The sequence below is a fragment of the Trichosurus vulpecula genome, chromosome X (assembly GCF_011100635.1).
Source record: "Trichosurus vulpecula isolate mTriVul1 chromosome X, mTriVul1.pri, whole genome shotgun sequence".
NCBI classification, from domain to species: Eukaryota; Metazoa; Chordata; class Mammalia; order Diprotodontia; family Phalangeridae; genus Trichosurus; species Trichosurus vulpecula.
The window spans coordinates 6,080,171-6,152,259 of NC_050582.1; the positions used below are offsets into that span (position 1 = coordinate 6,080,171).

At 43.2% G+C, this 72,089-nt stretch overlaps 2 protein-coding genes across 2 annotated transcripts; one reads left to right on the forward strand and one right to left on the reverse strand.

Annotated features, from left to right (window-relative positions):
- The first annotated feature begins 18,098 nt into the window (after positions 1–18,098).
- SLC6A14 (solute carrier family 6 member 14) lies at positions 18,099–44,825 on the forward strand. The gene is made up of 14 exons (XM_036740219.1): positions 18,099–18,146; positions 19,189–19,354; positions 23,608–23,739; positions 25,377–25,538; positions 26,422–26,560; positions 28,687–28,819; positions 30,983–31,123; positions 33,392–33,620; positions 37,308–37,433; positions 39,189–39,307; positions 40,038–40,137; positions 40,421–40,530; positions 43,532–43,699; positions 44,600–44,825. Exons 1-14 carry the CDS (start codon positions 18,099–18,101, stop codon positions 44,744–44,746), a joined length of 1,920 nt encoding a protein of 639 aa, XP_036596114.1. The 3' UTR covers positions 44,747–44,825.
- Positions 44,826–49,413: 4,588 nt separating this feature from the next.
- On the reverse strand, positions 49,414–51,370 carry CT83 (cancer/testis antigen 83). Its single transcript, XM_036740023.1, has 2 exons — positions 51,278–51,370; positions 49,414–49,686 (listed from the first exon to the last, which is right to left on the reverse strand). Exons 1-2 carry the CDS (start codon positions 51,368–51,370, stop codon positions 49,414–49,416), a joined length of 366 nt encoding a protein of 121 aa, XP_036595918.1.
- Positions 51,371–72,089: the final 20,719 nt, after the last annotated feature.

Sequence of the window (72,089 nt, forward strand, 5' to 3'; positions counted from 1 at the left end):
TCACTGAGGGCTGGGTGATCAGTAGTGAATGAGGAGGGAGTTCCCATAGTAATGAAATCCCAGGCCCTGGACAGTGTGGGGAATTCCCTGTTATCTCAATTCCTGCTATGAGTCATGAATACTTTACCAGCTACATTTCAGAGATATTCATGGGCTATCACAACAAGAGAGAAGCTTAGACACCTTTTCAACCATCTCATTTTCCAACTGGGGAAACTGAGGCTCAGGGTGGGCAAGAGACTTGTCCAAAGTCTGTCCTGAAGCTGGTTTACTAAATGTTTAATATTGCTCAGTAGAATCTGTCCCTTCTGCCTGAAATGCATTCCCTTTTTACCTCTGGATCTTAGAATTCTTAATTTTCTTCAAAACTCAGCTTGTGTCACCTTCTACATGAAGCCTTCCCTAACTCTACCCCAGATATTCATGCCAATGCCTCCAAAATTACCTGGCATGTTATAGATACAGGGGATCAAACTGATCTGTGTACATACTGTCTCTTCTGCTAAAACAGAAGCTCTTGATATATGGAAGAGGTATGATTTCGTTAACATGGGAGATCTGTGGTATGGGAAACCCTTTCCACCAAGAACACATTACAACCCAACCATGACTTAGTAGCTAAATCTCAGGGAGTTGCCTAAGCTTCGGAGAGGTTCCGTGTTTGTCTCATGGTCACAGAGCTGACAAAGATAGTGCTCAAGCCGAGGTCTTCCTCACCCAAGCCCATCTTCCATCTCCTATGCCACACTGACCCTCTTAATAATTAGAACTATAACTCGACTCCTCTCTTCCTGAGGTCCAATCGGCTCAGAACCTCTAGAGAAATACTCTATCGCCTTGACCTCACAGACTTGAAATTACTCCCAAAAACAGGATGTCACCAGCCAAGTGTCAGTATGTTTAAATAATTAAGAATGCATCACATCCCAAATGCTCTCTGCTAATTTCATGTCACCACCCAGACTGAAAGTGTGACTCACTCATTTCATAACTGGCAAGTATCAGATCTGATCCAATTACTCATCTCCAGGCCTGGTCTCCACCATAGTTCGAGCCTTGCCTGGCAAGTTACAAAGTCTCACTAATACAGTATTTGCAAAGAGCAATAATAAGGCATCTCTTTGGTAATGAGAGGGCTCAGCTTGGGGGTTTGGGTGTAGTTTTTGCCCACTTCCTCCTGTGGTGTTTGAAGGAAATGCTGTTTATTCTTTGCCTTAAAGGGAGGTATTTACACATAGGCAAGCTGTTCCATGGAAGGCCCAGAAAGCTGCCCTGGGTTTTAGCCCTCCTTCTTTTTGAAAAGTTCAATAGTGTCCTTTGTCTTTTTCATCCCAGTCATCTCTGGATGTATCTCTGACCCTCTGGAGGGTAGGACAGCACCTCCTATAAATGTTTGCTGACTGACTGTCATTTGATTGACACAAGGAAACAGTTAAGAAGAACCAACAGACACAACAAGTCAAGACGATGGTGTATGTAACACTCCATGGCCCTAGATTCCCACCTCTCCACAGAGAAGAGAGTTAGTCATTCAATTTATCATCTGTCCTGTGTAACCAAGAGTGATCACTGCCTTTCCGTATGAGGGGGAGAGGGGGAGTGGGTGGTGGCTTGGATCTCATCATCAGTGGTCTCTTCCAGCTCCAAACTTCTGAGCCTGTGAGTCTCAAACTTGGTTTCGTCATGGAACAATGCTGCTATCTCATTATGCTCAGTCATTCTCCAGTCAAAGGTCATCCACTTGGGGCCTAATGGTTGGGGGGGTTACCACTCAAAAAGTGCCAACCCTTACTCTAGCTCTGGCACATTTCATAATTAGAACACAGACTCGGTTTGGGTTGTTCTTGCTCTGTGCTCTGCAATTCTAGCAACTATCACATCCTAGACCTAGAGCATATCTTAGCTTCCTTTTTGTCTTCTGGAATTTCAGGGTTTGGGTCTGATTTGGCTTTTTAATGGTCTCAGCTCACATGGCCCTTTGGCCAGCCATTAATCTGCAGCTAGACCTCTAATATGGTGTAGAGAAGGTGGCATAGTAGAGGGGAGGGAGTGCTAGCCTTGGAGTCACGTAAACTCTCACTTACCCACTGAGCACTTAACTTTCTGTTTTCCCATATGCCTAATTGGGCTAATCACATTGGTACCATCTCCGTCCAAGGCAGTCATGAAGATGGGCTGAGATGATGGCTGTGGATGTGTCCTGGAACTGAAAGTGCACAGTATTTCGGGGGCAGCTGCTGTCTGGGACCTTCTTATGTTGGGACCAAAGAGGGTCAGCAAGAGGGGGAGGGCAGGAACGTGTCAGTCAGTCCGGAATGCCTTCTTACCGTCAGCACATTGTTAGTTGTTAGTTGGCTAACAACGACACAAGCAGAGGAAAGCACAGGGCTGCTCAGCCAGTGACATTGATGGGCCTCATAACAATTTCTGGGCTTGACATGAAGCTAAGAAGACCTGAGTTCCAATCCAGCCTCATACACTTACTAGCTGGGCGACTGTAGTCAAATCATTTCACCTGTCTACGTCCATTTCCTCATCTGTCAAATGCAGATCATAATAGCACCTATTCCAATCCCACCCCCCATCATTGTGGTGAGGCTCAAATGAGATATCTATAAAGTACTTTGCAAACGTTAAAAGGCCATCCAAATGCTTCTTATCATCATTATTATCAATCCCAAATTCCCCTGCAAGAATCCCTGGACATCAGTGAGGCCTAACTTTGAGTTGCACCAGTTCTCAAGGTCTAACAGATTAATTCTGGCTACTAATAACAGCAACTGAGATTTCTTTAGCATTTTAAGGTTCCCAAGCACTTTGTACATATTCTATCTCCTGTGAGTTCCATAACCGTGTGAGGCCAGTATCTGACATATGAGTAAGCTGAGGCTTACACAGGTGCAGGGACTTGCTGAGCATCAGAAATGGGATCTGAGCCTTCCTGAGCTCAAGGCCAGCCTTCTTCACTCTAGATCACCAGACCTCTCAGGGTTGGCAAGAGAAGAAAGGCTTCCAGAGCTCCCACACTGCCTCCTGAGCAGCTCCAGGCTGAAGACTCAAGGCCCATTAACAGCTAGCTTGGCCTGAGCTCAACACTTGGCATGATGGTTCTGCCTCCAAGGGCTCTCAATGGACTTCTTGCTCTATGGATCTTGATCTTAAGAGATTCTGGGGCACATGGAGTTCATACCCACGTTGTTCTTAGAGGGTTATTTAGTGAGGTCAGAAGAGGAACAGAGTGTTTTGGGACCTCTTTGTCATTGAAGCTTTGAGAACTGTCACGTATCTCAGGGGGGGCTTCCATCAAACAAGGATCTACATGGTTGGGGCTAGAGCTGAGAAATGGGAGAAAGGGAGCACTGGAAACCTTACAACTGTACCCTTAAAATTCTATTGACAGCACGTCCACCTGGGCTCCCAACAGATTTGTCTTTCCTGCTTGGGGGTGAGGGAGGGCAGCTCTCCTTGTTTGGATTCCAGGGTGTGTGTGTGTGTGTGCGGGGGTGGTGGTGGTGATAATTTGAAATATTTTGATTTTCATCTGTTCTGTGAACCAGTCCATATTACTAAAAGGGAGAGGCCAGGTCAGTTAGCCCAGGACCTCCCAACTGGAGTGCCTCTCACTCAACTGTGAATGAAACAAGCAGCTGAAAGACGATTTCACTGAAGGAACCAGCTCAGAGGCCAACAGGCCCCACAGGAGCAGCTGAATGGTATTTTCCAGGATCTGCCCAGGTCACCTCTCTCTGCCTCCTCCACCTCATCCCTCACACCTCTCTGGGCTGCAGCTGCCTCCTCTGTAAAATGAAGCAGCTGGACTGGAGTGTCTTTAGGGTCCTTTCCAGCTCCAAATGTATGTTCCTCTAGTCAGTTTTATTTCTACTGACCCAGCCAGCATTGGAACATAAGCCAAGCCTTCACCACCCTTTAGCTGAAATACTGCAATGGCCTCAGTCTCCCTGCCTCTCCAATCCATCCTTCGGATTGGTCAAAGGGACACTTCCAAACCCCAAGTTCCCTGATCACATGTCCTTGTTCAGGAATCACGGCCTTTCTGTGGCCTCTGGGATAAAAACCAAATGCTTTAGCGCGAAGTTAAGGCCATCTACAATCTGGCTCCTACCTACCTTCAGTCGGACTTCACGTTGATCACTTGAGGCAACCTGAGGGTCTAGACTCAGAATCAGAAAGACGGGCCCCAAATCTTGTCACAAACGTTGACTCAATGTGTGACCCTGGGCAAGTCACTTAACCTCACTTCAAGAAAAGTGAAGTCAAGAGGCACTTATTGGGTGCTTACTATGTGCCAGGCTGGGGCTACAAATGCAAGCCAGTCCCGGCCCTCCAAGAGTTTACACTCTACTGAGTGAGCTGCGGGAGGAGAGGTCCGCCCGCAGCCTGGACAGGAAGGAAGCCATATTTAGCCTACGCAACTTCCTTCAAAGGGAGGGTCTAGGAGGAGCCAACCAATCAGGAGAGGCCTCTGGGGCGGGTACTTCCACTGCCAGAGGCCCAGGTAAGTAGTGAGTGCACCTGAAAAAAAGTTCTTATGGTGTGGTGCAAGAGGCTGCAGGCGGCTGGCCCACAGAGCAACAACGGTCAGTTAGCCTCAGTGATCTCCAGTGTAAAAGGAGGAGAGTCCAGCCCCTCCTTCCCCAGCTTGGGGTGAGACTCCAATGAAATAAAGTCTGAAAGGCCTTTGTAGACCAGCAAAGTGCATCCAAACACGAGGCCACACCTGCCATCCTCCGCCTCGAGCACCCTGGCTGCCATTCTGGGTGCCACTCCGCCTCTGTTTCCCTGCATCCTTTCCCTCCAGGAAGCATTCCCTCATGCCCCCGGTGCCACCAGCGGGTGCCTCCTGTTGCCCCGTAGTGGTGTGTGAGGTAAGGCCCTCCCTGGAGTGTGGACAGAAGCTGCTTTAGGCCAGTGTCCCCAGAGCCCATCCCAGCACCTGGCACATAATCTGACAGAAATCGATAAACAGATTTGAAAATATATTTTATTTGTTTCATCAAATAGTTCCCAATTCCATTTCTAAACATTTTACATTCATATTAAAAAAATTTGAGTTTCAAATTCTCTCCTTCTTGCTGGCCCCTTCCCCACCCCGTGAGAAGGCAAGCAATGTATGAACTATACATGTGAAGTCATGCCATACACTATTTCCATATTAGCCATATTACAAAAGAAAATGTACACACACACGAAAAATAAAGAAAGTAATAAAAGCATGCTCCAGTCTCTACTCTGACTCCATCAGCTCTCCATAGAATTTTCATCATGGGTCCTTCAGAACTGTCTTGGACAGCTTTACAATGTTGTTCCAATGTACTCTGTGTACAGTGTTCTGGTTCTGCTCATTTCACTTTGCATAAGTTCAAAAAAGTCTTCCCAGGTTTTTCTGAAACCACGCCCCTTGTCATTTCTTATAACACAATGGTATGCCATCACAATCATTACTGTCATTGTGCAGTCATTTTTGCATCATGTCCAACTCTTGGTGACCCCCTTTGGGTGGAGTGGCTCACCATTTCTTTCTCCACTTCATTTTACAGATGAGAAACTGAGGCAAACAGGGTGAAGTGACTTGCCCTAGGTCACACAGCTAGGAAGTGTCTGAGGCCTGATTTGAACTCAGGAAGGTGAGTCTTCCTGACTCCAGGCCCAGTACTCTATCCACTGCACCACCCAGCTGCCCCTACAATCTCTACTCCATATATAAAGTCACAGTCTTTTATAGCGGACTTCACCATGTCCTATTGTGCCAACTCTCTGACATCAGTAGGTACATTTCAGGCAGATTTCCAACTGTGTACAGTAATAGAGAGGCAGGTGTTGTGGAGTAGAGAGCATGCCTGCCTTGGAGTCCAGAGTTCTGGGTTCAAATTATGACTCTTCTACTTACTTGCCATGTGACCACAAGCAAATAATTTAACCTCTCTGAGCCTCACCTGTGAAACTGGGATGATCATAACAATGGTAAAGAATGTATTGATTTGTGTTGCTTAGGTTAATTTATTTGTTTAGACCTTCTGTTCCATTGGAGGGCAGTCATCAGGAAGTAATAGCTATATATACACACATACATACACATATACATACATATACATATATATATATATATAAACAGCATTGATTAAATTTAAAAAGTAATCATTGGACTAAAGAGATATGCCTGGATGTAGGCAGGGAATTTCTTTTCCTGTTAGACTGAGCTCCGCCTTGTTATTGAAGGACTTCCTGAGGCCTCTCTACCTCAGATATTTGTGTGGCCCTCTTAGATATTTGTCCGCAAGACTTACAGATGAGGAGGCAAGGATAAGCATTCATGCCCAGTCTTGTGAAATAAGTTATCACCCAGCTATTGATAGAGGAACAGATAACCAACATGTCCATGTCGGAGCCACTTGAGCTAGGCCAGGCATCCTACCTTTCAAAGGCTGCCAGGATCCCATTTATCTTCTCCTGGTGGGCTGGCTTATTAAGTGTTGTGTTTATATTTGAAAACTGCACCCTGCCCACCCCACCCCCATCCATTAGGCATTCTTCTTAGCAAAGTGGAAGGCAGTATGGGGCAGGAGAAAGAACATTCAATTTGAAGAGAGAACAAGGTTTTAAGGACGGCTTATGCCACTGACTAGCAGTATGTCCCTGGGGAAGTCACTTTACTCCTCTGGCCCTCAGAGTTGGGAAAGGATTGTACAGGTCATCTCTGAGATTCCTTTCATCTCCAAATTTAGGATCCTGTGAGCACAGAGTGGTTTCCAGGGGTACAATTATGGTCAAATGCAGTTCTATGACCCTCCCAATCTGTCAGTTAACAAACAATGGACCAAGTAAAACAAGAGCTTCTCAGTATTTCACATTTGTCTGCTCATCCCAGGATTACTTTAGAAGGGCCTGGCATATCTGAACAAAATTGGTCATATTTAGGAAAGTTACCAAGATATTGTTGTTTCTGGAAAAGATACTGGAGCTTGCCATTTCCTTCTCCAGTGTGTCCCCATTTTACAGATAAGGGACTGAGGCAAATAGGAGTTAAGTGACTTCCCCAGGGTCACACACCTACTAAGTGTCTGAGGTGACATTTGAACTCAGATTTTTCTGACTCTAAGCCTGGTGCTCTATCCACTGCACCACTTAACTGCCCCATCAAGGTTTTATCTATCTATCCATCCTCTCTCTCTCTCTCTCTCTCTCTTTCTCTCTCTCTCTCTCTCTCCACATATATATATATATATTCAGTTCAAGTTATGATTCAGTCTGTCTTCTCAAAAGACAAAATGGCAGCTGATAAACATTTTTGAATGAGCATATCTTGTCATTTTTTTCACAAATCATTTAGCATTTATTTTATTTTCAAAATAAATTGCATTAAAATCTTTTGTTTTTATATTGCCTAAATTTGTCCCTTAATTCTCTTAATTCCCTCCCAGCTGTCTAGAAAGTCCTGCCTTATGGCAAAAATTTTTTTAAGAAAAAGAGGAAGAGAAACCAATTAGCAAAATCGATCGATATATCGACAAAGTCACAGTCTGGGCAGTATTCCACCTGTGCAGAAGCCCCTCCCCCACCTCAGCATCTTCTGAGGAGTGGGGAGAGATGGCCTCCCATATCTTTTTGAGGGTGCCAACCTTGTTCATTGTCACTTCACAACCTTTCCTTTTCTTTCTTTGATTTCCATCGTCCTGGTTATTGGGCATATGCTTTTCCTGGCTCGGCTCCCTTCATTCTGATTGTTTCTTACAGTTTGGTCAGTAGTACTTCACGATAGGAGAGAACCCCAATTGATTTAGCTATTCCTCAGTTGCTCAGTAGCTCTTGGATTTCCCATTCTTTGCTGTCACAAAAAGTAAGCTAACAATTCTTTTTTTTTTGGAGGGGGGAAGGCAGGGCAATTGGGGTTAAGTGACTTGCCCAAGGTCACACAGCTAGTATGCATGTCAAGTGTCTGAGGCTGGATTTGAACTCAGGTCCTCCTGACTCCAGGGCCGGCGCTATACTCACTGTGCCACCTAGCTGCCCCTTAACTCTTCTTTTCCATAGGCATTTATTAAATGCCTTCTCTGTCCAAGGCCTATGCTTGGCCTAGAGATACAAGGTTGGGGGAGTGGGTGTGCCCGCCACCTGGGAAATGGAATTCCACTGCTCCCCTGGCCCTGAAGCACAGGCACTTGCTGGTGTTTATTGTTGTTCTTCAGTCATTTCACTGTAAACTCAAGCTCACCGTAAGCTATTGCCTGATGCTCCTCTGCCCCTGGCTTCTGGACAGTACAGAAGAGGCCTTTAAAAGGAAAGGTTTTTTGTTGTTTAGTCATATCTGACTGTTTGTGACCCCACGTGGGGTTTTCTTGGCAAAGATACTGGAGTGGTTTGGCCATTTCCTTCTCCATCTCATTTTACAGATGCCCAGGGTCACACAGCTAGGAAGTATTTGAGGACAAATTTGAACTCAGGTGTTCCTGACTCCAGGACTGGCACTCTATCCACTGTCTACTCTCTCTTAACTGTCTACAAAGCCATTGGCTTAGGTGAATGTCCTTGTTAAAAAGTGGTGCTGGGATTTCCCTGGTCTTCTGTGGTCTGGAGGAACTTCTGATAACCTGTCGAGTCCCGTGCCAAGCCTTCCTCTCTGAGCTGGGCATACTTGCCCAGCCAGAGGTTGGCATCCAGCTTGCCCATTGTGTGTTGGCTGGGGAAAGAGGAGGTACATATCTGGTTGGGGCAGGATTAATCACAGTGTAAACTGGGTTTCAGATATGCTAATGTTTCACACTAAGAATCGTTTGACAGGCAGGCTGTGTGATAGGCCTCACTGGGAATGGTTCCCTTGGAAATGGAGAGGTGCAACTTACAAATGAAAGAAAATCCACAAGCTCTGCGGCCAAGCTGGGCCACATGTGGCTGGAAGGCTGCAGGTTCCCCACTCTTAAGCTGGGCTTGGGTGAAGCTGAGAAGTGGAGATCTGATCTGAAGGAAACTGGATGGCCCTGTGGAATGAAAGGCTAGCAGGAAGGAGCCAGGGAAGAGAGTTTGCTACAGAGACGCTGAGAGGGATGGCCGGGTTTGGGAGGCCAAGGAGAGAGCAGCTTCAGGGTGGGGCAAAGAAGGCTTGAGGAATCCCAGGATGGGGGCCAAAGGTGGGAGCCAGTCACCCCGGGAGGGAGAGCCAAATCAGCAGCCTGCTCTGAGTCAGCTGCAGCCAACTCATTTAAATAATGGCATTGTTTACCTGCAATTGACCTAATGTGTCTTATAATTTCGAAGGGAAGGAAATGTCCACACACGATTATTGTTTCTCCCTGTAATTGGCTGACTGTATGTGCCTTCCGCTGCCCAGGAGAAGTGGAAGGGGCATCTGTGGTCTAGAGGGCACTGTCTTTGGAGGGCAGCACCCTCCCCACAACCTCAGGTGGGGAGCCGGAGTGGGGGGGAGAGCTTTGGAGTAGCCACGCTCTAGTGGGCCTGCCCTCCACCTGCCTTCCTAGGGACCATTTGTGCTTCTGGGGATAGAGGTTGGCCCAACTGCAGAGTGATTTCTACCACTCATTGGGCTGACTGGATTGGGAGCTAAGACACTGCCAGGAAACTGGCTCCACAGCAGTCCTACCATGTGCCATTCTGTCTAGTACTCTACAGCTCTTTGTCAGTTTTGATCTGTGCAGTTTGCAAAGTGGGAGGCAAAAGATGGTGCAGTGGGTAGCACGCCAGCCTTGGCATCAGGAAGACCAGAGTTCAGAAGTACCATTTATCAGCCATGGCAGCACAGGCCAGTGATTTCATTGTGCTGAGCCGCCATATCAACATGTGCGAAGGGAGGATATAGAAGCCAAACACTGACTGGAATTACCACTTTCATCCCCCTCCTTTCCCTTTAGAGGTGGGGGACTATGGGTACAGAATACTGCACACACTACTAGGTAAAGTCATCAGAGGACAGGGACTGTTTTATCATGGGGAACCTGGCATAATGGTTCCAACATAGTAGGCATTTAATAAATGCTCCTTGGATTGAATCAAATAGATTTTGATTTGTTATAGGGTGGGGCTGGTGGTGTATCCAGAAATGAGAAGTGTCAAAGCCAGAAGTCTCACTACGGAAAACAAGCAATAGAATGGGGGCCTATAGTGTCTACCTCACAAGGTTGTCCTGAGGCTCCAAGAAAGTCATGTATTATTGGCATTGGCACCGTCATCATCACTGCTGTCACCATCACCGTTGTCACTGTCACTGCCATTGTAACCATCACCATCATTGTCATCACCATCACCATTGTTATCAGCACTGTCATCACCGTCACTGTCGCCTTCGTTGTCACCACCACCATCAGTGTCACCATCATTGCAATCTTCACTGTCATCACTGTCACCGTCATTGTCATCGTCACCAGCACCATCCCCACTGCTGCCATTATCATCAGGGTATTTCTGATGTCATTCTTTGTCTGTAGTCTCTTCCCTGTGTCCAAGATCTAATTTAGTCCTGAAAATACCTCTCTGAGGCAAGGGCTACAGGGATTCTGATCTTAATTTAGAGGCGGGGAATCTGAGCCTCAGACAGGTGATGTCACTTGTTGTTCAGTCATTTCCAGACGCTTCATAACCCCATGTGATGTTTTCTTAGCAAAGATACTGGAGTGGTTTACCATTTCCTTCTCCAGCTCATTTTACAGACAAGGAAACTGAGGCAAATAGGGTTAAGGGACTTGGCCAGAGTCACACAGCTAGTAAGTACCTGAGGCCAGATTCAAACCCAGTTAGATGAGTCTTCTTAATTCCAGGCTCTGCCCTCTATCCCCCGCAGCACCCCCTAGCTGCCCCACATGACCAGGATCATAGAACCAGTAAATGGCCCAGGTAGAAGTTGACTTCCATACATGACATAAGTCTTCCATACTGACCTTCCTAGAGGGAGTCACGGTGATCAGCAAAAACTCTTGAGGACAAAAGGTGTTATAGAATGTGTGGTCTTTTTAATGATTTCCTGAATTTTTCAATAACACTTTACAAGCAAGTTTTAAAGACACAGTGCCCTCTTTTACTTCCAGACACCAGAAACACAAACAAGTGAGTCAAGTTATAATCCCACTAGCCTTCCTTGGCTGGCATTGCATAATTCCCAGCTACTCGAGGTGCCCAGCCTCACTAGACAACAACAATCTGACCACTGAGAAGGTAATATTAAACAGTTGGGGTAAATGTGGTAGCAGATTAGCTTTGTGGCTGGCCACCAGGAGCTGCCCCAAGAGGGTGGCCTGCCCCAAGATGGCAGCTTCCTCATTTCCTAGGCACTCCTGCCTAGGCTACAAGTTTTCTGAGCTCAGTTTCCACTGAAGGCAAGTAGGTGGGTAGGCAGGCAAGTCACAAGACATCCTTCCAAGTGGATAAGACCAGATCTCCTCCTTCCTCACTGTCCCTGGATTCCAGAGTTTGTGGACTGACATGGTGAGCAGGTGTTAAGGGGTTATCTAGGCAGATCCTGGAAGGGAGAATATTAATGATTGTTTGCTTGGTCCTTGACAGAAGGGGGAGGGGAGAAGGAGGAAGGTAAAGAAGAAAAAGCAGGGGCTGTACAGTTGGCCAGGAACCTAACTCAGCTTCATTTTATTGGTGAGGAAACTGAAGCTCAGAGAGGGAAAGTGACTTTCCCAGGGTCATACAGCCAGCTAGTAACAGAGCTGGCAGGAGTTCTCGATTTTCCAACTTCTGTTGCTTTTTCTACTTCACTGGGATAATTATCTAATTCCTCAAATACGAAAGCTGGAAGAAACTAGAGAGATCATCTGACAACCCCACTCACATTTTGCAGATAAGGAAATCGAAGTAGAGAGGGGAAGAGTCTTGTTCTAGGAGGTACAGCTAGGAAACTTCCAGGTCACAATTTGAACTTTGACCCTCTGGCTCCAAACCCAATAATACCACACTGCAGCTCCTCAACGTAATTGTTATTGTGTGTGGAGGATGCTCTACAACGGCGTTGCCGTCCATGACCAACGCTCTTTTGAAACCTTTCATCAGCTGGTTTTTTCCCTCAACATAACTGTGGAGCCTGAAGCAGACTGGAATCTTGCTGTACCATGACAGATTTTATTTAACTTTTGTCCAGCACGCACTGATTAAGCACCTAATGCGTCCTGAACGTCACAGCAGTCCGTGCTCTTGGGGAGCCAACATTTAGGGCAGGAACAACAAATATGTGAAAGAAATGCAAAGTAATTAGGAGCACCAACACCCAGGCAGGTCCACAGAGGCCTCTAGTAAGAGATGTTAGGAGAAGAGAGTTAGGGATTCCAAGTGCAGCTCTGCATTCCAGGCATGGGCTAGAGTCTGGACCAAAGCACGGAGGGAAAAGACGGACCATCATGTGGGGGACTAGCAGTTAGTATGGAACAAAAGGACGGGAAACACATAAAGGGGAACTGAAAGAGTTGCATTTCATGTGGCCAGTAATTTGATGAGAGATAGATTTGAGAGTCCCCTGAATTACCCGTTCCCACATTTATAGCCCTTGAAAGCACTTACGGATTATATTATCAGAGACATATAGCTGAAAGGGACCACTGAGGCCACCTATTTTCCCTCCACCCCCCCATTTACAGATGAGGAAATCAGGACCCAGACAGGGCAAGTAGTTAGCCAAGGTCACACAGATAGCAAGACACAGAGTCAAGACATAAATCCTACTTCTTGGTTTCTAAAGCCTCTACTCTTTGTACAGCCTGCCATCACCATCTCCCATATTCCACTCCCATTCCCAGGATTTGAAGTCTTGTCCTCTTATGTGTAACTCGTGAGATTGTCCCTCTTAGACCGCATTGTGGTCCCTCAATGTCATTGTCCTTTATTTGAGGAGGACATTTAAAAATGTATGGGAGGCGTCTCCAGTGTAAACACAATCGCTCCCAAACAAGTGGCTGCATCTTTCCAAGGATTCTGGTACATGGGGTTCAGAATGGTGATATCACTAAAAGTGGGCTTTGACTTTCAGAGGCAAACCCTCATTCTGTGGACCAAATGGAGCCATTCCACAAAAGCCTCCCCCAGTGTCACCGGGCACAGTTCTAAGGGATGGCAGCCCACATGTGCCTATAGCAGGCCATTTAAAAGGCTGAATTGTAAGTATTTCTCTGCTTTAATGTATCCGTCAAGTTAGTTCAGGTCTCCCATTCCCACCCCACCCCCATCCTATACCCATGACAGGCCTCATCCTAACTCCATTCAAAGTTGGCCAAGGCTCTGCATGCAGTTGTTCTTGTCTTACGTCTTAGATAACAACATGAGCCCAGGGTTTTCTTTTTATCTCTAGCACAGAAGGGCTGAAATCTAGGCTGCCGAAGGAACTGACGCGTGGATATCAAACGTACATTGACTTTGTGAGACCTCTTGCAGGTGACTCTTTGTGAGTGGCCTGCTCTGTAAGCCATTGGGAAGCTGGCCCAGAAGGATACAGTGATGTAGGAATATAAAAGACTTCTTCAATCTCATTGAGGCCTTTCCCAGGTCTTGAAACAGGCTAGGGTTCCATAGGCGAAGGAGGAGCCGGTGCAGCCAAGCCATGTGAGGCCATTCCTCCCGTTAAGGTAATAACTAGCTTGTGATGTGTGGCATCAGGCTCCTGCGCAACATCAGAAATACCACATGTACAGGATTTGCCAGGCTGCTCCCTGTTTCCTTATTACTCTATTCCGGGGCTGGAAAACCCACCACATATTCCCCACCCCTGCTGGTCCTTTTCCTCCTAACAAGGGGCTAGATTTTTCCTTTCCTTTCTCCTTGTCTTTTTTCCTTCCCTTATTTGGCCCAATCCCCAGGGCTTTCTAAGGCTATGGATTATGCTGTGGCCACTAGAAGATCACATATTCATATGGAATTAGACCACAAGAAAAGTGGTAGAAAAAGCTTTGGCCTTCTGGTCAATCTTGGCCTTGACACTGCTGGATGGTTTGGGGAAATCACTGCTTCAGTTTCTCTGTCTAAGCCTCAATTTCCTCACCTGCACATGGAGTTGGACAAGATGCCTTCTATGTTCCCTTCTTAAAGACCTCTGAGGTCTCTTGAGCTCTAGATCTCTGATTCATTCTATCTCCAGTGGTCAATGAGATGCGTGACCTTTTAGAGGCAGAAGGATCCTTAAGGGGAAATGCTTTTCTTTAACACACCAAGGTTCTATGATTTTATCAGGGCAGATGATGACTGCCGGAGTGACTTGGGGAATGATCTTCAGGAGATGCTTTGCTTGCCAAATTCATATCCCTTAAGGCCAACAAGACACTGGGCCTCCCGGAGTTTGGTTGTCAGGTGATGCAGAGGTGGCCCCCTGTGTTGCTCACCCCATACTTGAAGGACCTGCCAGAGGTTGAGCTTGGTTGGTATAGCCTCCAAGAAGCCAGCCAGACCTCTGTACCACGGCCATGTATCAGAAGAGGGCTTTAGTGGGGCCAGTCAGTCAACACGTACTCAGTAAGTGCTTAGTCGGTGCTTTGCACTAGGGAGAAGCTCTGAGGATACAAAGCAAGTAGAAAACTTGGTCCCTGCCCTCAATGAGATCACATTCTAGAGGGGGAGACAGCCTGGCAATAGCTAGGCACATGTAATATATATACTGAGTAGATGGAAAGTGCCAGCAGCTTGGAGGGGCAGGCACCAGCAGCTGGGGCGGGGCAGGCACCAGCAGCTGGGGGGCAGGCACCAGCAGCTAAGGGGCAGGAACCAGCAGCTGGGGGGGGGCAGGCACCAGCAGCTGGGGGGCAGCACCAGCAGCTGGGCAGGAGAAGGACCAAGAAGGGCCTTCTGCAGAAGGTGTAATTTGAAGGATTCCAGGGAAACTAAAAGGTAGCAGGAGAATATTCCAGGCCCAGGTGATAGCTAGGGAAAAGGCCCAGGGATGACGGATGGAGTACTGTGTGTAAGGAGCAGCAGAAAGGCCAATGCTCCCGGGTCACAGAAGAGGCAGAGTGGGGTGAGACATAAGCAGACTGCAAAGGTGGCAGCAGCCTGGGCTGTGAAGAGCTTGAAATGCCAAACAGAGCACTTTACCTTTGATCCTGGAGATAACAGGGAGCCAAGGGGCTGGGGGCAGGGGACTAACATGGCTAGACCTGGGTTTTAGAAAAATCACTTTGGCAGCCAAATGAAGGCTGGATTAGAGAGGGGAGAGGCATGAGGCAGGGAGCCAATTAAGAGGCTGTTGTAATAGTCCAGGCTAGAGGTGATGAGGGCCTGAACTAGGGAGGTGGCTGTGTGAGTGGACAGAAGGGGATGGATCTGATTGAGATTGTAGATGTTTGGCAATGGCTTCATCATGTGGGGTGAGTGTGAGTAAAGAGCTGAGGGTGACAGTGAGGCAGAAAGACGCTGACCATTTCCTTGAAGAGCTCTTTACTTACTAACAGCATGGAGGGACTTTGGGATTGTTTTCTCTAGTCACCCACTGATGATGTTAGATAATCCATCTGTAATCATTATATTGAGGGCGGCAGTAGAATTATCTTTGCAGATTATCTCTGCAATGCTCATGCTTCCAAGGGGTCAAAGAACTCACCTTGGCAGCCATGTTTTGTCAGTGAGCCAACACATATGTTTCAAGGGATTTTCAGTTAGGAGAATGAAAGGAAAGCCCCCAGGACATCGGGTAGACAGCCTGTGGTTAACCTAGCTGAGGGCAGGGAAAAGAGTTGCATACAGTGGGCTGGGATCTGCATTACTGGAGGTAAAGTCCATATGAAGAAATCAGGGTGGGCCAACGGGGATGGGCTGTCATCTGCTCACTGGAGAGAATGCCCACATCCATGAGAATGGAGAACCCGGGAGTATTAGAGTCCAGTTTCCATGGGAGAAATAGCTTTTGCTCAAACAATTTTTCTTCTACAAAACTGACTCGGATCTAGTCCCTGATGGTTGTGTATTTGTGTCTTTGTCCTCCCTGCCGCCCTCCATCCATTTCATCTGTTAAAAGTATCAGGGTTTGTGCTGGGAGAGATTCCCGGTAAGACAATGAAAGCCAACATATTGCTGGGTATCACAGGAACAGTCGAACCCCTTGACAATTGGTGTGCTACTGTCCACTCTCAGGAGTCTGCCCAGCCCAGTCCTTTCCAAATGACCGGAATCAGGTTCAAGGTGGCAGGTCCCTTTCTGTTTAGTTGCCGATAGCTAATCCTGGAAGAGCTGCCACAAAACATGACTTCACACCATTACCACATAGACTTAATCTTAATAAGAAGGGAGGAGATTGTCGGTAAGTGGTAGCTATCTGGAGTGTTTGTCTCCTTCATTTCCTGAAAAAAAATCACCAAATACCAGCTGCTTTTATATGCCTGGCAACTTTTCCACCTTCAAGGTCAGTGGTGCTTTGGTTTCAGTCAGACTCTCATCACCTGCCATCCTACATCCTTGCCTTCCCCGAAGAGGAAGGCATATTCAAAGTCCATAGTCAAAGTCCAGCCTTCCAGTAGCTGGGGGAGATGAGATCACATGCAGTGCTTGGGTGGCTTCTTCCTCCTGGCTCACATACTATGTGGAGCAGGTTACTCCCCTGCTCAGCAAAGCCCCCTGTCATAAAACACTGCCCAGCATGGCCACCAGAGAAAGGCAGCATAGTGGAGGGGCCAGGCAGGGAGGCAGAGGGCTCTCCCACTTCTTAGCAGTCTGCCTTGGGGCAAGTCACTTGCCCTTTCTGGGGCCCATTTCCTCTGCAGGAGAAGGATGACACTGACACCTCTTCTAGCCCCAAATGTGGCTTCTTTCTGAGTTGGACCTAATCCTTTCTCCCCCAAGTCTCGGTCACATCACCCTTCTTCTGATCTCTCCTTTTCCTGAAGTTCTTGAATACCCCAAAGAAAGTGTTAACTGTGAATGGACCCCCCCCACCTGGTAGCAGCTGTGGGGCCAGTGATCTGGTGGCACCCAGCAGTGGCCAGTCCCGACACCTCTCTCATCTACTGCTGAGGACAGGGCTTTGGGGGAAAGCTTTGGCAGTTTTTCCTTGGAAAGATGCTCAGGAAGGCACTGGCCCCGATTCCCATTTCCTGCCTGGCCAGTAGGCCAGGCCGATCCTTCCAGGCTTCCTCTCTAGCCCTCACCTTGCTCATGAGGAAGAAGCAGTACAAGCCTTTGTTTGGTTTTAGGTTTCCCATAACCCTTCTCCATAATCTGCTTCCCTTTGGCCTCTTGGAAGTCACACAAAGGATGCCTGTGGGCACAGAGCTCTCACCTGGGAAGAGAGGGAGCCCCAGGTTCCAGAGCTGAGCTGGCTCATGTCACACTTTGCCAGGCAGCTCACTTTACCTACCAGCTGGCTCCAATTGGAAAGCAGACAATGCAATCAGGGTTCCCCAGGAGAGCAGGAGTCCCCTGAGGACTAAGGGCTCTCTGGGCTTCGGTGAAGGCAGGGAGAGAGAGCATTGGGGGATGGGGGTGGGGGTGGAAATGGTGCAGGGGTAAAAAGCCCTGGAGGCCTGGAAGGTATAGAGAGGGCCTTGGGTGGGGGAGTTGGAGGGGGTGAATGGTGGGGCAGAGATGCATCTGGTCAGGAGAGTACCAGGTGTTCTGGACAGCCTGAGCAGAACTAATAGGGGTGGGGAGGAAGATGACAGGGAGAGGGGAGAGGGGAGGATCAGCACTAGTCCAGGAGACAGGATGGCACCGCAGCTAAGAAGGGGTAGGGCAGTGGCTGAGGAAGGGGTGAAGGGATGCAAAGGGGCTCTGAGGCGAACCCTGCCCTTCACCGGCACCAGAAGCTCAGTCCTGGCCTGAACACAGAGGGGTTGACTGCTGCGTGCCGGCTCACCTGGGCCAGGCCAGAGCTGGGCTCCGGTCTGTCCCTTCCCGTGATTGACACAAGGCGCCCGGGCCGGGCCTGGGGCAGGGGGGCGGAGGGAGGGAGGACTGGAGGGCGGGAGGGCAGCGCAGCCTTCATAAACGGTCCCACCCCTGGGGAAGGTGCATCAGTCTGCCAGGTAGGGACTGAGGAGCCGGCACCTGCTAAGGCGCTGCCCAGCCTAGCCCAGCCCAACCCAGCCCAGCCCAGACAGCCAGCCTGCCTCTGAGGCGAGGAGAGCCCAGAGAGGGACACACTCACGGAAAGCGAGCACAGCATGGACAAGTTCAAGTTACCCGCCTTCCTACGGCGCGGGGGGAAAGAGGTAGGGGCCAGGACCGAGGCGGGCCAGCGTGGGGCGAACTGGGGGTGTCTCTGGGCTCTCATCTCACTCCGCCTCCCCCAGGTCCTCGTTCTCTACCGCCCTCCCTCCGTCCCGTGTCTGCCCTCCTTGCCCACTCCATTGCGAGTTCAAGTGCGGCTGGCAGAGAGCCTCAGAGGGACTGAGGGGTGGGGTCTGCCTGGGCTGAGGGGGACTCGGGATCAAAGATGGAGAACTGCGAGGGGTCCGAGAAACCCCCAAGTCCTACCCTCTTATTTCAGAGGAGGTCGAGGCCAGGTGGCTGCCCGAGCCACAGAAACAGCAGTTAGGACCGCGACCTCTCCGGCTCACTCGATCCCGTGAGCATCTTGGAGTGCCACATTGCGGTTCACAAATCATCTCTGCCTCTTCTTCCTGCCCTCCTCCCCGTGCGGTCCTAATGGTTGCAGTGGAAGGGGGGATGGGCGGCTGGTTCCTCCCTCTTTGGCGCCGCCCCTCCCCTCCCCCCCAAATCATTCTGCTTGCCCTCCTCTGGGCAGGGAAGGGTCTTGTCTTCTCCAGGTGCGCGTCCCAAGAGAGCCCCAGTGACCTCCTCTGTGGATTTTTGGCAGAGATCCCGTGGGGATCCAATCTCTCAAAGATTTCCGGGAGCCTTCGGGGTGCTGACTTTGCGCTTTCCTCCTTTGGGGAATTTGTTATTGGAGTCTCAATTTCTCCCCATTTTCTTCTTCCCGGGATGGGATCGAGGCTCGTGACTTTTTCATCAAATGTAAATGGAACTAAGTGAAGGAGGAGTCTAACCTCTCCTTCCTTCTAGCCCTTCCAAACTTGAGTACTGACAGGAGACAGGCCCAGTTGCCAAGTGAGATAAGCTGTCTCTAGCAATCTCCAGAACTCTATGGAGCCTTTAGTTAGCACACCGTCCACTCTTCTCTGGGCTTCCCCTTGACTGCCACTCTTTGGCCTTGGGAAAGGATGCCTTGTATGATGCTTTCTAGGCTACAGACCTCTAGTGACCAAAGATGTCTTTTCTCTCATCCCTCAGAAAGTAACTGCTTCATCGGAGAATTTCCACGTGGGAGAAAATGATGAGAACCAGGAACGTGGGAACTGGTCCCAAAAATCTGATTATCTTCTCTCCATGGTTGGATATGCAGTAGGACTGGGAAATGTCTGGAGATTTCCTTATTTGACTTACCAGAATGGAGGAGGTATTTTCAAAATATACTTTTAAAAGAACTGTCCACTGAGTGACCAAAAAAGTGTACAGAATCCAAGTTGGATGGGGCAGGGAAGCTGTGGTCCCTGGAAGGCAGATGTCCTAGATGGCCAATTAAATTAGACTCTCTGCACACTGGAGGCGGGAAAAGGTTTTTTTGTGACAAGCTTCTGTACCTCTTGCATAAGCAGTGTGCCATGTAAAGGTTCCTCGATCTGCTCCATCTGGAAATGAATCTAAGAACAAATCAGAGGACTCTAGCTCTTAGGGAGTTGGTTAAATTAGAGCATTGTGTTACTTTTTCCTAGAGGGAAAGATAGAAGGAGGACCTTCTGCCTTTCAAAGTGCTCAATTTGCTTCCATTGTAGCTTGTAGGCAGAACACTACACGACCATCACTCTGGAGCTGGAAGAGAAAGAATTTGTGTTTCTTTGGACCTAGAGCTGTAAGGGACCTTGGGTTCAATCCCTTGATTGGACACAGCAGGAAACTGAGTCCCAGAGAGGTTAAGCAGGGATGTGCCCAAGCCCATTCTTTCAAGTGGGAAGTATCTGACTCAGGCTCTTCTCAAAGCTGTTCTAGTTTAATTCAAGCCTAGGATGTGTAATTCATTTTTGAAAGATGCATTATTTATAGCTTGTAGGCCATTTAAGCAAAGTAGATTAGAAGGGGGGGAATCCTGATCTTATACACAAAGGGAGGCAAGAAGACATTGCACAATCCCTTGGTACTGTCGAAACAACTTTTCACTTACACCCTATTTTATTTGCTTGCTAATTACAGGTTCCAATAAAAGTGTAGAGGTGACGTGCCCTTGTATTTCATAACTCCCGCCCAGTACTAATGAAACTGTGCCATTGTCATGACTTTTGCTTACTACAATAGGATTTTGTGCTTGAGATCTTCTAGTGTCATTCCCCCTTTTTAATTAGGTGGATAACAACTTTTACACTGGCCTTCAGATAAGGAGGAAAGAGCCCTGGTTAGCACACCCTTAGGTGCTGGTCACAGAAATCCCCCCTCTCGATGGCTTAAGCTCATTCAATCATGTGTGTGATTTGGCTAGAAGATGAGTCAGGAGCCATGACCTTGTTTGGCTACAATGGCTCAGAGATCAATTGTTTGGGATGATGGTCAGACATGTAGGGCAAACTGTCGACCCCTTCTCGTTGGGCAGACATGGGCCTTACAATGAGAAGTTTCTTCCAGGACCGAGCCCAGAAATGCTCCCCAATCTCAGTCCCAATTTGAAGTCTTTGTAGTGGTTTTAAACAACATCTAGGGAATACCTGCCATGAACTTAGCACCCTGCAACAGGTTTTCCCCCTCTCTTTTGGACCAGCATAAAGAAAACATATTTGGGTTTTATGGATTCCAAAGTCAACTCTAACAGTTGGAGATGCCAGAGAGGGCATTCTTGGGCAGGTATTTCCTAGCCTAGATGGCCTCCGAGGTATATACAACTCTGAGATTCTGGAAATAGGATTATCAGGATGAGTAAGACAGGAGGGAGTCACATACTCTCTCAAATATCTCTTCCCTCCCACTGACCTTTTTTTGGGCCAATTCACCAGTCAGGATTACCTCCAACAGAGGGGTAGGCAGGTAGGTTAAGAAAAGGAGTTGAGACTCTAACATTCATAAGTCAGGTAGCAAGACATTTAGTTGGGTTGAAAAGCTATGGCGAGCAGTTAAGATTCTTTGAATACTGCTTGAGTTTAACCGTCTCTAGTGCTGAAAGCGCCCACTTTATCCAATGCCTTAGCACATTCGTGTTTTCGTAAGGTGGACTGATCACATCAGGCTCCAGAAAGCAGGATTTTTGCCATTAGTATAGTCAGGGAAGAAGAACAGTCGTTTTCTCTTAAAAAGTCAATTTTATTTTACTTTCTATTAAGTACAAGTATTCAAACCTAGAAACCAGAAACAAAGGACAAATAAACAAAATGAGAGATTGTAAACACATGTGCAGGTGTTTGTGAGCTGCCACAGTCCACATGGGCTAAAAAGCCAAAGATGCACCTATATCTTCGTGTTTGTTTCCATGATCCCTTTTGAGTTTCTTTTCTGTGTATTATTCGTTACTGGGACCCATCTCTTCCATTGCACAGCTCGAGTCCATGTGCATGCTGTTCTTTTTGATCTGATTTCTTATGTCTATGCCACTACTTAGGTCTCCTTATAGTTCTTTGATATTTTTTCCTATTTGTTTTTTGTTATGGCACAACAATATGCCATTGGTTCACATGCCATGCATTGTTCAGCCATCCCAGAATTGTTAGAGCTTCAGTTTGCTTTCAGGGTTATTTGGGGGAGGGGGTTGCTGCTCTGACAGCCGAGCTTGGAATATTGTAGTGCTGATAGGTTTTCATTGCCTGTTAATAATCTCCAGGGGTGTAACGACAGTAGTGGGGCAACTTCCTTAGGCTGCTGGGTCTAAGGGGACAGATGCTTCTGTAACTCTGTTGTTCAGGCCCTCAGTGATTTCCAGCTGCAGGCTATTGGCATGCTTGCTCTCCCAAAGCCACGTCAGCATTGGCTCTCAGCATTTCAATCCCTTTGCCAATTTGATGGGTGTGAATGAGGTAGAATCCCTGAGTCAAATTGAACTTTGTTTTTATAATCGGTGTTTTCTCTTTCAAAAAACTACCTAGAACAGGTTGATTTTCTTTCAAAGAAAATACTTAAGCTAATTTTTCAAGCTTGCCCTCCCCATGGAGTTTAGAACACGTTGTCTTGTCTTTGATGTCTAAACTTAAACCAAATGTGCTAGCATCCTCTTAAGTTATCAATGAAATGATAAACTCTGGCTGAAAGTTTTATCTCACTTTGTAACAGTTGAGAGAGTACTTGGCTAGGACCTGGAGTCAAGAAGTCCTGGGTTCAAATTGTAACTGATACTTACTACTTGTGTAGCCTGGGCATTTCAGTTAACTGTTCTCATATTCAGTCAGTCAATAAGTATTTATTAAGCACCTACTATGTGTCAGACCCTGTGCTAAGTGCTAGGGATACAAAAAGAGGCAAAAGACATTTGTTTCATCTCAAAGATGGGGATAATAATTCCTTTAGCACCTAACTTTCATAATGACTCAAAACAGTTGTTTTCTTTTTCCTCCCAATGATGTAGTTTTGGTTTTGGTTTGATTTTGGTTTGACACCAGATATTCCATTATACCACCAGTATGATTTAAGGTTAGATCATTCATAGTGATAATCTCAACTGTTATCATCCACCCTCCCCAACTGGTCCTACTGAACCAGTGACAAATAAGGTTGAGGTGGTTCACATCGTAAGGGTATGTCCACTTTGAAGTGAATCTAAGGAACCTTCAGGCTTTTTCAGTTAAGTGATGTTGGCCTTTGGAGTTCCTTAGCATATGTGAAGTTAAAGATTCTCCTCTCCATTTCAGTAGGGGAAAGGACTATGGTGTCAAGAAAGGTCTTGCCCGCTTTACAAAAGCCTCATTTTAGCCTCTAGTTTCATTACTTCCATCAACACTTTGACAAAGCTTATAAGCTGAAAAGTTGGCCAATTATCTGCAATCTTTTCATGCCTACCATCTGGTAAGGTAAGGCAAAGGCCTTTTTTTCCCTTAAGCTTTTTGCTAGGGCAAAAAAAGATGAAACATAATGGGGATAAATGTAAGTCTTAAACGTGGACTCCAAAACCCACTTCCTGAGTACAAATTGAGGGCAGGGCTAGACACAATTTTGTCTGAAAAAGACATGGGAGTTTTAGTGGACTGCAAGCTCCGTCTCTGTGGGCAGAAGAAGGAAGCAAGAAGGTTTGATTATTCATACACAGGTTAACCTATGCCAAGAAATCTAGAAGAGACTATGAACATTTCTTTAATGATCAGGAAAAGGCTTGAGGTTCTTGTACAATACCAGGAAAATCCTGACTGCCAGGGGAAAGAACTTTGTCACTCTTTACGTAATGAGAAGCTCTATTAGATCAGCTTCTTCTACTAATGGAGCAAAGAGATAAGGGACATTTCCAGGTACCATTCCCTGCAATCCGAAGCAATGCTGAATGCTTGACTTCTTACTCAAACTAAATGCAAATTCTGGATTAGGAATCCTTCCCAAAGTCTGGAAGGAGGCTTTTAACAAGTACCTGTCTTCTCATTTAGAAGTCAGCCACCTTGTTCCAAAGGAAACTTGGCTTCAAAAAATGTCCTGTCCCCAATGCCTCAGTCAGAGAAGGCAAATGTGATTTTGTTTTCTTTTTTCCTTTGAAAGGTGCCTTCCTCATACCCTATACAATAATGTTGGCACTGGCGGGGTTGCCCTTGTTCTTTCTGGAGTGCTCACTGGGACAGTTCGCCAGCCTGGGGCCACTTTCAGTTTGGAGGATTCTGCCACTTTTTCAAGGTGGGTATTAGAATTACTTCCTTATTTTGCCAACCTCCTCCCTTCCTCCTCATGCCCCTCTTCCAACCTTCCCACTCCCCAGTCTTGCAGCTTTCTGGCTGGAAGGAACTTCTCCTCTGGGCCTTATGGGACTCCACAAGCCTTCATGCTTCCCTTTGGCATGTCTCCTCTCCTCTGCGCCTTCTCTCTCTCCCTGTACTTGTTCACTTTCTCTCTCCTCTTAGCCTGTCAGTGCCATGCGGGCAGAAACTCTGGCCTCCTTCTCTTCCTGCCTCTTCCATCCTAGAGCTGGCCTAATTTATGTTGAAGGGCTGGGGCAAGGCTCAAATTAGATAATACATACCAAAGCATACTGTGAAAGCTATCGAGTGATCTTGAAATTTAAGGTCACCTTAGTGAATGCTAGAGTTTCTTGGAGAGGGATTGGGGTCAACCAACTACATAAGATATAATAGCAACTCTAGAATAGTAGTCACTAGTTGCCTCTCTCCTCACTTCTAATTGCCCTGAGGCACAGCCCTGGTGTTCAGAACCTGATTGGTTGGAGGATGAATGACTTGAAACTGCCTTTGGCATCTCTTACTTCGTATCTCTTTTCCAATGCCCACTCCAAAAGAGCTCAGCGGCATTCTGCTCCATGTATCGGATGGACCCTACAGAACAGGGAGCCACCGTGCAATGGATGCATTCCTTGGCTCCACTCCAAGCTCAGAGCACCTTCCTCTCAGGACATCAGATATGCTTTGGCTATGAGGCAGCTCCCAAAAAGCATCTGGAATAATTGGAATGCTCCATGAAAAGTACATTTTGAGAAAAGTGAAGGTTCTAATAGCTGAGCGCACATTAGAAAAGCTGCCATAGAAGGAGTCACTGCAAATGTTTTCAACTTGTTTGGGGAAGCCTCAAATTTCTATTGCTCCTGATATGCTAATTTTATTAAATGCAGCTTTGGAAATGACTCATGGTAGATTTTAAGGAATTTCGATTCTGACGAGTTTCAAGTCCTTCTGTCAGTCTCGTAAACCTTAAAAGGCTACATGAAATGTGAGCTGGTAGTGTTATTTGGTTTATTGCATTGCCCGTGAAAGTAAATAATTATGTCCTGTCCTTGGCATATTTGTGATTCCCCCAAAAGTAGGAATAAATTTACATTAACATCAGGTCAGCCTGTTCTGTCGCCAACAAGGGCTCTGGAGAGGCAGGGATTTGAACTAGCCTGGGTTGAGTGCCAGATCTGAGTCCTGAAGACCTGGCTTCATATTCTGCCCTTGAGACTTTGACCATTGTCAAAGTTGAGTGTCAGTGACCATTGTCACTGAGCTGGTTTCCCCATTTGTAAAATGGAGCAAATACCATCTTTAGTACCTGCCTCCCTGGGCTTTTGAGAAGCTCCAAGCTGTTAATGTCTCGAAACGCCTCTGCAAACTTAAAGGCATTACAGAAATGTTGCTTATGGTCATCATTACTGCTATTTTGATCCAGGCAAAGAGCCTTCAATCAGACTAGCCTCCCAAACCCTTCTCCCAAACGGATCTCTTCCTCCCAGGCCTGAATCATGAGGGAGATTGGTGGGAGATGGACTAATCCTCTGCTTCCTTGAGTTTGTGTTCATTGTGACCAGGTTTTCTCTCTCCTAGGTGTGGGAATCACTATGATCTTGATCTCGATCTTCGTAGCCATCTATTATAATGTCATCATCGCCTATAGTCTCTACTATTTATTTGCTTCATTTCAAAAAGTCCTGCCCTGGTCTGAATGCTTCTACTGGGCAGATAGCAACTGCAGCCGAACCCCCATAGGTAAAGTACCCTCTTGGACACAGACGAGCTGGGAAGACTTATGTTGTTTCCTTGCTGTTGTTCAGAAGAAACCTGAAGGGCTGAGGGTTCTTCCGGACAATTAAGGAATAATGGTTTGTTTTGTTTTGGTTTTTGGTGAAGGCAAGTGAAATCTGAGTAAGACTAATGACCTCAGACAGACGATTGGTTGTGTCAGCAGTATATCTAACTCTGAGTCGGGCCGGCCGGTGTGGCTGAGTAAAGCCTGGGCTGACCATTGGCAGGTCTCCCTTACAAGCCAGGGTGGAGGAAGAATGGAAGATGGGAAATGGAGTAAAGCAGGAAGAGGAGACGAGGAAATGAAAGAGAAGAAGAAGGGCAAGAAGAGGGAGAGAAGCAGGAAAAGAGTGATATAGAGAGAGGAGAGCCAGAGTAAATCTTTCAGTGACATCACTGCCAGAAACCAAACAATTCAATAGATATCTCAGGACTTCTGTGAACATTCCAGGGAATACAGTTGCACACAGGCCCTATTTACACCTTAGCTACACTCACAACAGATGTTAGCTAAATATCATCCGAAGGAGCTATGGCATTATCATCGCCCTTTCAGCTTCACAGAGTTGTAGCAAGACTGTTGCTCCTGTGAATGTTTGGGTGTGGGAGCAATTGCCCCTTAGCTGTTCTCCCAAGGGTAATAGGAGAAACTTATAGGGGTTCTTCTTATTTTCTTTCCACTGGGAATACACTGTTTTATTTTTTTTCTGCTCAAAAATGAGCACTTGCAGCGATACTTTAAATCTCAGAAACACGAAACCCAAATATACATTCCCACCCACAAATGAATTCAGGAAAAACATATGCCCTTTCACAGCACTGACCATGGGTATCTTTTTCTCTTCAGTAACTCACTGTAATGTGAGCTTGAATATGGGAGTCATTGTCCAAATGAACTATTCGCTGGTACTTGAAAACAATCTGACTTGCATAAACGGCACTAAGGTGGAACAGCCGGGGCAGCTTCCCAGTGAGCAGTATTGGGAGTAAGTATCCCCCCTCCCCATATTCTGAGGCCCAGGCAAGTGGCCAGCAGAATGCCGAAGAGTCTTTTCAAGAGGCCGGGCCAAACACAGCCTTGTCTCCTTCTCATCTTGCTCTTGTAAAAAGTTAAAGAAATGAAATCAGAGTGTTTTCCATTCCTAGTAGAATGTAAACTCTTTGAGGACAAAGACTGCTTTCATGTTTGGCTTTGTCCAGCACACGAAACAGACTCCCAATAAGCATTGGTTGAGTTGAAATGAATGGAATTGATGTTTCTACCCACACAGCCTGGGAACCACATCTAAAGTGGGGGGGGTGGCTGAAGTTTTTCCCCATGTTGTTGAAATTTAGAAGAGCTGAGGACACTTGTACTCACTCTTTCAGCAGTAAAATAAACAAATGAGCCTAACACATGGTGAAAATAATTGGTTAAACTAGGAAACTCTAGGTTGGGTTGCAGGACTCACCCTCCTCCCCCCAGGTGAGATTCTCACTGGCTGGTCCCCACCTCCTTCCTTCTCCAGAAGTGTCCTCCTGATACCTGGGGTCTCCTGATCCCAGGAGTTAGCAATCTGGTATTTCAGTGTCCCTAGCAAAGGGTCTTGTGTCCTGAAGTTTGAGGTTCCCCCCGGCTCCCCTCCTTTGCTTTTATGGCCCTTGCCCTAGCAGCAGGATTGCTACTTATGGCTCTGGCCAACCCTGACTATTGCCTGCCCTCAGTGAGGGGCTATCTACAAAGCTCATTGGTCATCAATTCATTCTTTCCATAAGCATCGATTGAAAAGTCAATTGTGCACTTAACAATGTATACACTAGCTAGAAGGCAGTATAGAAAGTCTTAGTGGTGGCAAGTCCAGGAAAAATCATAGAAGCCCCTCTACAATATACCTGCTAAATGGTTGCCCAGCCTTGGTCAGACATTGTTATGCGGAGAAGTAGAAAATGGGCCAACTTTGGAATCAGAGCTCAACTCTGGTACTGCCTTCAGCGACCTTGGGCAACTAAGTCATTTAACCTCTTGGGTCTTCATTTCCCTCCTCTGGGAATGATCGCCAAGGTCCCTTCCAGTTCTAAGACCTATGACTCTTTGACTTCCAATGACAGAGCACTCACCACGCACCTGGGTATCCCAGTCAGCTCTTGACAGCTCTGATTTCCTGGAAGCTCTTCCTTCTAGCAAACTGAAATCTGCATTCTTGCAACTTCTCCCCATTGGTCTGAATTCTGGTCCTTTGAGTCACCCAGAATACTTGACTCTCATCTATACTACAGCTCTTCAGAGACTTAAAGCCACACTTCCCCAGACTTTGGCCTCCTCAGTGTTTTCAACTATTCCTCCTCTGCCTCACTACCCTGGTCAACCTCTAGAGAAGTATAGACTCCAGAAGTGATCCCATCAAGGAGGAGCCCCCTCTTCCAGGCAGCCATCTTGGGGGGGGAAGGCGGGGGGGCATGTCTGAGTACAAACATTAGAGGCATTGGGATCAGGTAAAGTCTCACAATGGGATGAGGTTAGAAACATGAAATACAATTCAAACGTGCTCCCATTCATTTCTAACTTGGGAAACAGTGGTGGCAATGGAATAAGCCCCTTTCTCCAGAAAAGGCAGTTTTTAGTAATGTTTCCAGAATGCTAGCTGAAGGATTCCACTCAACACTCGTATCTCCTAGGGTTCTGAGCAGTGGGCTGCTTGAAGGCAATGCCTGAGTTTGGTTCTGGTTCACAGAGAAAGTTTTGGTCACTCCGTGAAAAACAGTTCATTCCTGACTCCCATAAGCCTCCTAGGGTGAGCCTAGGATGCAAATGAATGAATGGTGATAACAATAGCTCACATTTATATTGTGCTTACTAGGTATGAGGCATAATTTACAATTACTATCTTATTTGATCCTCACTACAACCCTGGGAGGTAGGTGCTAGTATTAGCTCCATTTTACAGATGAGGAAACTGAGCCAAACATCAAGGTTAAATGACTTGCCCAGGGTCACAGCCAAGTAAGTGTTTGAGGCCAGATTTGAACTCGGGTCTTCCTGACTCCAGGCCTGGAGCTTTATATGATACTTACCCCAAGCTTTTTTGTGGTTAAAAGTGGCCCTACGTTCATAAACAGGCTTTTGTGTTTTCAGCAAAGTGGCACTCCAGCGTTCCAGTAGCATGGATGAAACTGGTGTGATTGTGTGGTACCTGGCACTCTGCCTTCTTCTGGCCTGGATTATAGTTGGAGCAGCACTGTTTAAAGGGATCAAATCTTCAGGCAAGGTAATTTGAATGAATGAAGAACCTTTTGTGAAGTGCTCACCATAAACCAAACACTGTAATGAATGCCAGATATAAAATACAAAAGCCTGAGACATCAACATCCGGGAGAAGCAGCCATCCTAATGGAGGAAGCCACAGACACAGGGGAACTTACTGGCAGCTGTTGACTGGCAGATTTGCCAGTTTCATAGCAAGTCAGTTTCAAGCACTGTAGCCATGCGTGTTTGTATATGCTGTATAGTCATATTTAAATATGTAGAAAGTGTTTACCTTTAATCCTCTAACTGGAAAATCCAGCCCTAGATAATTGAGTTCACTAAGTTGTTCAGCAATGAATAGTAAAGCTCAGCCACAAGGAGAGGCTTTGACTGTCTTATCTGCATGCCCAATGTGCATCCAGGACCCTGAGATTAAGAGTCTGAGAGTCTTCAGATTGACAAATCTGGCATTTGGAGCGGGCCTTTCCTCTGGGCTTGGGCAAGCTTATTGGCAAGGCTCTACGTTTGCTCTCCCTTGGCAGTCAGTGGTCAAAGCCAGGCCTTTGGCCACCCTGGGGTGTTGCTCCATTTAGGGATGCCAAGTCTCCAGCTTGAAATCCCTTTGCCCCTCAACACTCCTGTTATCATGAAATGTTCTCCATGCCTATTTCTGGGACTTGATCAGTCCCATAGTTCTGGAATCCAGTCTTGGGAGGGAGAATTGGGAAGCTTTCTAGGATGACAGCTCTGAATCCTCCCTTCTCCCACCAAACCAAAATGCTTGTGCTCTAAGAGATCATAGTACATTTTCCTTGAACCCCACCCCACCCCACCCCACCTTAAGGTGATTAAATCAAGGTGATTACCACAGGCCTTCTTCCTGGTACACCCAGGGGCAACTTCACAGGACTGACTTTGCCCCTGAACATTTTGAAAACACAGCACCCCACTTCCTTGTGTTGTCAATATTGAGAGAATCCCTTTGAATACTGTCTTGCCTGAATTTGGACAGCCTTTCAAGGCACTTGTTGAAGTTATCTCTGGGAGAATGTTCTAAAGAGAGCCCATATTTAGGATAGATCACAGTCATGGTGACTGCCTGCTAGAACCACATGTAATCTAGGACACCCAAGCCTCGCATTGGGATGCTGACTGTTGGACTAATGCATTAGCAGTAGGGATCCTGTGGGCATTTCCAACTGCTTTTAGAGAATGAGAAGATACATTTCCAAGTACTTTTATTTTCTCTTTGAGGGCTACGTGCAAAAAATAGAGATAGTAATATGGACCAGGCCTGTGATTTCATTTGGTAATAGGGAATTTCTGGGTGAATAAGTTCCTTCTACCAATGCAGGTTGGCAAGTTTTTTTGTAACTTAAAGAGCTGCCTAGAGCAATAAAAGGTTGAGTGACTGGCTCAGGGTCCCACAGCCAGTAATCGTTCAGAAGTGAAATTTGAACCTGGCTCCAAAACTGGCTCTCCATCTACTAGCCACGCTGCCTCTCATAGATGGCGCCCTGCAGTACCAGTTCCCATATATTCCAACCAGGAAGGGCAGGCGTAATTTGGTTTTCCTAGACATATTTATAGAAGACTTTCATATTTACTCTTAATACTATCATGGCTATCTAGGCTTTCACTTATAAACAGAACAGGAAAAGTTCTTGGAAGGTGTTTTTGTTTATTTGTGCTTTTAAATGGATCCTTAGAGAAAAGCCAGAAAGGAGAATTAATCGTTACAGAAACTGGCATGACCTTGGTATCTCTGGGTCCCTTGGAAGATTTCTCTATTGCTTTGAAGTTACTTGCCTCTATTTGGCCTGGGTAGTCATTCTTCTTTATGTAAAAGTGTAATAGCAGACCTTTGTTGTTGTTGTTGTTAAGTCATTTTTTCCGTTGTGTCTGACTCTTCGTGGACACATTTGGAATTTTCTTGGTGAAGATACTGCAGTGGTTTGCCATCTCTTTCTCCAGCTCATGTTTATGGATGAGGAAACTGAGGCAAGAAGGGTAAAGTGACTTGGCCAGGGTCCCACAGCTAGTGAGTGTCTGAGGCCAGATTTGAACTCAGGTCTTCCTGACTCCAGGCCCAGTGCTCTATCCACTGCAGCACCATCTGGCTGCTGTAGTCCCAGACCTGATGTTTACAAAGATGATGATCACCATTCCTTTATTTTCTTGGTAGGTGGTCTATTTCACAGCCTTGTTCCCATATGTGGTCTTGTTGATCCTGTTGGTGCGAGGTGCAACACTCGAAGGTGCCTCCAAAGGTATTTCCTACTACATTGGAGAGCAGTCGAATTTCACAAAACTGAAGGAAGCAGAGGTAAGTAAGATCCAATCGAGCTTTCAATGGGACTGGATGAGGTAATGTGTGTAAGACACTTGTCAAATGTATGTAGTGCAAAGAATGCTGGCTTTGAAGTTAGAGACTGTGGGTTCAGTTCTTGCCTCTGATGCTTACCACCTGTGTGACCTTAGACAAGTCACATAACATGTCTGAACCTTAGTTTCCTCATGGGTAAAGCAAGAGGGTTGGACTGACCAGAAATCCCTTCCACCTCAAAATTTCTGATCTTAAAGAGCAGCATGAAAATTAGCCATAATCATCCTCGTCACCAATGATTGTCTGAGTAAGAGCATGGGTAAAGATGAGAGCGACCCCTAAGTGATGCCTCTCTAATTGAGTTTCTAAATGTTTCTGTGAAACTTGAATGCATCTTTTAACCATACACTCCTCTCCTGAACTGCATACCAATGATCTCTCTGGGAATGAAGTACTCTCCCCAATGTTTTTTAACAACAAAATTTGAAAACAACTAAACATGGCTTTGTTTACAAAGCATTTTATAGCCATCTTAGTTGATGCTCCTAATGACCTTGTGAGGGTAGGGGCTATTTTTATCACCATGGGCTATACTAGCAATGGAGAGATGGCACCAAAGCCCAGATTGCACACGCACCCAGTGTATAATGTGTGTGTCAAGAACTTCAGTTGACTATTCCTCTTTATTCCTGGCCTCTAGCTTCCCCTACCTCCCTCCTTTCTCTTATCTAGCGCCATCTTTCCAACACGGGCAGGCAATGACAAGGAAGACACATTCTTAACTTCCCATAAGGCCTTAGCTAAAAATTACAACAGGATGAAAATAAAACAGCAGGCTCTATTCTGAGGGATGCTAATTACATCAAAACTCTGGAAATTGGGAATAAGCAGAAATAGCCATTCTCAGTTGGGTTGGAGGGAGGCTAGCTCATAATGTACATAACACACTTTGTATCTCCAAAGCACAGTATGATTGGAAGCCAGACCCAAATTCTAGTCCCAGCTCTGATGAACTAACTCAGTGACACTGGAGTAACTCACTGTACCTCTCTAAGTCTCAGCTTTCTCTTCTGTAAAATGGGGATAATTATACTAATAATATTTAACTCACAGGGTTGTTATGAGGATAAAACAGTGTTCATGGCAGCATAGCTTTAGAGCTGGGTGTGTGGGTGTGTGTGCAGCTTAGAGGTCATTTAGTCCAATCCCTCATTTTACAGGGACTGTTGATTACAGGGGTAACCAGACATAGTGGCTGTAGTACTGGACCTGGAGTCAGGAAGACCTGAGTTCACATCACACCTCAGACACTTACTGGCTGTGTGACCTTGGGCAAGTCTTTTAACCTATTAGTACTTAGGCAACTCTAGGACTAACTGCCTAAGTCCAAGAAAGACTGTTAGTGATCTGGTTGGGTGGAGGGAATCCTCATAATGAGAAAAATCAGAGCTTGTTTGTATATTTACATAATAATTATATTAACTCCTATTTCCACAATGTTGGAAGGTTTAGAAAGCTCCCTTCCCACCCCCCACCCCCAATATTATGAGGGAGATGATGTAAGCATCATTTTCCCCAGTTTACAGAAAAGTCAACTGTAAGGCAGGGAAGAAATGAGGTCTAGACAGTTTAATTGACTTATTCAAGGTTATATAGGGAGGGAGTGTCAGACTCAGGATTCGAACCCAGCCCCGAACTCCAAAGCCAATGTTCCTTCCGTTGCACAGAGATAATAGGTGTGAAAGTGCTCCTTCAATTCTAAAGTACCATAGAAATGTAAGTTATTTCTAATTGTATATGTTAGTAACAATCACTGCAATTTATTATTAGAATAAGATGAATAAATATTTGTTGAATTGTGAGTACCTCCCTTACAGGGGTCAGACTTCAAAGATTCTTCCTGTTGTTGATATTCATGATACTGGGTTTTTTAGGGGCACACTGATCCAAAAGATCAAAATAAATTAACCAAAGATTAAGGGTAAGATTGCTATGATGAGGGTCTCTGAAATTTCTACATTTCCATTGGGAGGGTATACCATATTAACTATTAACACACATTACCATGGCTTAATTTCTGAATTTAGGTCCAGGGACCTGAAGGGCTGGAGCATGTGAAAGGTCAGATGTAGTCCAAGAGAGAGAGAAGGGGGCAGAGATCTGGCTGAGAATCGCTGCTCTGGGACGGGGAGGGGGTGCTGCGCGGCCTGCTGCATGAAAAGGGCCATACTTCAGGGTCCCATTTCATCCAATTTGTTTTGTTTTTAGGTCTGGAAAGATGCTGCTACCCAGATATTCTACTCACTCTCAGTGGCCTGGGGTGGCTTGGTTGCTCTCTCGTCTTACAATAAATTTAATAACAACTGCTACTCTGATGCCATCATGGTTTGTCTGACAAACTGCTTGACCAGTGTGTTTGCTGGATTTGCCATTTTTTCCATATTGGGACACATGGCTCACATATCTGGAAAAGAGGTCTCCCAGGTTGTAAAATCAGGTAGGAAATGATCTGTTTTAGCAACTACAGTTAATCTAGTGCTTATTCCATGAATTCTCTATAAAGCTGTTAGAAATGCAGAAAGATTTGCTTCAAGTGTTGAGAGCTAGAGGTAACTCTGGGCTCTCAAGGCCTCTATCATTAGAGCACAAGCTTTGGCAGCTCCTACCAGGCTGGAGAGGCTTTGGGTACAGGCCTGACAATAGGTAACATCTGCCATCAGTCAGCCCAGCCAAGGGGCTTATGATCAGCAGCTTGACCACAAGTCGGTGATTTCTTTGGCGGATGGTGCCCCGTGAACAGACACAACTGAAAAATGGACCTTACCTTAATGTCCTTTTTGCCATCCCATTTTGCTTATGCAGTGATGGCAATGGAAAATCTGAGAAGGAGTCAGAGGATACTAAGTCTGAGTTCTGAGACTGTCTACAAATGTTCATTTAATATTTGCTATTCTAGGTGAGATCTTTGTTCAGTAACCAGACTCGATAAACACCTGAAGGGACTGAACTACTTGCAGGTTGATATTTTCATTCTAAATGATTATAATAGGTAACATTCACAAGCTAGAGCTTACGAATGAAATGAGCAGACAAAAGGAAGCTGCAGCTGAATGAAAGGTTGGCTTTCACTGAAGTTCTCCTGGAAGAGAAGGACAAAAGATTCCATGCAGTTGTTTTCATCAGGCATGCAAGTCGATATAGAATGTTATTTCATGAGATGCTTCACCATGCATGTACCCATGTAGTAATCAGGTTGAGCATGAGCAAGTGGAGGGCCACAGGAGAAAATGACTTCTCATGAGCTGACATCCATTGCAGAGGATGAAAAAACAGAAATGGTCTATGAAGAACTCCACCAGGTCCTACAAACGAAGTCAATACATTCCTTGATACCCACGGACTCCAGTGCTAAGATGGTCAAAGGGGAGGGTGGCCAGACTATGGGAGAAAATACAGTTTGGCATCAAGAAACAAGAGCATCCCAAAGCTTGGAGGCTTCTCAGAGGCTCCAGGCCTGTAATCTTCAAGAGTCTAAAGGTGTCACCGAAACCAACGAGTGATTCTATTTGAACAAAATGGCGATGGATGCCAACTGCCATAGGCATTTCAGAATCAGATCAACAACTCTTATTCTGAAGGTCAAAATCAATACTAGATTAGAAAGAAGATGAAAAGGAGATGGGTCTGTGCACAGTTACAGCACCTCTAGCCTGCCCTGCTTAAACAAGCTGTCAGCTGTCGACTCTTAAAAAGTGGGAAATGGTCCAACATAAAGACCCAGTTTCAATCACCATTTCTTAGATAAGTTTAGCAATGCAAAACAGTCACCACAACAATAAAGTCTCAGGAACCTCTACACTGCCTTAGCAGGCAAACAGGACATGGCAGCCAAGGGTGACTCTGGAAGCTCATTTGCAAAACAAAGAGGAGGAGTCAGAAGATTCTGAATCATGTTGCTTTACATAACAGAGGAGAGGAATTACAAATTAGCCTACCCAGAGCTTGGCATAAGATCCAGCTAAAATCCAATCTTCCAAAGAACACTTCTACGGGAAGCTGGGAGGAGGACCACAAATAGATGTGAAGTGGAACAAGTTTGACAGCATATTCATAGACCACTGTCTAGAACAGTCATCATTGACGATGGTAGTGGAATTGCAATATTCCTCGTACCCAAGGTAGTATTGGAGGAAGTGTAAAAGTTGGAGAGATCCAACCAACAGGTCTACTATATGCTTTTTTCTACATTTGTAGTCTTATTTAAGCTTCAAAAATACCTCCAGGCCGTATGGCTGGAAGTTAAAATAGCCTTCTTTTAACATACTCTATGAGAGAATCTGATAGATGCAAATCCCAGGTTACAAAATAGATTGATCAGGGATGATTACTGGCCTTATTGAAGGATTTAGGAACAGGCTCCATTCCCAGGTTCCTTTAAAATATTCAGTCATTTGACAGAGCAGGAGGGAGGAACTAAGATCATCCCACGGCAGAGCTGGAGTGGATCTCAGAAACTGGCTAGTAGCTGTGGTAGCTAGGTGGTGGGGTGGATAGAGTGCCGACCCTGGAGTCTGGAGGACCTGAGTTTGAATCTGGCCTCGGGTTACCCTGGGCAAGTCACTTTAACCTTGTTTGCCTCAGTTTTCTCATCTGTAAAATGAGCCAGAGAAGGGAAATGTCAAGCCACTCCAGTATCTTTGCCAAGAAAAGCCCAAAGGGTTCACCACTGATCAACTAAACAAGAAAAGCAGCTGTGGTAGATAGTGCAAAGAGGGCTAGATTTGGAGCCCTTGTTGTCACTGAATCTTTCTGAGCCTCAGCTTTGTCTCCTGGACAATGACTTGATGATTTCGAAGGCCCCTTCCTGCTCTAAAATCTGTGATTTCTTCTCAGTCAATGATTCTGTTTTATAGATTAGGAAACTGAGACCCAGAGAGGGAGCTGATGATGACGTTGATGATGATGATGATGGTGATAGCATCAACATCAGTGGAGATCTACAAAGACCTGTTATTCTTGTCCCTGTGTTGCAATTGAGGAAGCTAAATTTCAAAGAGCTTGCATGACTTGCCAAAGATCATGCAGCTCCTAAATTCTGAATAACTTGCCCAAGGTCACCCAGCCTTGGCAAGGAAGTGACACCACTGGCACCGGAGCCTGGAGCACCTGACTCCAGTGCTGGGGAAAGTGAGAGGAGCTTCAGAGTCTTAGAAGCCTGCCATGTATAACTTGTATGACCTTAGGCAAGTCAGTTCAATTGATCCATCAATCAACATTAAGCACCAGCTGTGTGCCAGACAGCATGCTAAGCACTTGGGGATACAAAAAAAGGAGGAGAAGACAGTCCCTGCCCTCAAGGGGTTTGCAATCTAATGGGGAGAGGAGACAACATACCAACAAATATCTGTAAAACAAACTAAAGACAGGAGAAATAGCAAATAATGAACAGAGAGAAGGCATTAGAAGTAAGAAGAGTTGGAGAAGGAAGGATTTTAGATGGGACTTAAAGGAAGCAAGCTTCAGTTTCTTTATCTGTAATTTGAGGAGGGTTAGATTACATGACCTCTATGATCCCTTCCAGATCTAAATATATTCTACACTGATTCTGGGCAACTGAAGATGAATCAGAAGTGAAGATGAATAATCTCTGAATCTGTGATGTACCATTAAAGTGAAAACAGAATTCAATTTATAGAATTTTCCTTTACCTACAACTTTGCTGGAATCCCCTATTGGGTAGAGGGATATTGTGGATTATGTGACTCAGGGGGAAAAGAGGCAAGGTTGAATACTCAGAAGTTGGTCCCCCAGATGATCTTTTTTTGACTCTGGAATTAACTTGGAATGAGTCAATGTTTCTGACTCAGATAAGGTGACAAACCACATTTAAGTATTTGGCATTGAAGCATAGTGTTATTCTTCATTAATTCCAAAACATGAAGTATTTCCAAAGATAATTATTGAAACACCTAAGACTGGCTCGATGAAGTTGAATATTTTCATTTTCATATCATGGAACAAATCAATTTTTTTTAATGTCACTGTTGATAAGGAATATATGTAGCCGAGGAATATTACGGGCAAATTGAAACATGAAAAATATGGAAATGTGTAGAGGTTGTTGTTTGATTTTGTTTTTGTGTTTTTAACCAAGATAACCTCAAACATCCTACCTTCTTTCTAGGTTTTGATCTGGCATTCATTGCTTATCCAGAAGCTCTGTCACAGCTCCCAGTTGCCCCGTTTTGGTCTATATTATTTTTCTTCATGCTTTTGACTTTGGGTCTCGACTCTCAGTTTGCTTTAATAGGTAAGCAATATTTGGGTAGTATTTCAAAAGAAAAGTTTCTTATATTTTACTCAGGTCCTTTTTATTTCAAGACAGCTTCCTTTAGACTGCCTCCTGCTTACACACACCAGTCTTCCTTAAACGCAACTTTCATTATGCCTATCTCATCCACCGGGAAAAAAAAAACCCTTCAGTGACTTTCTGTTGTCTGCAGGAGAAAGGCCAGATTTCCTGGTCTGTTTTTTAAGACCCTGTAATCATCTGGTCCTACTTTGATTTCCATTGCTTCCCAGCATGCACCTATTCTCTAGTTAAATCAGTACTTTGACTTTCCCATTCATTCGATTTTAAAATTATTAGTATCCTTTGTTTTTACATCACTTACTTTTATTGCAAAGATATCCCTCCCTCTACCTCCCTCCCTCACCAATCATGGTATCTTGTAACAAAGAACAAAGAAAGAAAGAAAAGAACCAACTCAACAAAACCAAGCAACATATCAAGTCAGTCTGGCAGTATATGCGATGTAACGTACTCATGGTCCCCCACCTCTGCAAAGAAAGGAAGGGGGCATGTTTTCTCCACTTTTTTCCAAGTCCGAGCTTCTTGGTGATTATACTTATATAACGTTCTTTTAAAAAATTATTCTTTACATCGACATGATTGTGGTCAAACATCTATTGAGTCCCAGCTGCAAGGATAACACTGTGCCTCACATTTTGGGAGACACAAAGTTTCCATAAAACAGGATCCTTGCCCTCTTGGAGCTGGCTTCCAAGTGGAGGCATGTCTCACACACACACACTATTATGCATAATGGTGCTATGACTAACGATTGCATTAGAGAATTTTGAACTAAAGTACTACAGCTAAGTACTTAGTTATCCCTTGTTTGGCATTTGTTTGCTCATGGTTCATGGGTACTAGTATCATCTCCCCAACTAGATTGTAAGCGCATTGAGGAAAGAAATCCCATCTTATGCGTTTTATTTATCTCCAAAAACATCAACCATGGCACTTAGGTTCACAGCATCAGTAAGGAAACACCTAGGATAGCCCTCCATTGTACAGAAAGAAGACACGAAGAGGCTAAGGTTTCCCTTCAAAACAGGGATAAATCTGACTTCAGTCCTTTTGATGCTCACTTTCAGCACCCATGAGTGCATCTGTTTGTTCCTATAGGGCTAATTGCAGAAGGTATGGTGGACTCAGCCTATGGTTGAAAATTCCTCAAGGGAAGGAGAGTTTCTGGGAGCTAATAGAACAAGAAGATAACATAATTGGAATGAAGAGAAAGCGGGGCCTAGCTCCATTTACATTCCAGTAAAGAGCAGGGGGGACTTTTATTCTGAGACAGTTTATACTTTGGCAACCCTAACCCTGAGGTTTTCATTTTTATATCCCTTTTCCACTTTCTATTGTTACTAGCAGGAGAAAACCCTTGCATAACAAGGCGAGGGAGAAATAGGAAGACCATTGCTATCTCTATTTCAGTGGCCAAGAGAAGAGGGAATTTCTGGCCAGAACCTCTGGGTGGTGACAGCCAAAAGGAAGGCCAGCTGGCCAATGCCTAGGGACTGCAAGAGGGAAGAAAGAGGATGATAAGGGGCCTTACCTAAGACTGAGAAGTGTCCCCAGAGATTTCGTTGGCCCTGTGCACCAAAGTGATATGCTTGATAACCATTTGGGGGATTCACTGCATTTTAATTCTGCGAATCATAAGTAGACCTTACTGATCACTGAGCTGACAGGTAAATTATCATTTTTCCTCTACAGAAACAATTATGACAACCATTCAAGATTTATTTCCCCAAGTGATGAAGAGATTGAGAGGTCCCATAACTTTGGGTTGCTGCTTGATTTTGCTTTTACTAGGTCTGGTCTGTGTAACTCAGGTAGAACATTTACTTTTTTTCATATCAATAATGTTTTGCATTTCTTCAGAGGCAAATGGGTCAAATAAATAAGTCCCTGGATTACGATAAACTATCGGACTTGACCAAACATGCACGTGTTTATTTGATCTCTATTGGATGACGATGTAGTATAATTGAAAAGATACTGAATTTGGAGTCAGAGAACCTGGTTCAAATCCCAGCTCTGCCACTAAATCTGTGTGACCTTGGGAAGGCATTCAATCTTTCTAGGCCCTTCATCTCTAAAAGGAGGATGTCAGATTTGGTGACCTCTAAGTTCCCTTCCAATTCAAGATCTATTATCACAGAACTTTTGCTGTTCAGTCTTGTCTGACTCTTCATGACCCCATGGACCATAACTGCCCATGGGGTTTTCTTGGCCATGTCTTTCTCCGGTATTATCACACAATAGCTATATCCTACAGAAATATCTTTGGCAACTTCTAAAGGAACTGTTCTGGGTGCTTCTTCTTAATGAGTGAGGCAGGGAAGAGCAAGAGGGGATGGTTCAAAGCTGCTTTGATACTCTATAGGCACCCCATACCCATTTGAAAGCCTGTCATTTTCACATTTCTTGGGTGGAATGGAATGCCACAGAACCTATTTAAATGCAATGAGCAAAATGGAGTTCTGAGAAGCTTAAAAACATATATTATGCAATTCCGTTTCCCCCGCGTATCTACCAATGATTTGTTGTTTTCTTTGCTAGGCTGGAATTTACTGGGTCAATCTCATTGACCATTTCTGTGCTGGATGGGGCATTCTGATTGCAGCCATACTGGAAATAATAGGGATCATATGGATTTATGGTAAGCCATCTGTGAAACTGACGGTAAAAGCATTACTGTAAAGGCTATTACTATGACGTTTTATTTACATGGCTTCCCTTTCATCACTTTTCACTACCGTGATTTGGAACTCAATGGAGTTGTCCACTCTGTTAAGCAGACATATTTAGGGGCGTGTGCATCCCTGCTGTTGTAAAAGACAAAAATAATTCAGGCATGCCAAGAGAATTGGAGACAAAAATTCCTGTTGGAGGCATATGTGATGGTTGGCCAAAATGCATTCTTTGCTGGGCTTTTCCGTTAGGTGGGAACAGATTCATTGAAGACATAGAGATGATGATCGGAGCCAAGAGGTGGATATTCTGGCTGTGGTGGAGAGCCTGCTGGTTTTTCGTTACTCCTCTTCTTTTGATGGTAAGTAATACTATGAAACAGATCTGGTAGCAAAGAACATACACATGTATCTGGCATTTTGAGGTTTCTTTTAAAAACGATCAGACAACAGGCTAAAGACAAAAAACAGTAAGAAATAGCACTCTTATTTTCATTTATAGCCACTTATTTGGGGGAGGCAATCAAGGTTAAGTGACTTGCCCAGAGTCACACAGCTAGTAAGTGTTTAGGGCTGGATTTGAACTCAGGTCTTCTGACTCCAGGGTTGTGCTCTATCAACTGCAGGATGTAACTGCTCCACCAGTTTTCTTTTGAGGAGCCCTACATGATACATGCAGGAGTCCCCTGAAGCGGGGGTGTCCTTCACAGGGGGTGAGGTAGATGGCAACCAATTGAACAAATATTTACTAAGCCTCCCCACTTTGTACCTATTAGCATTGTGGGCAAGGTGCTGTGGGAACACAGAAGAATTAACATAGTCCTTGTATTGAGTTTATAGGGTTGTCAGGGAGATGAAACCACATACCCCCAAGACATTTCAAGAACAATTCAAGTATTGACAATGAGTGGCAGCTGGAATGCAGAAAGGAATGTTAGATTTGGAGACAGAAAACCTGTTTGGTGCTATCCGTATGACCTTGGGCAAATCATTTAATGTCTCTAGATTCAGCTTCCTCATCTGTAAAATTAAGAGATTGGCCTTCATCAGCCCTGGAACTAGCATCCTCTGATTCTAACTGTGTTACCTTGGCCAAGTCACTTCCCCTTTCTGGCCCTTAGTTTCTTCCCCTGTAAAATCAGAGAGGGAGGAGTTGGATTTTAGTGAGCTTCACTTTCAACAGAAAAGGGAAATCATAGCAATTATCCTTCGGTGCATGCTCACTGCTGAGTGACTAATAGAAAAGTTGCTTGTCTTCAGATTTCTTCGTTTGGAAGAAGATCTCTGTAATAATACCTGTCCACTTAGCAGGGTAGTTAGGAAGATTAGGTAGCTTGAACCTATCGAGAGATTTCCATTTCTTGGTTATAGAAAGTGGAAGTAGGTTGAATCTCATTTTCCCAATAATATAGCTCCTACATAGATTTCTTGAACTTTAACCCTAACATTCAAGGCCTACGACAGCAATGGATGAAAATTCTTATGAGCTGAGTTAGCATTTTAGTAGTCTGAGTCATCCCCAAGGAAAATGGAAATTGAACTGAGGAAGCACCATGACATTGCACTGCAAAGGGTGCTGGTCTTAGAGTCAGATCCTGTCTCTGACCTCCCCCCTCCCCTTGTATATGTCTGGCCAAGTTGCTCAACCTTTACAAACCTCTGCTTTATAAAGTGGGGGGGGGATAAAAATATTCTATCTCATAAGCTGGTTGGGAAGATCAAATGGGATAATGGTTATAAAGCTTTGTGCACACCTTAAAGGACTATAAAAATGGCAGCTATTATTCTATTTAATTCTAGAATTTCCCTTGAAAAAACCTTTTTTGGTTACTTTGATCACTCTGGCAGCATTTTGCATTAAGGCAGCCCAGTTGCTGTCAACACATGCATTTTACAGCCATGCTGTAAACCTTTCACTTGAGCTGTTTTTGTAGCTACCCAGTCTTTACGAGAAGCCACAGTCGAGTTCCTGGAAAGCCTGACACCCAGTTGCAATTCTTAAAAATGTCCCAAACCAGGAAAATGTCCATTGGGAGGGAGGGGATTTATGGTGGAGTTGAATTAATTGGGAACATCATGTAATTGTTCAAATGATTAAATAGCCATGATGGTCTATTACAGGTTCCCCACTCTTGGTCTATTATATATAATTGTTTGAGAGATAGCATGAGGTAGTGGGGTGAGGGCCATCCTTGAAATAAGGAAGACCTGGTTGGTTCTTGTTATGCTTTTGACACAGGCAATTATCTAAGGCTCTAAGTTGCAGACAAGTTGCTAATCTCCATTGGCAGAGAGAATGCTCCACACCAGGAGTGCCATACATGGAGAGAATCACAGGCCCAGTCCCTTAAAATAAAATGATTGTGTACAATGCAGTAAATTTATGATCATTCCTACCTTTGTTACTTATACCCAAATATAACCATTTACATTTACAATTAAATAACAAGTACATTTGCAAGGCTTAGGAAAGTATTCTTGTGGAGAAGCGCTGGCTCCAGCATAAGGCCAGATATCTGCATACCAGTGGAATGGGCAACATGAATGGAACTTCAATGATTTCTTTTGCAAAGCTGCATTGAGTTTCAAAAGCAAACTTGTAGAATGTTCACTTGACAGAGGCTAAATAGCCAGGAGCACATGTGCTAGATTCCATCAAAGGAAAATGGACAAAGTTAATAAGCATACAACCCAGGTAATGTCACCGTCACTGAATCTACACATTTTGAAACACCTAGTTTGAATTAGCTTTTGACTTTGAAGCACCTTCATTTTGGTGCTATGTGGATGCGGCCTTAAAGGGTTTTCCTTTTCGACAGTTAGTTTTCTCTATGGAAACATACACTGAGTCTCATTTCTTCCCTCTGCCCCCACTCCAAGAGGTTTGAAAATTAGTAGGCATGGAGGAGAGGACCCTGGCCTCCCAGCAGTGGGTGATGGAGTTTGTCCAATGCTTGTTTCATATTTTACTCTCTCATTTTGGAACTATTTGAATTGATACATGTCCCAGATTTCCCCAGAATAAAAAAAGTTCCTTCCATCCCAGTGCCATAATACCCATTTAGAATCTGACTTTACTTTTAAGCAAGTATACTGGCAGCAGAGTATTTATTGAAATACATACAGAATACCCATCTACTTGGAGATAAGAAGAATTTGTCCAAATGGTTATTTGTTGACCACATACTATTTTTATCTTCTATCTTTGAAATGCCCAACTAATCTTCTAGACTTCTTTTAAATTGGAATGGTTCCTGACAAATGACTGGTATTTTTGATTGGATGTTTTAGTGGTGATGTCATTTGGACAGAACACTCTGATCTTGAAGTTAATTTTTGATTTCCTCAATTTCACCCTAACAGACCATTTTCATCTGGTCCCTGGTGGCATTTCGGAAACCGGAGTACGGTGAAATTCCATATCCTACTTGGTCACTTGCTCTAGGCTGGTGCATGATTATTTTCTGCATCATATGGATCCCTATCATGGCAATAGTGAAAATAATAAAAGCCAAGGGCACCTTTGTTCAGGTAAGTTCTGGGGTGAGGGAGGGGCGGTACAAGCATTTTACTTATGGTCACGACGTAAATGCATTAAGTTATAAGGTGATGATAAAACAAATAATCTCAATTATCCACCAGTCAGGCAACAAACACTTAAGTGCCTAGTATGTTTCAGGCACTATGCTAAGCTCTGGGGAATACAAAGAAAGGCAAAAGACAGTCCTTGCCCTCAGGAAGCTCACTGTCTAATGGGGGAGACAAAATGCAAAAAGCTATATGCTACCAAGTTATAGACAGGAGAGCAGCCTCATGCCCATCTGTCCAGGGACACTCTCCATGCTGGCGTAGGTCAACTGCTTGTGTCCTGTGGAGGGATGAAATCAAACCTACAACTTTCCACTCACTATGGCATGACTTTGGAACTGTCTTATTCTCTTTGTCCCACTGCAAAAACGTAAAGAGATCATGCTTGGTTAGGCTCTAGATTGGAGCAGGTCCTCACCTCTAGTGTTGGGCCTGAACCAGAGAAATCACTGGGAATTTGGGGGGGGTGAGTGAGATGAAGAGCAGTTAGCCCCAGAACGTTCTTTTCCTCATCATCCCTTGGCACCAGGCACTGGAACATTATTCTGGCTTATGAAATAATTTACATAATCAGATTTTCTACTTCAGTTAACATAATTTCATTAACAGTAATTAAATTAAAATATAATTTCATTCTCAGTGGAATATGCATTATCAATAATAAGGATAAGCATTTTTCATGCAGAAAAGAAGATTTTTGCCTAACCATTTGTGAATTTGTACATTCTGTTCTCGTCTTTGTTTAGCAATGATCAACTTAAATCTTTTTTTTTAAAATGAAAATCTCATACTTCGACTGCAACACTCAAGTTCTCAGACCAAACTTTTTTTTTCACCTTTCAGCGTTTTATAAGTTGCTGCCGACCAGCTTCCAACTGGGGCCCATACCTAGAGCGGCATCGTGGCGAGAGATACAGAGGCATGGTTGACCCTAGAAAAGAGCATGACCACGAAATACCAACTGTCAGTGGCAATACAAAACCAGAGTAAGACTCATTTGGAATACAGATTTCATGTGATTTTTTAGAATGGAGAGAATACAGAAAATGAAAAGCCATAGTATTTATTTGTATGCTCATCGAGTAAAAACATGTATATACTATATGTATAATTTAGTTATGATATTTTCTTGCCATGTAAGCAGGAGTTTAACCTAATGGAGTGAATCTGCATCTGAATTTCCATCAGGTCATTGTTGTGTATCTGTCTCTCCTCATGCACACACCTGCCTACATTGCACAATGATTTTTTTTGTAATAAATTATTCTTGTAATGTTTTTCTAATAATTGAAGTTTATTGTTGATTCGGTTCTTTAGCTAGCAAAAGGCTGTCTTTTCTATGGAAATGTTATTGAACCATATGCTTATATTTTCTTAGTGCAGTGTATGAGATTGTATAAAGTGAGAAAAAAATGAACTAGGATATTAAAGGCATGATAGAAACGAGTTTCTCTTGGAAATTATATACATCTAGGGAGAACATTAAATGAGATGATGAAATTGGTGATATAAAATATGTAAGTTGAAAATAATACTTTCATGCATTGGCTATTTCTCAGATGATTATTATGAAATTGATGATGACTGCTATTTTATAAGGGGTGAAAAAAAGGCAGAAAGAGAGGGATTCTTTATCCAGTAGAAGATGGAACAACAAAATCCAGAATCCCTGATTTCTACATTTCCCATTTAATTCTAATGTCACCTTCCCATACTCAGTGTGACATACATACATATACGTGTATAGAAACATACATAGATATATACACACATATATACATATTTATTTTTGCTTATGATAGATGGTGTATGAGGAGAAAAATTAGAGCCTAACTGGTTTCCTCCCTATGCTTTATGCATATTGAGGGGAATACCCTCTGAAACCTATGTTCTACTTCCTATAGGCAACCCTAGTGGTCAATGGTCTTAAAACAATCATGCATGTCTGGCAGGTCAATTTGCATTCATTTTGACCCAATCCAAACAGGTTACTACTCAACATACCTCACAGACTGATGACCTATTAAGCATAGGCCCTTTAAACTGACCATGAAGAATTCAGGGTCTTATGACTCAGTTGGTATTGTTAAGAAGTACTGATCTCTTGACCTAATCATCGTACCCTATCAAAAGTAATGAAAACGTAAACTACAGGACAAAACAGGCTTGTATGATGCTTCTGACTCCTTACATGAAATGTAACTTAAATGGTGTGGTCTACTGACCGTGAATCCTGTTTGAGCTGCATCCTTAGTTGCTTCTGAGGCAGCATATTTCCAATCTAGCCCCAGATTTTGCAGCTTGAAATAACACACAACTCACATTTATATATCACCCTACAAAGCACTTCAAAATTGATCAATGCTGGTTCAGGGAAGGCTCTGGTGTTTTGTCATACCCCTGGAATATAGAAGAAGATAAGGGAAAGTTTGGGGCAATTAAATATTTTCTACTAGAAAACTGACTCATATTTTTATATATACAAAAATTCATATTTAAATACTTCAGAGGGACACACAGTGATAACCTCAATTTTTTTTCCATGGGTCAACACTTCACATCCTAAAATACCAGCGTTCCACAAAACAGTTGGGGAAGGAATAGGCAGTGCCCATGCTATCCAACTCTTCAATTGTTGGTTCTTGCTTGGTGATCGTTCTAAGTGTTGTCATGGTAAAAAAAATTGTGAGGAAAAATTCTAGGGATACAATAGATTTCCAATTCCTCTTATTATCATCATTTACGTCTGTGATGACTGAAAATTGTTTTAACAGTGAAATTTAGTGTGTATGGGAAGGGATGTAATAAATGGTGGGTATGCAGTTGAACTCTCTCCTATTATAATGAAGACATACTGTATCATATATCGGTACTCCTTACATCAACTCAGATCCCAGTCCTTCTACATTTCACTAATTGCTGTGGCCCAAAAGTTCATGACTTTGCGGTCTTCTAGTGATGAGCTTCTCTGTACTTGGCTAGGGCATTAGGGAAGAGTCTATTGTGCCAAGCCCATATTTGAAATATTTCTACCTTGGATAAGACCTGTCATAGCTTGCATACCTCAAAGCCTTCAAGAATCCAGGTTTACCTCCATATGTGAAAAGGACTCTCCTCCCAGGAAACTGCCAATAGGCAAAATTAAATTGTGCTTACATATGCCAACATAAAGGCAAAAGGGGTAAATGATGTAGACAAAAAGGGTGATATTATAAGCAAATTAGGAAAGCAAGGGATAGCATACTGGTCAGATCTATGGAGAAGGGAAGAATTTATGATCAAACAAGAGATAGAGAACATTATGAAAAACAAAACGGATTCTGATTACATTAAATTCAAAAGGTTTTGCACAAACAAAACCAATACAATCAAGATTAGAAGAAGAAAGATGGAAAACAATTTTTACAACCAGTGTCTCTGATAAAGGCCTAATTTTTCACATATATAGAGAACTGAGTTAAACGTATAAGAATACAAGTCATTCCCCAATTGATAAATGGTCAAATGACATGAACAGGCAGTTTTCAGATGAAGAAATTAAACTATCTATAGGGATATGAAAAAATGCTCTAAATCACTATTGATTAGAGAAATGCAAATTAAAACAAATCTGAAGCATGATCTCATATCTATCAGATTGGCTAATATAACAGAAAAGAAAAATGATAAATGTTAGAGCAGTTGTGGGAAAATTGGGACACTAATGCATTGGTGTGGAACTGTGAAGTGATCCAACCATTCTGGAGAATATTTTGGAACTACACCCAAAGGGCAATCAAATTGTGCATACCCTTTGATCCAGCAATATCACTGCCAGGTTTCCATCCCAGAGAGATCACAAAAAAGGGAAAAGACGCACATATGCAAAAAATATTTCTAGCAGCTCTTTTTGTGCTGGCCAAGAATTGGAAATTGAGGGGATGCCCATCAATTGGTGAATAGCTGAACAAGCTGTGGTATGTGAATGTAATGGAATACTATTGTGCTGTAATTAATGGTGAGCAGGTGGATTTCAGAAAAAACCTGGAGAGACTTACATGAATTGGTGCTGAGTGAAGTGAGCAGAACCAGGAGAACATTATACACAGTAACACTGTGTAATGATCAACCATGACTGGCTTAGCTCTTCTCAGTAATACAATGATCCAAGACAATCCCAAGAAACTCATGATGGAAAATGCTATCCACATCTAGAGAAAGAACTATGGAGTCCAAATACAGACTGAAACATATTATTTTCACTTTCTTATGGCTTTTCACTTTTGTTCTGTTTCTTCTTTCACAACACGACTAAGGTGGGACGGTTTCTGTGATTGCACATGTATAACCTATATCAGACTGCTTGCTGTCTTGGGGAGGGAAGGGGGAAGGAAAGGAGGGAAAAAAGTCTGAAACTCAAAATCTTATAAAAACGAATGTTGAAAACTATTCTTACAAGTAATTGGAAAAATTAAAATACTATTTACAAAAAGACTTAACCTGTGCTTAACATTTCATGGATTTTTTTTAGTGTATATGGTTCTGTTATCACAGAGCCAGCATGATGTAGTGATTGGAACATCAGACTTGAAGTCAGGAGAGTTAAGTTCAAAGGTGAGCTGACATTAACCTCATGACCAGGAATAGGTCACAACCCGATCCTGTTTCCTTATCTATAATATGGAATATTTGTACTGCCTGCTGCTAGGTGGTTATGACCAAGGTACCTCATAAATCTTAAAATGATAAGTGTACTATCATCAAATACTGTTAAAAGAAATCCAAAGGATTCAGTCCTTGTTTGATACAGAAGAATTGCAATATGCAAACAGTAAGACATCAGCAAGAGCTTGACTAGGTTTCTGTTGTTAACTGGATTTGACCTAAGTTACATTTCAACAAGTGACCATTATTTCTCACTATCCAACAAACACTCCCTTCCCTGACCACCATTCCCATGTTTCTCCACCACTAGAATGTAAACTCCTCAAAGGGATTGTTTCATCTGTCTTTGCATTCCCTGGGCTTTCTTCCACTCATTCATTCCAGTGTGCTTTAATGGTATTGGGATGTGGGAATCCTATTAAGGATAAAAAAAGCACTTACGTTTCTCAGGCACACCTTCCTATTCATGCTATAATAGTTTCTTATTAGGACTTCCCCATAGTATGGTAAAGGGAGGGTAAGGATAGGGAACATTTGTACCATTTAAGTGATATCACAACTGTGATAACTTTTTCAGCAAATAGATCATCTCCTTAAACTTCCTTCTTTCTGACTACAGTGAGTCCATTATTAATGAGTAATCAATTAATTTGTTAAAATGCATCAGCAGATGGTCACTGAGGTTTGAGTCAGTATATCCTGAGGCTCAAAGGATTCTTTCATCAGGAATAAATAACTATAGGTAGCATTTACATACCACATTACAAATATTATTTCATTTGATCCTTTCAACAACTCTGAAAGGTAGGTGCTATTCTCCCCATTCTACAGATGAGGAAACTGAGGCAGGTTGAGGTTAAATGACTTGCCCAAGGTCACACAGCTAGTAAGCATCTAAGGATGGGGTCCTCCTGACTCCAGGTCCAGTCCTCTATCCGCTGAGCCACCTAGCAGGCTCATATTTATACCAATGATATCAAGCAAATCAACAGCTTTGAGTTTGTTAAATTTTTTTATTGCTGGCTCCCATGAATACTACAACATGGACCTTTTTTGGGCATCCGCCGGTACCCTTTACCTAAGCCCTGTATAACTAGAAATTGTTCCAGCTCGGCCAGCTTGTATTCTACTATCCTGAGGTTTAACAGAATCTTTTTCTGCATGGCAAGTGAGTATGGGAAATCATTCAGGATCTCTCTGGAGAGGCTGCGCACAGATAATCCATTTTCTATACGGTCTTTTGAAGTAGCATCATCATCATCTGGTGTTGTTTCAGGGATCTTTTTCTGGAAAGGAAAGAAATTATACATCTATGGTATATGGAGTTTTGAAATTTCTGACCAGTAGTTAAATGATGTAGAGTCTGGAATTATTCCCTCAAAGAGTCTGAGGCACTTAGTAAATATTTATTAAGCAGCTACCATGTGCAAAGCACTGTGCTAGGTGCTACGGCTTCTTTATCTAAATTAGACTGAGAGAACAAGGCTCAGGAACTCACAGGATGTCTCCCCAGCCTTGGCACTTGAAGAATTCAAGAGCCAGGATCAGGTTTACCAACTAGATCAAGATAAAATGTTCCCAGGTTCTGATCCTTAGGGATATAATGTACATGCTGAGTTCAAACCTGCACTAGCCTCCATTTAAGAACTTATTTCTATACAGCATAGTTTAATTACAACCCCTGAGAGTTAAGCAAAAATTGTCCCCATTTCACTGAAGAACAAACCAAAGGCTCCTACCCTGATTAACAGTTACTTGGCCATGCTCAAACTAACCAGCAGCAGAATTAGGCTTTAAACATGTTATCTCACTAATTTAAGTACTCTTTATACTATATAAGAAAGAGTGGCATCAGAAGCAGTGAGGAGCAAATGAACATCTACTAGGCCAATGAAGTTATTACGCTATTCTCCTTGACATCCAAAACCAACCCAGCCTGCTAGTAGGGTTTTCCTCCTTACTGTCTCATTGTTCAAATCTATCTTTGGGCACCGTTGTAGAATGGAACCAAATGAAAAAGAAGTTTCAAGAAAACTTAGTTTACTTAAAACTAAACACATTTAAAAAGACTTTCTCCAAGGGAAGGCCATCCTGCCTGTTAACTAAGAAAAGTGGCTTGATTTTCAAAAAGAAATACATTCTTCACAGAAAACCTTTTCAAGGTTACCTACTTTACCTACTTTAATTTCTAGGCTTTGATTACTGGAGCCTGCTGGAAGCAGGCAATGTCAAGCCACAAAGGGCTGTTTTACATACGAGAGCCTCCCCCTAACCCCCAAGCATCCAGGTGCTAAGAACACAACTCAGTGTTCCTGAGGGTTGGCTTCAGCAACCTGGAGAACTACTTGGCAGTGCCCACAGAGAATAGGTGCTACTGGCAAGCTTAAGGCATACTCAAAGGAAATGAGGAAAAAAGAGAGAGATGAAGGCAGGAGAATAGCAAGAGAACCAGGACAGGCAAAAAGTTTGAGTGATAAGGAGTGGGAGAGGGCCACCAACAGTGGCCTCAGGTGCTCCCTCCACGTACCTGCTTAGGTGGCTATGCCTATTTTAGTCTCCCAGTGAGGGGTGGGGGAGGGGAAGGAGAGAAAAAACGAGGATAATCTTCCTAGGTTGGATCACTGCTACAAGAACTTGTCTACCTTTCCTTTGGGCAAGGGGGTTAGGAGGGTCGGGCGGGGTTCCTGGAAAGGGCAGAGGAATGGGGGGAGGGGCACCAACACTCTCTCTCTAGTGGGTTCTCCCTCCCCTCCTCCTTGGCCGCGGCTGCTGCTGCTGCTTCTTCCTCTTCCTTCTTTTCCTCTCCTTCTCTTTCACTGCCTCTCTCTGCCTGTTTCTCTTTGTGTCGACGTCCTTCGCTGCGGCTTGGTCTGCTACCTTAAATCGCTTCCGGGCCTCGATCCACACCAGGGTACAGAAGCCTACGAAGATGCCACCGGTGAGCAGCAGGTAAGCTGCTCCGAGAAGCATGACCACAGTCCAGCGACGGGCCCACAAGATCGCTCGACAACAGTCTCGTGCACAGTGGGAGCGAGGCCCCGCGAAGATGGCGACGGTGACGGTGACAGTGGCGGCGAAGGTGAAGATGGCGGCGTTGGCGAGGTCGACGTCGGCGGGCGGGTGAGGGGAGCGGGAAGGAGGACCCGAAGGAGAGAGTGATGGGAGGGCAAGGAGGAGGAACAGAAAGGGAAGGGCACACGGGGGCAGTGCGCGGGCCAGCTTCTCGACTAGCCGTGGACAAACGGACAGGCTGCCTGCCTGCCTCTCCGCACGTCCGGAGCCCCCGCCTTCTCCCTGGCTCGGACTGCGCTTGCGCCCGCATCTGCGTCCTGCGTCACCTTCTATGCGCTCACAAAGCCGGGTTCTTGGGACGCCCTGGAGTTACGTAGGTGTCTGAGTGTGGCCACGCCCCCCGGCCTGAGGCCTAGCCGGGCCTACCAGGCCTGAACTCAACCTCCTCCGGCGAGGGTCCAGTGTTGTGCTCGTGGCCTAACCAACCTTTTAGGCCCAGCCTAAATTGCTTTGCCGTTCCTTCACTAGTCACTGTTACCAAATGCACAGATAACGGGAACAGTACTGCTTCCTGTCGGGCAGCTAGGTGACACAGTGCAGTGTCACACCTGGAGTCAGGAAGACCTGAGTTCAAATCTGTCAAATGTAGACATTTACTAGCCATGTGACCCTGAGCAGTTTCCTTATCTGTAAAATGAGCCAGGAAAGGAAATGACAAATTACTCCAGTAGCCTTTGCCCCAAATAAGAGTTGGACATGACTTAAAAAAACAAAAACAAAAAACCAAAAACCACAGTTGAGCAACAAATGGCCCAGTGTTTAGTGAAGTGGGCTGGATTGGGAGTCAGAAAGACTTAGACACCTATAGCTATGTGATCACAATCTATCTGGGCAGTTTCCTCATCTGTAAAAGGGGGAAATTGGACTTGATGACAAAGGACAACAGGACTATGACCTACTTATTTCTGGAGCACTCTCCAGGGTGTCCTAGAGAATGTAATGTCCCTTCAAAACCAAACCAAACCACACCACACAAAGGGCTTCCAGATGACAGCAAAGAAGGGAAATCACCTGGCAAGGCAGAAGAGACTCTTGCCCTATGTCAGGAGGTTGGGAATAGAAAAATGGCAAGAGGAGCAGAAAGGCCAAAAGAAGGCTTATGGGACACCTGGAGCTAAGAAACAAGGTTAAGTTTCTTCCTAGAAATGAGAGAGCAAGTTTCCCTGAAGAGGAAGCAGTCCTTGTCAAGTAGACAACCTGCCATTGGGAGCCCTTCAAATAACATAGGATCCCACTTTATACCCAAGGCCTTTCCCAGTCCCCTCAGCTGCTAGTGCCTCCCCCTCTCAGATTACCTTCTGTCGATTTTATATTTGATATGTATCTAATTATTTACATGGTGTCCCCCCCCCCCTTAGATAATTAGCCGCCTGAGGGTATAGACAATTTTTTGCCATTCTTTTTATTCCCAATTCTTAGTATAATGCCTAACACATGGTAAGAATTTCATAAATACAAGTTAACTTAGGAAGACCACGATTTTTGATTCCCTAGCTTTCAGTAAACTTTCCCATAACTCCTAGAAAGAAATTCTAGAGTTCATCATGTATATATACATGATACATAAAATAGATTACTTTTTAATAAAGGCAATTTTATTGAAAACAACATTTTTTAGTATCATAAAAGTGTTAAGTGCTTATCAGAATACAATTAAATAGATTAGTCAGATTTTAATTCTATTTCTTGTCAACTAATAGTTTGATTTTCAGTGTAGCTTTTGAAAGAGTCACCCACATCTCACATTCAGGCTCTAGTTTCTTTCTTGGTTTATATTTTTTTGAGACTATGACTAAGAATCTCGATTGAGAGATGCTATAAATTGAATTAAAGTCTTTTGAGCATGTTTAGCAAGAATGGGATATACTTCTCCAAGGATACCCCTTCATTGATGGGGATTGAGGCAATTGAGGGAAGATGATAACATATTAGGACCTACAGGTAAACAAATCCCCCATAAACACTCCACTAATGCTTTAAAAATGCGCTAGAAGGAACAGTGATAAAGAAAACCAAAGGGAATCAGCTATAAACTCCTCCATCCTGCCCAGAGATGTACAAAAACCTGCCAGAATCCTCCATAAACATGGAACAAAGATACAGTAGGGTAGTTGGAAGGTGAAATGTGAAACATCCCAGCAAGATCCAAGGCCAGAACAGAAGGGAGTGACACAGCGGAGTCCACTGATGGTAGAGACAGGGCCAGAGTGGCACCTAGCACAGGCATCCAAGGGCAGCAGGAGAAAGGGCTAGTACAATGTTCAGGCAGCCCATGCCCAACACAGCATGCAAGCAGCACCAGCCCAATATAGTAACTAGTCAGCCTAGGTCTGAACTACAGCAGGAGACATGGCCCAGTAATTCCTGCAGAAGGCAGGCCTAGCCTTAGCCACTGAACTCAAGATCTTGCAGGGCTACTGACACAATCCAAGAGTATGGAAGTGGAGTTTGACCTTAGAATAAACCTGGAAACTGAGGCTGCAGATAAGAGTACATAGCATTCAACACAGTAAAGTAATACCTTGAATTGAGATAAGCCCAAGGAGTAAAGTGAGAAGAATTCACTAATAAGTATATTAGCCTCAAGAGTACCTGGAAGAAATAAAATAAGATCTAGAAAATGTAATAGCAAGGAAGGAGAAATTGCCAAGTAGAATTAGAAGAGAAAATGGTTAAGTGCCCAGGAACATCATAGCCCATATCCAGAGTTCTGGCCAAAGAAAAAGCACTGCAAGCAGCCAGCAAGAAAAAGTTAGAGTTTTAAGAATCCACAGTTGGTATCATACAAAATTTGGCATCGATCACTAAAAAGAAGTAGAAAGCTTGGAATACACTATTTGGAAAGGCAAAAGACACAGGCTTATAACTAAGAATAACCTATCTGGTAGAACAGAGCATCATCCTACAGGAGAGAAAATAAACCTTTAATGAAAGAGGATTTCCACACACTCCTTATGCAAAGCCCAGAGCTGAGTAGACACTTTGAAATGGAAAAGCAGGAGATAGGAGAAACATAGAAAGTTACATACATATGAAGGGACTGTGCAAGGATGAATTATTTACATGCTAATACAGGCAGATGAAACAAGTGTTCTCTCAGAACCCTGACTTCTTCAAGGGTCATAGAGAAAGTTAAATAACACAGTCTGAGGACTTGGTCTTAGAAGAAGAAATTGTAAATATAGGGAACAATGCTGGGGATGAAAAGAAGAGGAGGGAATTTACTCTCACATTATAAAGGAATACGACATTACGAATATAAAAGCATGGAGGACAGGGTGGGGGAACCATGCATCCCATAAAAGTCACTTTCATCTGAACAAGAAAAGGGCATTTGTTAAACACACTTGCGTGCAAAGACATATGGTATGAAAATACATTAAACTCAACAGGGAAATAAGTGGAAATGGGGAGGGAGCTAAAGAGTTTTAACAGGGAGAAAATAATAGATGAAGGAGTAGTCAGAAGCAAAAAACCATGTCCAACATCAGAGGAGGGAACTTGAAGGAAGCTTGAAAGAAGAGAAAAAAGGTAAAAACTTGTGATTGGGTACAGGGCAGAGAAGAAAAGAAGAGGAGCAACTGAACAGAGATACAGATTGTGTCATTTATAGATCATAGGTGTTGGGAAAATTTACCAACTTTTTTATAAAGACAAGGAAAAGTACAAGAGGAAAAGATTGAGGGAAATATACAAATAGTAGCCATAACCAAAAATGTGAATGGGATAAAATCACCCAAGAGGTAGAGGATGGTAGGTGAATGGATGAGAAAACAAAATCCAACAATATATTGTTTACAAGAAAAATATTTGAAACATAGTGATTAATACAGAATTAAAATGAGGGGCTGGAGTAGAATCTTTACATGTGAACTCAAAAAAGCAGGCATAAAAACCATGGTTTCATGCAACAATAAAGTAAAAATATACATAAGAAATAATCAAGGAACTAAAATATTATGCTTAAAGGCACCATAGGTAATAAATCAGTATTAATACTTAGTATATATGTACTGAACAGCATAGCATCCAAAAATACAAGAAAAGTTAATTAAATGTCAAGGAGAAATAAGACTGTAATAGTGGGGGAACTCAATGTTCCCTTTTTAGACCTAAACAAATATAACCACATAAACAAGAAAGAAGGTAAGGACCTAAAAAGAAATTAGAAAAAAATTAATAATGTTATATCTATGGAAATTCCTTAGTGGGAACAGAAGGGTGTTTACATATTTCTCAACCATGCATAGAACTTTTACAAAAATAAATTATATATTAAGGCATAAAAGCCTCACAAAAATACAGAAAAGTAGAAATATTAAATTCATTCTTTACTGATCACAAAGCAATAAAAATTATGCTCAATAAAGGGTCTTTGAAGAAAATTCAAAATTAATTGGAGGGAGGGAGAGAGAGGAATTGGGGAAAATTTGGGTGATATGAAAAAAGATACTGACGAAAATGTACATGAAGGCTATTGTAGATGTGATCAATAAGATGGAGGACCAGACATTTTTTCTAGTGCCCAGTAACACTCAACCTCCAACCCACAAAATAAGAGTAATTATGCATCAGACATATAGCTATTACAGCTGTCTCCACAAGACATGGAAGAGCTGAACAAGATAACTACCCCATGAATTAACCAGGGAAAATCCTAACCCCTAGGGCTCACTCAATTGTGCTCCCCTTCTTTGCTAGCCACCATGTTCTTACAAGGTCCAAAAATGACCCATTGGCTTGTACCCTGGGATCCTCTCAGTCATTTCCCTGCTGCTGCAGTCTGCCAAAACACACCACCCTTGCCCTTACCACAACATTTTTTATAATAAGCTGAGACCAGTAACTCTTAACAGCCAAGAGTGGAGGAGAGGAGGGATAGGGAGTTTACTCTGCCTGAATTGAACAAATTGCTGGATAAAAAGGGGCTGAAAGGCTTGGAGCATCTTTTGAATGGAACCACTAAAGAATATACATACTTTTGAGTACTATCTGGAACTTTAAAATAAATTTACCATGTATTAGGGCACAAAGATATTTCAAATAAATGCTAAAAGGCAAAAATACTAAATATATGCTTTAAGGACTATTATGCAATAAAAACAGTAATCAACTCAGGGTATACAAAAGACATAGCCCTAAATGGAGACTTTATAATAAAATCCTAAATAATAAGTGAGTCAAAGAATAAATCAGAGAAACAGTAATTATGTAGAAGACAGTGTTGAAACAACATATATGCTATTTTCTGGGATACAACTGAAGTAGTCTTTAAGGGAAAAATTACATCTTTAGAAACATACATTAACAAAAGAGAAAAGAAGAAGATTAATGAACTGCACATTAAAAAATCAGAAACCCACAGAGGATTACTTACAAAAATATAAAATATCCCAATTAATAGAACACTAAATAGAGAATTCAAACAATTCAATCTCAAAAACAGGACATTAAACCAGCTGTTAAACAACTACTAAAGGAAAAAACAAACAAACAAACCAAACTTCTGGTTCAGATTTATTTACAGAACTGCATGAAACTTTTAAAATAAAAATTAATACCTATACTACACAAAATAGTCTCAAAAAAGTGAGAAAAAATTATACTAAACCTATTTTATGAGACAAATATAGTCCTAATACCAAAAGCAAGGAAGGATAAAGCACAGGAGAGCTACAAACCAATATAATTAATCCATATGAATTCAGAAATTTTAAATGAAATTATATCAAATAATCTACAGTAATTTATCCAAGAAATCATTATTATGATAAAGTTCGATTTATACTGAGGATGCAAAGATTGTTCAATATTAGGAATACAATAAACATCATCATTACATGAAAAACAAAAACACCTCAAATCACATGATTATCTCAATAAGTACAGAAAATTTTTTTTTTACAAAGTATACCACTCATTTATGCCAAAAAACCTTACAAAGTATAGGCAGAAAGAGGCCTTTATTATCATAAAAATATTTATCTAATGCCAAAAGCAATCATAATATACAATAGAGATACTCTAGAATCTTTCCATCTAAACAAAGAAGCAAAAAAAAAGATGCCCTCCTATCTTTCCTCACTCTTATTTCATATAGTTCTAGGAATTCTAGCAATAGCAATAAGATAAAAGAAAGAAATTAAAGGTTTAAAGGTAGGCAAAGATGAAACAAAACTATTCCTACTGCTGATGACATGAAGGTTTACTTAGAACATCATAGGTAATCAGCAAAGAACCTGATTGAGATAACTTCAGCAAAGTGTCAGGCTACAAAATAAACTCACAAAAATCAACAATTTTTTGTATAGTAACAAAATATAAGAGGCAATAATAGAAAGAGAAATCCCATTCAAAGTATTTGTGAGTCAATCTACCAAAGCATACTCAGCACTAGTATAGATCAGTTACAAAATGCTCCTTAAAGAAACAAGTTAAATAGCTGGAGGAATATGCAGTGCTCATGGCTGGGTAGTACCAATATAATAAAAATGATACTACTACCAAAGTTAATTTATAATTTTAATCCTATACCAATCAATCTATCAAAGAGCTATGGTACTCAATAAAATAAGAACAATTCATTTGGCAGAGCAATAGCTAGAATATCAAGGGTTAAACAGTATAAAAAGGCAGGAATACAGAGGGACTAATACTTCCAGGCTTCAAACTATATTGTTAAGAAGTAGTCAACAAAATCATTTGGTAGTATTTACAAAGTGGAGAAGTAGGTCAATGGAACAGATTAGGTAAGGGAGAATTAGAATACAAAAAGATAATACAATAAACATTTATTAAGCACCTACTATATGCCAGGCACAAATAAGAAAAAGAAAGACAATCCTTGCTCTCAAGGAGCTTATTACAATCTCATGGGGGAAGACAACACACAAAAAGAAGCTTAAAAGGGGAGGAGGGAACTGAGAGAAGGTACCTGGTGGGAGCATGATGATGATAGAGTCAAATCCAAGCAGTGTGGCTAGTGGGAAATAAAGAGTTGGCTGGGCTTCTGAATTCTCTTTAAATGGGGGCTTTGGGAGGTGATTTTGACTCAGCCCTCCAATCAGAGGGGCAGAGGCAGCTTAGAGAACTGATGAGATGAGAATACCAAAGCTGATGCAATTCCCATGATGATGATGACCTTTTCCTGGGGAGCCATGATGATGGTGAAGTCCTATCCAAGCTGTGCAGCTGGTAGGAAATGAGCGAAGTAATCTAATTACTCCATGTTTGATAAACTCCCAAACATAAATTGCATAAGAAAGAACTCCCTATGTGATAAAAACTGCTGGGAAAGTTGGAAAGCAGTCTTGCAGAAAGTAGGCTTAGGCCAAGACTTTATTTCTTAACTTAAAATGAATACTCAATCTGAATGTTACAGACCAGACTATAAAAAATTAGAAGACAAGCAAATCATATATTTTTACATCTATGGTTGAGAGAAGTATTCTAAGCAAAAAAAGGGAGTAGAAGCAATCACAAAAGCTAAAATAAATAATTTTGATTACATGAAATTGAAAAGATTTACACAGATCTATGCAACTAGCAGAAGAAGGGAAGCTGTCAATTGGGAAAAAAAATCTTTGCCTCAAATTTCTGGGAGAAGGGTTTGTATTCAAAAATAAATAGGCAACTAACAGAAATATATAAGACCAAAAGCCATTCTCTAATAGAGAAATAGGGATATGAACAAACAGTTCTCAAAAGAAATGGAAATTATTAACATCCATATGAAAGAATATTACAAATCACTAATAATAAGAGAATTGTAAAGCAAAATAATCTTGAAAATTCACTTCATATCCACCAAATTGGCAAAGATGAGAATAGCCAATGTTGGAAAGGCTGTGGAAAGATAGGCACACTAATGCATTGTTGGTGGAGCTGTGAATTAGCAGAAAGTAATCTGGAACTATGCAAATGAAATTCCTAAAAAGTCCATACCCTTCGACCCAGAGATTCCACTGTATACACCCTAGGGAAGTCATTCATAAAAAGAAAAGTTAAATATACATGAAAATATTTATAGCAGCACTTTTGGGGGCAGCAAATTTTCAATTGATTAGGAAGTAGCTCAACAAATTGTTGTATATAAATGTAATATTACTATGCCGTAAAAAATGAAGACTATGATTAATATCAAGAAGGAAAAAAAGACTTACATGAACTGACGCAAAGTCAAATAAGGGGAAAAAACCCAATATATACAATGACTACAAGAATGTATACGGAACAACCACCACAAAACAATTGAAAATGAATGTTGTAAAATTAGGAAGAGCAAGCTTGGCTGCAAAGAAGAGGAATGAGAAAGCAACTCTCTTCTCTCCCACAGCCCCCCAGACTCTTTTGCAGATGTGGAAGGGTCCGTGGATGCAGAACATTGCTTATTCAGGGTGTTCTAAAAGTCTTGGTGCAGTTTTAAACAAAGTTGTAGTAACGTTTTAAGCTAATCAAGTTTAAAACTGCACCAAGACTTTTGGAATACCCTTTATTGTTAGATTATTTTGAAGTACTGTTCACTGATTTGCTGAAATATTGATTTGTTGATCATTTTTTCCTCTTCCTATTTTGCTTTTGAAAAGAAAAATCTTTGTTACATGGGGTGGCTCTTTGGGAGGGCTGAGGAAGAAGACTACAAATGTATATGCAAGCAATATCAAAACAAAAAATATCAATAAAATTGTATTTTAAAATATTTTTACAATAATTTATTATCTTTTCTCCTACTGCCTCCTCCAATTGAACAATTTAAAACCCTCATAGCCAATATGAATTTTTTACCAAAACAAATTTCTATATTGGTCATGTCCTAAAAGGTATAACGCATTCTGCATTTTACGTCCATCACTTCTCTGGAAGAAGGGAGATAGGGAGCATTTTTCCTCTTCAGTCCTCTGGACTTGTGGTTTATCATTGTATCATCAGCATTCTTAAGTCTTTCAAAGTTGTATCTCTCTATAATGTTGTCATTGTATAAATTGTCCTCCTGGTCTGCTCATTTCACTCTGCATTAGTTCATAATGGAACATTAATATTCCATTATGTTCACATATCATACTTTGTTTAGCCATTCCCTGATAGGTGTGTACCTCCTCAGTTTCCAGTTTTTTGGTTTCTATAAATGAAGTGACTGTCTTTTGCCTCTTTTTGTATCCCTAGCACTTAGCATGGTGCCTGGCACATGGTAGGCATTTAATAAATGTTTATTGACTAACTATAAATATTTTTATACATGTAAGTTCTTTTCCTCTTTTAGTAACTTATTGGACACAGTCCCAAATTGCTTTCCAGGATGGCTGGACCAGTTCCCAGCTCTACCAACAGTGCAGACATGTGCCTGTTTTCCTGCAGCCCTCCCAACATTTGTCGTTTTTCTCTTTTGTCATCTTTGTGATGAGTGTGAGGTGGAATGCTTTAATTGGCATTTAATTGTAAGTGATTTGGAGAATTTTCTCATATGGCTGTTCATAGCTTGGATTTCCATATTTTTCACTGTTGATTACATTGACTAGGAAACAATTCTATGGTTCCATGCTATTTTGACACATAAACTGCCATCTTTCTTCTGAGATTAGTCAGGAGTTGTTCTGCAAGCATAAAGACACTGAATGTCTGTTTTCCCGGCCCAACCGTCACACAACTAATTCCTGATCATCATAATAGGGAAAGATTTGGGTGGTCCTTAAAGGTTTGCAAAGAGCTTTGCATCTCTTATCTCATTTGGGTTCCAGTAGAAGTCAGGTGTTCTGACTCCGAGTCTGGGGTTCATTCCCCCATACTATGCTGCAGCCCTCCTGAGAAAGCCAATTTCCTTTATAACTTGAGACAGTGAACCAGGGTGGCTACTTTCCTAGCACACAGCTTTTGCACCTCAGTCTCTTTGGAGGTTTGCCATCAGGCTCAGAACATTGCTATTCCTTGGGCCTCTGACCAGAAAACTGGCCGAGGAGTAGAAAATCATTTTGTTTAAGGTTTTATTTATGTGGTTTCATGTTTTCCCCCTTTTGGTTTTGCTTCAGGGATTTTCCCTCCCCTTTTGGGCTTCTCTCTTGAGCACACTAACACATCAACATCCACTTGGTACATCTGCAGATTTGCCCATTGGCTGTATTGTTCTCTGCTGCAGGACTCACTTTCCCTTCATTTTTATGAAAGGAAATATAACAGGCTGATTTGGGGAGGGGGGTAGTGGTGGAGGAGCCCTGGTGAAGGTCTTGTTTTTTACTCACATAGAGACAGCCCACACTCCACCCTAATCCAAGAAGCTTTTCTACAGAAACAGCTGCTTCCAAGAAATGCCTTCTTAACAATTCCCTAGACTATTTCCAGGATGGAGAGGTGGGTTTCTCTCCCTTTGCTATAATAATGCTAACACTTTCTTTTTCAAGGGACAAGGATAAAAATCTAGCCTAATGTTTAGAAAGTGGATTTTGGACAAAAGATGCCATGTAAACAACCTCTATAAACCTGCAATCGATTTCAGGCATTTTATAACATAATAATGATCGATGATGACGTGGCTTTCCTTTGTCTTTTATTATGTGTATGTACCAGATGTTAGATTTGCTTGGAAGCTAGCATCATAGACTGAAGCACTGGGAGTAGTTTCACTGGGGCAAGAAGGGAGCAACTGCCAAATTTAGCTTGACTGGAAATCATGAAGAGGGTTGGAGGAGGCATCTGTTGAGAAAATATGGCTGTCTTCATTTTTTTCATTAACTTAAGTACCTAGGGAGTTGAAGAAATATCATATAGCACTCTTATTGACTGTGTGACATTCCTGGCTCTTTGGAGGATGGAGGTGGAAGAATGCCTGAGACTTCCCAGCAGCCTCTAGGACACCCCATCCCATTCCTTTGGAAACCTTGAGAAGCCAATGTTACCTCAGGCCCAGCTTTGCAGATGAGAGGATATTTAAGACTGAATGTTGGACCCCCCATCCTTGCTTTCATGCCCACAAAGACCTCCAATAGATTGGATCAGTTTCAAAGGCAATGAGGAATAAGTCAGTGAGGTGGCAGTTGATTCCCTAGCCCCTTTGCCCTATTGTTGCTCGTGCCTTACCAAGGCCCAACCCTGGATTACTCTCACCTCCTGTCTTCTTCACATGCTGAACAGAAATGGAGATAGTTACTGAACCTGGGTTATTGGATCTACAACAAATTTACATTACATGATCTCAATTAGGCTCTCACTGCAACAAGGCAATCCTGCAAGGCACTGCCACAAATGATTCTCCCTCTCGCTCACCACAAAGGCTATTCCAAATGTTTTCCTCCTTCCAGCTTCCCACCCTCCACACCCACCCCCAGGTCCTGTCAGTTGAGGACAAACTTCACTGAAAATATGGAATCTATTTGCCAAGAGCTCCCTCTTCTCCCCGCCGCCTTACTTCCCATCTCTCAGACATCCTTCCACCCCTCCTCCACCTCCTCCTTCACTCTTGTCTCTGATGATGGAAAGGCCTTTTTGTTTGCCAAAGCCAACGCTGCCACATTCACACTTCATCCCATCCCCTCTAATCTTCTCTTGATAATCTTCAGGCTCACTAGTTTTCCCCTGCTCCTTACAAGCACATTCATGTCTCTTCGTCCTTAAAAAAAGCTCTTACTCAATTCAGCCTTCTTCACTCGCTACCTCCTATCTTTCATTCTTGGCTAAACTCCTGGAGAAAGGTACTGACACTTGGTGCTTCCACTTTCTCTTCTAAAGGCTCTCCAGTCTGGCTTCCTACCTCATTATTCAACTGAAACTGCCCTCTTAGGGCTAGCTGGATAGTACATGGTTAGAGCACTGGGCCTCCAGTCAGGAAACCCTGAGTTCTAATCCTACCACAGATATTTACCAACTGTGTAATCCTAGGCAAGCCACTTAAGCTCTGTCTTCCTCAGTTTTCTCAACTGTCAAACAGAGATAATAATGGGTTGTTATAAGTATCAAAAGAGATTATCTGTAAAGCACTTAGTGCAGTGCTTGGCATATAGTAGTTTCCTTCCTTACTCTCCAAAGTTATCAGTGATCTCTTAATTGCCAAATGTAATGGCCTTGTCAAAAATCCTCATCCTTTTTGACCTCTGACACTATTGATCATCTTCTCCTGGAGGCTCTCTACTCAGTAGGTTTTCATTTGACTGATCATCTTTCTTGGTTCTTATTCTACCTCTCTGACTACTCTTTCTCAGGCTCCTTTTTGGATCTTCATCCAGGTCCTGCCCAATAACCATGGTTGTCCCCTTGGGTTCTATTCTGAGCTCTTTTCTCTTTTCCCCCATATTATCTCACCAGATCCTTCGAGTTCAACAATCATCTACATGCAGATGATTCCCAGCTTGATATATACAGCCCTAGTCTCTCTCCTGAGCTCCAGGCTCATATCTCTAATTGCCTTTTAGATATCTTTCACTAGATATTTTTTAGACATCTTGAAGTCAGTATGTTCATAGCAGAATTCACTTTCTCCCCAAACCCTCCCCTCTTCCCAACTCCGCCTTTACTGTCAAAGGCACCTTACAACTTCTGTGTCACCCTTGACATTATATTCTCCATCACCCCTTGTATCCAATCATTTCTATCTTCATATCCAGATTTTGATCATCATGTTGTTGGATGGTATGATATAAGGAAGGATTTTGGTTACCTATTCTGAGTTCTAAGTGAAACAGGAGCAGTGGTCATCAGAGAACTAAGTATGGTGGTTGGGGGACAAAGGAAGGATAGATTGACAAACAGCTAGGCAACATCCACTGAGTCAGTGACATAGTCCTACCCTTTGTAGTCCTCCTGCTTCCCTGGAGGCTGACATCCCTTTGTGGCTAAAGTCCCATGGCAACCCTATCTGTCTGTACAGCCACATCCTCTCATCCAGAACACTGTTTTGAATGCATTCATGGTGTTATGAAAGATGAAGGAATCTTGTTAAAGACTCTTAAGTTCAGGGTAAACATGGGCCATGGTCACTGGAACTCCAAGTATGTTGGCTAAAAGGCAAGGGAAGAAAAGAATCAGGTGTTGAAAAGATCTTTGGCAAATCCATTCATTCTGTATTTTAATACTAAACTGTGAGGTCCTATTGCTTCATGGCAGACTGAAATCCCATGTGGGCAAGGCCATGAGATTCTCATTTCCTTATCTCTGACCACCTCCTTTGGTCCAGGATCCTGTCTTGGAGTGCATTATGCTGTTGGGATGCTTAATATAAAGAGGAATCCCAACTACTCATCCTGAATCCCAGGTGAACCATGGGCAGTGGTCTCTGGAGACCTAACTAGGGTGGTAGCAAGACAAATGGAGGATGGTATAGGGTGTTGACAAAACAGTTTGGCAACATCTGTTCATTTTGTGTTTTAATCCTAACTTCTGAGTTCCTTTCTCCTGTGTCCATTGCCAGACTCCAAACTCTTTGTGATTCCAGCCAGATCTGGACCACCTCTGCCTAGAAGAACACCTAACAATGATTCAAAGTCATTTATTGAGTTTTTCTACATGGGTGGGAGTGGGGTATGAAAAATAAAGGTTTCCTGCCTCTTGAAGGAAATCCATAGAAAATTATGTGGCAGTAATAGAGCAGGGGAAGAAGAGATGTATTTCTTGGTTTAGGAGAATGAGGTGGGAAGACATTCAGTAATTTAACTTGAATCCTTGCTGTATTATTAGGGAGAAGGCTTTTTAGGAAATTGGGAGAAATGTTAGTTGATGTTAATGGGAAAGAATATCCCAGGGTCAAGCCCTGGGATGCTTCATCACTTAGGAGGCTTTGAGTATTTTACCAGATTTGTATTTTAAGGTGTCCCTTTCTGTTGCTTTGTTATGGACCCTTAGGATTGAGAGACCTCAAGATTTCCCCAGAAAGGACCAATGGTTAGAGATCCATTCTCCACAGAGAATTTCTTCTTTCTGTCATTAGCTCAATATTGTATTTTTGATGTTTCTCCCAATTTTAGGGGCCCGCAAACACCTCATTTTCACTTAACCACTGGACAGATTAGCTTTTATACAGAAATATTTAGTCTAAATGTATACTTAGAGCAAACATACAAACATTTTCCCCAAAACCTTGGGAGTAGAATCTCTCTGCCAGCCTCCTTCTTACCTAGTTTTAGAAGAAGAAGATTAGGTTCACAGCTTAGCATGAGTCCCACCAAATTCTAAGTCAAAAAAAAACCCCTTTTGGTTGGCATCCTTGGACCTTGGCTTATCAGGGATTCTTTCCTGGGCTGCTTGCACACTCTGGCTTGTAATCCTGGGTTCCAAGGTCCCCACTGCTCCAAACTTCCAAGCTAGACACCTTACTCACTCAACCTATGTAATTTAAAGTGGCACAAGCAAAATGGATTTACCATTATTTATCCTAACTACTGCAATGGAAATACTAATTCGACTTAAACTTCCCAATGAAGTTTTCTAGGCAAGCAAAATGAATTAATCAAATGCATGCAAACATGAGTTTATATTATCTATCAGATACTACAAATATTGATCCCATCAGGAACAAAGCACCCACCTGATTACCTGGGGTTTCTTGCAAGCATATTTAATAGTGATACTCAGTGACAGTGTAGCTTCTCTAACCAAGGGGAGGTCATGTGCGTCCTTCCAAGGTGGCTGCCTGGCAAGCCAACAAATAGTGGTCAGTAGATCAGTATTTCCCTGAAGCTAACATGGGAAATGCTCTGATTCTCAAGTATAAGGAAACCAAGGAACTAGCCTGATTGGCCACCTTAGGTAAGGCTGAAGTCTGGAGGTCTGTATTAGCAAGGCAATAAACACAACATTGATGATAATTGTGAATATGCCTATATAATTCTGTATTGCAAAATATGAGAGACTCTCCATATAGAAGACAGAAGAAGTAAAACATCTATTCAGACACCACATAACCAAATCCCATAACCCATAAGTCCAACCCATCCAAGCAGCAAGCAACTCCCAAAACCAGTAAGCCCACTTTATCATAACAGCAAAGAACTTAAAACACAATATCACAGAATGGAGCCTCACCATCTCATAACCTTCCAACCCCCTGCTGGGGCCTTGCCACCAACAATCACTCACAGCACAGCACATGTCTGCTCTCTTCCCCAGCTCTAACTGCTCTGTCAGCATTTCTTGTGGCACACTTTCCTTTTTCTCTCAGCAAGCTCCTCCTACCACATGTGACTTATGCTTCCTGTGATGTAAGCAGATCACATGGCTTATTAATGGGTGGGAAAGATCTTCAACTCTAAATTGGTTTTACAAGGTCTCTCATGGGTTTCTTATAGTTTCAGCTAACAGTGTTAGGTGGATACACAAAAATTCTTATTAGTGGTCAATGACTTGATTTGTTTGTGAATTACTTTGATAGGTGCTGATGATATAAACTAATGAATAAGTTTTTAACAAAATTTTCTCATTGGTGGTTGTGTCAGTAAGGCAATAAACACAACATCAGTGATAATCGTGAATATGCCTATGTGGTTCTGTATCGCAAAGTATAAGAGACTCTCCATGAAGGTAAAAGAAGTCTAACATTTATCCAGACACCAGAGAACCATATCCCACAAGCCCTTATCCAGACTATCCCAGCAGTAAAACATTCCACACACAATATAACAACCCAGAGCCTTGCCATCCCCAAACCTCTCCGACCCCCTGCTGGGGTCTTCCCAAAAACAAACTCACAGTACATCTAAGTCAGCCTGTTCAGTTCTAACAATCATGAGAGTGGCCATTAGCAGCCATAACATCTTTCTCTCTCTCTCAGCATTTCCTTTGACATAACTTCCTTTTCCTGTCAGGAAGCTCCTCCCACCATATATGTCTTAGGCTTCCTGTGATGTAAACAGGTCACATGGCCTATTAATGGGTGGGAAAGATCTTCAAATTCAAATTGCTACTGCAGTGGTCTGTCCTATCTAAGGATCTTATATGTTTACCAGTGACTTATGAACATACATATGTTGTTTACCAAATTATACCACAATTATACTTCTATTTATATTGAAAAATGTTATGAAAAACAAACAAAAAATACCTTATCACAAAATAGTGGCTTAATTAAAAATTGGGTAAGTTATTTAATGGAAACAAACTTATTCACACTACAACACAGAAATAAAAAGGGGGGAAAACAAGAAAAAATATTTAACCATGATTCTTTAGGTAACACAGCTTAAGGTGAGGGAGTGGTAGACTGCAAAATTTTCTCAATTAATGCATCGTGTGAGAGTAAAGGAAAGAGTAAGGTACTTTATGATTTATTTTGAATTCTGTGATGGTGTTAAGTGGCAAGAAATGATTCAGGTTTATTTCTCAAATTCTGAGTTTGTTATGGTTACTGGGGCATGGGGTGGGGGGAAAGAAGGATGGAGGATGTGGAGACAAGAGACCCCAGGACACAGGTGAGGGTAAAATTCCTTTTCAGAGGGTTTCTTTGAGACCTATAATTTTAAAGTGTGAGTTTCTTCTGCCTGCAGGTGAAAGACAGATCTTTTGGAGGGTAAGGACCCTTGGTCTCTGTCTCTCAGTAGCCATTCCTGTTATAGAAGACCCCAGAGGTGTATCCTCTTCCTAGTCTGTTGTGTAGTATGAGATCCAAGAGGATTGCAGCCAGCCAGACTCTGTGTATATATAACAGGGGAAACAAGATGTGGGACTCAAAACTGATGGATGGGAGTGTTCAACATCCATTTGCTAGTCTTTACTTATTGTGTTCTTTAGTCTTAAATTTTGTATCCCAAGGTATGGAGGTTCCATTGAGATCTAGGTTATCTTTTCCACTCGGAGTACAGTATCTTGTTCTGGGTTTTGCAGCAGAGCTTAGGAAATGAGTAGCATCTGCTGCTGGGTGGGTGCAGATTGTGGAGATGGTTCTGGTATATCTCATTCAGGGGTTAGGAAGAGGCAAACATTAGGCTCAACTCCATGGGAGATTTGACAGGGGATCTCAAGCTGGCGTTTTACCCAGAAAGTGTGAAAAAGACTTGAGAAGTTGATGTTAGAGGCAAGCATTTAGATTACTTCCAGATTTTGGGATGTCCATGGCTGTGGTCACTTTCCATAGATGGATGGAGTAAGTATTTATGAAGGATCTAGTATGTGTGCAGCACTGTGTGCTAAGTGGTTGTCAGTGTTACTTCCTTTGATCCTTACAATAACCCCAGGAGGTCTCAGCTATTATGGCACTTATTTTACATTTGAAGAAGACAGAGAGAATAATTGACTGTTAGAGATTGGTGAACTCATACTGCCTTTCTGGCTTCCTCTTTTGCCTACTATTTCCTTGCTAGGTTTTTTAGGATGTGGTTGGGGCAGGGGGTTGAGGGGGATGGGACGGATTGGGAAAACCTGGAAGGGACCATGAGATGGGCTCAGCAGCCAAATGAAAAGATCTTAATGAAGAGGAAGCTTTTTCTCAGTGTATCTGAAAAAAAACTAGAGTTTGAGAGTTGGGGTGTAGGTGTTGGGGTAAAAAGAGAGTCCTCCTAATGTTAGGATGTTGGCCAATCAGGGAGATGTTCCTGGGGAGAGCTTTCATGGAACATGTCCCATGTCCCACAGGAAAAGGCTGGAAGTACCATAATGGGTCCTGTTTCATGGGATGCAAGTCTCTTGGGCACAGGCATTGGCTTCTCCACTTGTCTCTATCTAATTAAGTTGGCCCTGGGTCTAAGGCATGAAGGAGCCTGGCCTTTACAGAACCCTTTGGCCACATCTGCACATTCTTACTTCTTTTCTCTCTTTATGGAGGTTCTGTACCTAGAATGGCCCAGTGGAAGCCCTCTTGGGTTGAAGCTAAATGTTGGCTCTCACTGATTCTCTGTGAATCAGGATACTGTTGTGGAGCTTGCCATGTAGTGTGTCAAGGACTGTGCCTGTGGGAAATTTAAAAAAAAACCACGAAGATTTGGGTGCTAACAAATAGATTTGCCAACTTGCATCAATTCTGTGCTTTAGTCCTAAGAAGTTGTCTTAACCTTTGAGTTCTTGACCCTTCTCTGAGGATCAGACTTCTTTGTGGTCCTTCCATCTGAACAGGGATGTGTTTGTGTGCACATGGGTGACAAAGGGATTAGCCAATACCCATCAATTCTGTGCTTTAGTCCTAACCGTTGAATTTCCTATTCTTTTCGGGAGATCACAATTCTTATTATGTGGCTAAAGCCTCCTGACAGTCGCCTCCATTTGAACTGGGATGCATTTGTGTGCATTGTGGTCACAAATAAGTGCACTACCCTCCATCACTTCTCTGCTTTAGCCCTAACTTTCAAGTTCCTGATCCTTCTCTGGAAGTTACAAACTCCCATTTTGTGGCTAAAGCCTCCTGGAGTTGCCTCCATTTGAGCTAGATGTACTTGTGTTCACCATGGTGACCAAGAGATTAGCCAGTGCCCATCAGTTCTGTGCTTTAGTCCTAACCTTCGAGTTCCTGATCCTTCTCTGCAGTCACAAATCCACTTTGTGTCTAAAGCCTCCTGGTGTTGCCTCCATCTGAGCGAGGATGCATTTGGACGCATTGTGGGGAAAAACGGTTTTGCCAACATCATCCATTCTGTGCTTTAGCCCTAACCTTTGAGTTCCTAATGCTTTTGTGGAGATCCCATTTCCCATGTTGCGGTCAATGCCTCTTACTTATCCCTACATGTCAACTTGGATGGTTTCTGTGCACCGTGGGTACAAGTAGGTTTGCTACCTATTATTATCCCTCTTTTGCATTTCAGGAAATTTAAGACAGAGAGAAGGTAATTGATGGTCAAACCACCTGGAAGTGGTAAGCTTATGCTACCTTTCCTACTTCATCATCTGCCTGCTATTTCCTTGCTAGATTTTCTTCGTGGCCATGGAAGGGATTGGGGAAACCAGGATGCAACTGTAAGAAGAGCTGAGTGGCAAAATGAAAAAAAGTCTTAATGAAGCAAAATCTGGAAAGGAAAACTAGTTTTGAAGGTTAGAGAGTAGGACTGCAGGTAAAAAGAGAGTCTCTTTCATGCTAGGATGTTGAGCAATCAGGGAGAGGTTTGAAGGGTCCAGCTTTCTGAGGCAAGCCTCACATCCCATACGGAAAGGCTGGAAGAACCATAAAGGGTTTGTTACATGGGATGAGACTCCTATGGGCACAGACATTGGATTTTCCACTTGTCTCTACCTAATTAAGTTGGCTCTGGGTCTAGGGCATGAAGGAGCCTGGTCTTTACAAAACCCTTTGGCCACATCTGCTCATGCTTGTTCCCTTTTCCTTTTTACAGAAGTCCTGTACTTAGAACAGCCCAGTGAAAGACCTCTAGGGTCGAAGCTAAATGGTGGCTCTCACGTATTCTCTATGGGAACCAGGATACTGTTGTGGAGCTTGCTCTGTAGTGTGTAAAGGATTGTGTCTGTGGGAAATTTAAAAAAAAAATAAAGACTCGGATGCTAACAAATAGGCTTGTGGGGGTGGAGCCAAGATGGCAGTTGGAAAGCAGGGACTTGCATGAGCGCCCACCCAGGTCCCTCCAAACACCTATAAAAATGGCTCTGAACAAATTCTAGAACTGCAGAACCCACGAAATAGCAGAGGGAAGCAGGGCACCAGCCCAGGACAGCCTAGATGGTCGCGGGGTAAGGTCTATTGCATGGACCTGGGAGCGGAGCAGAGCAGAGCCCAGCATGGGTGTTGCCTGGACCAACCAGACCAGGAGGCAGGTGTAACAGGCCCTAGAGCCCTGAATCAGTGAGCTGTGGCAGTTACCAGACTTCTCAACCCACAAACACCAAAGACAACAGAGAAGGTTAGTGGAAAAAGCTGCTGGGACAGAGTGAAAGGAGTTCACGTTTCAGCCACCGCACCGGGGGCAGCTACAGAACTACAGTTGCAATTGCCTCCAGCCCCAGGCCCACTTGGTGGGAGGCATTAAGTGGTGGATCTAAGCAGGAGTGCAGAGTCAGCTTAGATTTGAGTCCAGTCCGAGTTGGCGGTTCTTGGGGCAAGAGTAGTGCTGGTGTGGCACAGCTTGCTGTATAGAAATAGCTCTGAAAACAACAGCACAGCCCCTCAAGCTTGGGACAAAGTACTCTATACTCTACAAGCAGTCATACCCCGACCAAAAACTCAAGGGTCAAGTAAGTTGGCTGGGAACATGGCCAGGCAGTGAAAACAGACTCAGATTCAGAGTCAGACTTTGGAATCTTTTTTTGGTGACAAAGAAGACCAAAACATACAGCCAGAAGAAGTCAACAAAGTCAAAGAGCCTACCTCAAAAGCCTCCAAGAAAAACATGAACTGGTCTCAGGCCATGGAAGAGCTCTAAAAGGATTTGGAAAAGCAAGTTAGAGAAGTAGAGGAAAATTGGGAAGAGAAATGAGAGTGATGCGAGAAAACCATGAAAAACAAGTCAATGACTGGCTAAAGGAGACCCAGAAAATACTGAAGAACATAACACCTTAAAAAATAGACTAACTCAAAAGGCAAAAGAGCTCCAAAAAGCCAATGAGGAGAAGAATGCCTTGAAAGGCATAATTAGCCAAATGGAAAAGGAGGTCCAAAACACCACTGAAGAAAATACTACCTTAAAAATTAGATTGGAGCAAGTGGAAGCTAGTGACTTGATGAGAAATCAAGATATTATAAAATAGAACCAAAGGAATGAAAAAAATGGAA

Bases quoted from the DNA above. Each gene is read 5' to 3' on its own strand.
- SLC6A14 (XM_036740219.1), top strand. From the start codon at position 18,099: ATGGACAAGTTCAAGTTACCCGCCTTCCTACGGCGCGGGGGGAAAGAG. The intron at 18,147-19,188 runs GTAGGGGCCAGG...CTCATCCCTCAG, and splicing joins TACGGCGCGGGGGGAAAGAG to AAAGTAACTGCTTCATCGGA. The intron at 28,820-30,982 runs GTAATTTGAATG...TTTTCTTGGTAG, and splicing joins GGATCAAATCTTCAGGCAAG to GTGGTCTATTTCACAGCCTT.
- CT83 (XM_036740023.1), bottom strand. From the start codon at position 51,370: ATGCTTCTCGGAGCAGCTTACCTGCTGCTCACCGGTGGCATCTTCGTA. The intron at 49,687-51,277 runs GTAGCAGACCAA...TTTCCTTTCCAG, and splicing joins AGGCCCGGAAGCGATTTAAG to AAAAAGATCCCTGAAACAAC.